The sequence below is a fragment of the Peromyscus maniculatus genome, chromosome 6 (assembly GCF_049852395.1).
Source record: "Peromyscus maniculatus bairdii isolate BWxNUB_F1_BW_parent chromosome 6, HU_Pman_BW_mat_3.1, whole genome shotgun sequence".
Lineage (NCBI taxonomy): Eukaryota > Metazoa > Chordata > Mammalia > Rodentia > Cricetidae > Peromyscus > Peromyscus maniculatus.
Window position 1 is genome coordinate 81,125,943 of NC_134857.1, and position 70,854 is coordinate 81,196,796.

The 70,854-nt window shown below is 46.3% G+C and overlaps 2 protein-coding genes and 1 long non-coding RNA gene across 6 annotated transcripts in view; 1 reads left to right on the forward strand and 2 right to left on the reverse strand.

The window, feature by feature from the left end:
• The window catches only part of LOC121830263 (uncharacterized), a 32,421-nt gene extending 23,798 nt beyond the window's left edge, over positions 1-8,623 (reverse strand). For 2 of the 3 annotated variants that reach the window (XR_013052269.1, XR_013052270.1), the window contains exons 1-4: positions 4,865-6,559; positions 3,524-4,015; positions 2,225-2,271; positions 1,670-1,759 (exon numbers count right to left, since the gene is read on the reverse strand). This is a non-coding gene — a long non-coding RNA (uncharacterized LOC121830263). Of the gene's footprint in view, positions 1-1,669; positions 1,760-2,224; positions 2,272-2,546; positions 4,016-4,864; positions 6,560-8,334 lie in introns of those variants that run through there. The other variant, XR_006073389.2, reaches the window with a different exon arrangement.
• A 442-nt stretch (positions 8,624-9,065) lies between these two features.
• On the forward strand, positions 9,066-18,272 carry Trim45 (tripartite motif containing 45). 2 transcript variants are annotated; one of them, XM_076574719.1, is made up of 7 exons: positions 9,066-9,270; positions 10,054-10,304; positions 11,924-12,657; positions 14,263-14,392; positions 14,970-15,084; positions 16,903-17,029; positions 18,000-18,272. In XM_076574719.1, the coding sequence occupies exons 1-7, from the start codon at positions 9,181-9,183 to the stop codon at positions 18,146-18,148; spliced, it is 1,596 nt and encodes a 531-aa protein (XP_076430834.1). In that variant the 5' UTR covers positions 9,066-9,180; the 3' UTR covers positions 18,149-18,272. The 2 variants fall into 2 exon arrangements, with proteins under 2 accessions (XP_076430834.1, XP_006989149.1); XM_006989087.4 differs by lacking the exon at positions 9,066-9,270 and having other exon boundaries at positions 9,372-10,304.
• A 6,532-nt stretch (positions 18,273-24,804) lies between these two features.
• Ttf2 (transcription termination factor 2) lies at positions 24,805-59,221 on the reverse strand. The gene is made up of 23 exons (XM_006989088.4): positions 59,138-59,221; positions 58,950-59,052; positions 56,781-56,867; positions 53,656-53,722; positions 51,465-52,358; positions 50,625-50,739; positions 50,182-50,364; positions 48,314-48,441; positions 47,171-47,252; positions 45,111-45,230; positions 43,214-43,364; positions 40,865-40,970; positions 38,834-39,015; positions 38,026-38,179; positions 37,679-37,770; positions 36,731-36,813; positions 36,025-36,158; positions 35,242-35,412; positions 32,576-32,634; positions 31,384-31,534; positions 30,331-30,413; positions 28,365-28,439; positions 24,805-26,153 (listed from the first exon to the last, which is right to left on the reverse strand). The coding sequence occupies exons 1-23, from the start codon at positions 59,163-59,165 to the stop codon at positions 26,009-26,011; spliced, it is 3,393 nt and encodes a 1,130-aa protein (XP_006989150.3). The 5' UTR covers positions 59,166-59,221; the 3' UTR covers positions 24,805-26,008.
• Positions 59,222-70,854: the final 11,633 nt, after the last annotated feature.

The following is a 70,854-nucleotide window of genomic DNA, read 5'->3' on the forward strand; positions in this document are numbered from 1 at the left end:
TGTGCATTTTTGCCACACCAACTCCAGTGTCGTCCGTGTGACATGAACAATTATGTCAATAATAGCGGACGGGAGATACGTGTCCCACGGGACTAAGCTCCCTGGAGGTCCCTGGCAGAGTACCCGTGTTATGTCTCGTTCTCGAAGGAGACGTGCTTCAGAGATCATGAGCTCCCTGGGCTATGGGTTCTGTATAACTGCTTTTCTGATAATGTTCTAATTAATCTATAAAACACAGCCAAAATTAATGAATGCTTAGGTTGTGAACTGTGGAGGAAAGGGGAAGCTGGACATGGACCTTATTTAGATATAGCAGAATGAACTATTCCTTAAAGACCTCAAGCCTCAAGTCGCTAGATAATAGAAAGTATAATAGTTCAGGCACTTCTAGGGAATGAACACTCACCTACTAGGAATCCCAACTAAAGTGATTTATGGCAAAAAACATTATCTCATAGGAGGCAGATAGTGGGCCCCTCTGTTGAGGAAGTTCAGCATGGAAAACTTAAGGACTACAGCAGAACCCTTTCCCCTTACAGGTGTAAAAGTACAAGTGTCCATATTCCAGCAGGTAAAAAGATTTTATATTAAGAAAAAGAGATATATAGTAAAGAACTGAAGAAAGACTTAGGGAGGATCTGCAGCATCCAAATTGGTTAAATGGGTCATGAGAACCAGAAAAGTAAAAATGAATAATAAACTAGTGAGCGGCTGAGATAAAGATGAAGGACACAGCTGCAAGAAGCCTACACAAGTCTAGGAACTGTACTAAGTTTAAAAAACACAGACTGCTCTTTGGGTCATAAAGTTCTTGTGAGTGAAGGGATATGTCTAGCGCCGATTAGTAACTGTGTGCTTGATGTTTTTTAAAGATGATGTAATTGCCAAGCTCTTGTTGTTCCCTGTATGACTTGATAGTTTTCTCTTCTGTATATAAACTACTGATTTACAGAAGTAAAATTGCAGCAGATTCAAACCACTTTTGAGTGTGTTTGTTGTCTGTCTGTCAGTCGCCGAATCCTTGCCTTCCTGACTACCCAAGCCCTGACTCTCCTACGGTCGTGGTACTCCCGGTGGGCCAGTCCGTGGCACATTTTAGCTAGGGGTGTTAAATATTGTTCGTGTATTTGCATATAACATGGGCACATGTGCGTATCTTCATTTAAAAAGTGTCTATTCATTTCCATTACTCATTCATTGATTGAGCCAATTGGTCTGTTGTCCCCTTTTTAGTTCTTTATATATTATGGCCATTACTCCCATTAGACAAATACTTGGGAAAGACTTTTATTTTATGTGCTGTCTCTTCTCTCCATTGATTGTTCTTTTGCTGTAGAGAAGCATTTTAATTTGATATATCTTTGTCAGTTCTTGCTCTTATTTCTTGAACTACTGGAAGCTATTCAGAAAGCTATTGCTTGCCTCTAGATCTGGAACAATTTCCAAAGTTTTGGGTCTTACCCTTGGTCTATTTGAGTTGATTTTTGTACAGGGTGAGAGATAAGGCTCTAGTTTGGATACCTAAACTTTATTACTAACACTTTTGCAGGAGATGGTCTTTTTTCCAGTGCATGGTTTGGTACCTTTGTCGAGAATCAGATGGCTGCAAGCGCATGGGTGTCTATCTAGGTCATATGGGTCTACAGCACTATCACGCTGCTTTTGTTACCTTGGCTGTAGCTGAGTTTGAAGTCAGGTCTTGTCGCCTCCAGCATTCATCAGGGTTGCCTTAGCTGTTTGAGATCTCTTGTGCTTCCACCTAAGTTTTAGGGTTAAATGTCCTCTTTATGTGAAGAATGTCATTGGAATTTTCAAGAGAAATGCATTGACTATATTACTTTTGGTAAGGCAGCCATTTTAACAATATTGACTCTACCAACCTATGAGCATGGGAGGTCTCTCCATTAGTCCTTGCCCATAGTGACCTGCCATCCTGGCAAGGAGCAAGCCATAAAACTAGCCAGGGCATGGGCTGGAAAGATGGCTCAGTGGCTAAGAACACTGGCTGCTCTACCAGAGGTCCTGAGTTCAATTCCTAGCACCTACATGGTGGCTCACAACCATCTATAATGAAATGAGATACCCTCCTTTGGCATAAAGTCATACATGCAGATAGAGCCCTCATACACATAAAATAAGTAAATAAATCTTAAAAAAAAAAATAACCAGGGCAAATGTATACCACACCAAAGGTCCAGTTTAAACCAGCATTTTCAAAACTAACCTTGGAAGTTAGCACATCGTTTACTAAAGTCAAGAGCTGGAGGGCTCCTGAAACGGAAAACAGTGTGTTAAATTAGAATGCAGTGTTTACTAGGAGCACAAAGCATGCCTTTGTGACCAATTCTCTAGCATAACAGCGTGAGAACCCTACAACTGCTTCTCCAATTTTAATGACAAGCATTATCACCACATGCGGCATGAAATTTGACTTCTTAATGCATTGCTTCCTTTATACTACCCATTTTAGGCAATTATATATATTTTTCATGGGAGATAAATGTATGTGTAACTACTATAATAAAAAAGCATTTACTCATGTTGTTAAAAGTAAATATATAATGTACCAGATACCTTTTAAAAACATTCATTTCCAAGAAAGGTGGACAATGAGCTCCAGTGTGTGATAAACAGATAAAGTGGATTTCAGAGAAAGACACAGACATGTGGACAATAAAGTGTACAAAGTTTAAGGATCACTTATGATTGACACTTTCTGACTAGTCGACTATAGGCTATTGGGGGCCATGGCATACACTTGTCAGTCAACAGGAGTCAGATACAAAGGATGAAGTATTATAAATAAGACAGTAGAGACTTTTTCTGTAAGCCCATGCCCTGGCTAGTTTTATGGCTTGCTCCTTGCCAGGATGGCAGGTCAATACGGGCAAGCACTAAAGGAGAGACCTCCCATGCTCATAGGTTGGCAGAGTCAATATTGTTAAAATGGCTGCCTTGCCAATAAGTACTGTGGGGCTGATGTCTTGTGTAGTTCAGTCCAACCCTCTCCTCTGTGGAGAGCTTGAAAACTGACCTCATTCTAACCATCTCATCTTCACCGGCTCAAAGTGGAACAGCGGCCCATTTATCACCAGTGTCGGAACGGGGTTATTCAAACTTGCTGTGTCTCATAATTCCATCACCTCATGTTCTGTTCCTTCCTTCACTTCTTCCCTCTTTCCTTCCTTCCTTTAATGGCCTTGAACTCCTGGTATCCCTGCCTCCACCTCCCAAGTGCTGGGACTATTGTTGAATGCCATACCTTTCTCAGCAGAGTGACTTTTTAAGTAAAAACTAAAACATCTAGAACTCGCTGTGTCCTGGAGCCTATTCAATCCCTTCCTTCTCTCAGTTAAAACATATTAAAAAATAAATAAAGAAATAAAATAAAGAACCAAGTGAGCACTATCCAAACTTATTGGAACTTTTATTTTGACAGAAGCTACTTCCACTAGATGGCATTAAAGAGTCGTATGTTAGGAATCAGGACATGGGAACTTCAGAAAGCTAAAAAATGATCTACCTGAAATTAGCAATGCATCTCCCCGATGGTTTGTCCGGATATGAGCTTCTAGATATGAACCACGAGTCTCAGCCACGTATCCACTTATTGAACACGTTGTGTTTCAGGCGCTGTAGCCGGTGTTTGAAATGCAGCAGACAGCAGGAGCCCATGTGATTCGAAGTTTGCTCAGCAGTCCAGAGGATCTGAGTTCAGTTCCCAGCTCCTACACTGGGTGGCTCACAACCACCTCTAACTCCAGCTCCAGGGGATCTGATGCCTCATGTGCACATACCCACGTACACACATCATTTTAAAATAATAAGAATAAAATCTTAAAGAAAAAAAGGCAGAGAGGCACAGTGACGGCAGAAGCAGCATCAGGTGAGTGCATAGGGAATGTGATGTAGCGGGTGGTGGAGGCGCACACCTTTAATCCCAGCAGCGAGGCAAGCGATTCCTGAGAGTTCAAGGCCAGCCTGGTCTACATACCAAGTTCCAGGCTAGCCAGGGCTAGATAGGAAAAGAAAAAGAAAGAAAATTGAGGTGCGTAGTGTTCTAGTGTGGTTTTCTGTTGCTGTGATAACACACACACACACACACACACACACACAAAACTAGGGCAGGAAGGCGTTTACTTGGCTTACATGTCCTGAATACAGTGCATCACTGAGGGAGGACAGGGCAGGAATGGGGGCAGGGGCAGAGGCAGGAGCCTCGGAAGACTGACATTACTGCTTTCTCTCCAGGCTCACATGCACACACCTTTCTTGTACCTCCCAGGACCACCTGCCCAGGGGTAGCACCACCTACAGAGGTCTGGGACCTCCCACATCAACCACTAACCAGTGCTTCACAGACTCATCTGTAGTTTTGTTTTGTTTTTCTCTTGGGGGCCCGTCACCCAGCTCCCAAATAAATACAAATGTATGAATGCCCAGCCTTAGCTTGGCTTGTTTCTAGCCAGCTTTTCTAACTTAAATGATCCTGTTTCTCTTTAACTATGTTTGGCCTCTGGGCTTTTTACCTTTCTTTATTCTATATGTCTTTCTTCCCTTCTTACTCTGTGGCTGGCCCCTGGCATCCTCCTCTCCTTCTTTTCTCACTCCTTCCTCTTCTTTAGATTTCTCCTATTTATTCTCTCTGTATGCCAGCCCTGCCTATTCTTTCTCCTGCCTAACTATTGGCGGTTCAGCTCTGTATTAGCCCAATCAGGTGTTTTAGACAGGCACAGTAACACAGCTTTACAGAGTTAAACAAATACAACATAAAAGAATGCGGCACAGCTTTGCAACAATAAACAAACATTCAACGGCATAAACGAATGTAATGCATCTTAAAATAATATTCCAGAACACTCACCTACAGACCAGTATGATGGAGGCATGTTCTCAGCCGACGTTCTCTCTTCCCAAATGTCCCAGCTTGTGTCACACTGACAAAAATCTCTCCAGCACATATGGGTAGCACACATAGAGATACACAGCAAAGACTCCATGAATGGAAGACTCCTGGAGAAGCAGATGTCTAAACAGAGGCACAGGCGAGTTGCATTAACCAGAGCAAGTAGACTGGTCCAATCGGTATAGTGCAGGGGCAGTGCAGAGCCGAAGCTGGCTGCCAAGGTAAGGTCCTTAAAGAAGAAAATCCCTCCTCTGCCCACCCACTGGCTGTCCGTGCCGCCCTAGTGCCCTGGCCTTCCGCTGTGCTTGAACACACCAGCTATGAGCCTCTCGGGAAGCAGACGCCTCCTGGTCTGATTGCTCTCCTTCCAGCCACGTGTCCACGTCACTCCTTCACCACCAAGTCTCTGAATTCAGAAGTCTCGTGGAGGGGTTAGTGGTACCAATAGCAGAACCCCCAGCCCACAGGAAACAAGTAGACTGATGCTTTTTTTTCTACACATCACCTGAAGTATCACCCCCATAACAATCAAGGGAGAAGGAGGAGGTTTGGGGAGGGAGGCAGATGAGGGCTAAGAACCCAAGTAACATTGAAGAGATGAGCAGAAGAAACTGCACCGTGGGGTAAGAGAGGATGGCCAGGGAGCAAGGGAAGGGGGGGGGGGTTTCAGACAGTTGTGTTTTAATTGACAACAAAGTCAGTTAAGTAAGAACTGAAAAGTAGCACACATTGGCATGCTGCAGGGGCCTTTTGCAAATGCCGGACTGCATGGCATTAGGGGTAAAATGAAGGAAAAGAATTCGAGGAGCGAGCAAGCGTAGACTATTTTTATGGCACTTTTCTCATGGTGGCAAGCACACAGGAGGGAAGCATTTGCTTTGGCTCAGGTTGAGATACAGTTCATCGTGGTGGGGAACCATGGCAGCCTAGTGGCTTAAAGCACTGGTAGGGATATGCGGCTGCTTGCTCACATCTGGGCAAATCAAGAAGCAGAGAGCATGGTGGAAGGAGGTTTCTATAAAACCTCAATGCGCCCCCCCCCACCACGGTGGGCCATTTCCTCCAGTGAAGATCTACCCATGAAAAGTTGCCAAACCTCCCCGAACTACACCTACCAACTAGGACTGAGTGTTCCGACACGAGCCTATGGGGGACACTTTGTCCAAGCCACTTCTCCAGACTCAGCTAGGAGGAAGAGAAAAGGGAGGAGCACAGACTGAAGGAGAAACTGAAGCGTGAGTGTGAGCCCATAGGAAGTTCCCCAGGAAGGAGGGGATGAAGGGAAGCGGATGGGGCTGGACTTTAGACTAGACGTCTCAGGAGAAATCAGGAGGTAAAAGGATAATGACTGATAGAGACAGATGTAATGGTGAAAGATAGTCCGTCAGAACCTATGTTTCCCTTTCTATGTGTTCACTCAGTAGCTGTTGGATGAATCAATCAGTGTCAATCAGACCCAACCTTCCTGATCTCCCGATAGGTCATCTTCCCTCTCCCTGGCCTTCCTGATCTCCTGATAGGTCATCTTTCCTCCCTGACTTTCTAACTTCGGTACAATCAACATGGCTTAACATGGTTTTACAACTAACCTGGAAGATCAAATGAGCTATTTTAAAAAAGGAAGTCAAGAATGATTCAGAAACTAATGTGGTGCTGGAAGTGAGAGTGATACAGTCTTGTACCATTTTAAAAACTCTATGCAGTAAGGTGTTGGCAATGGGAATGGAAAGAAACCGATGCCTGCCTGGACCTGGGACATGAGAAAGGAGGCCAAGAGGACTATAAGATTTCAGGCTGGAAGAGCGAGCTTCCCCTCAGGAGAATGAAATAGGAAGATTCAGAGCACTGAATTTAAAGACAAGAGAAGCCCAGAGACATTTAAGATGGGGCTTATGTGATGGGAGCATGTTTTGCAGTGGGGTTATAATAGACACTTATAAAAACTTGGGGGAGAGGTCAGTCAGTGCTGAAATGAAAGGTCTAGGACTCGACTCTTTCGGAGGAACTACAGATGGGAAAGATCCAGAACAAAATGGAGGAGTGGGGCTGACAAAGGGTATGGAAGCAGACCAACTACACAGCACGGCAAACGCTGAAATGATTGTGGACTGCGAGAAGTCCGCCAATATCGTCACTCAGGATCTCCATGCCAATAAATTATTGGTGGTGAGAAATACGGCGGTGAGAGCCACCAGAGTTAATTAGGCTGCGGGGAACTGGATCAAAGTAGGATTAATTTCCCCTCAGGACTCAATCACAGTCCTCAGAAGAAAAACCATGTAAAGGACTGACTGGAAAGTGTCAGCGAAATAAAGAGAGGCAGAAGAAGTTGGGATAGAAACAGCAATCAGTGTCATGAGAAAGGAAGAGATGCACAGACTTTTAAGTAAAAGTGAGGACGTTCTCCAGGTAGTTCCATTTTCTCCCTCCGTGGAAGGCAGGTAGGTGCTCCGTGTGTGAGAGATTTGGTTCGTAAGAAGCTGAGAAAGGGAAGGGTAAAGTTGACTGCAGCGGAGTCTCAGACATGGCATCCTAAGACAGTTTCTGTCCTAGATGTTCGCTCAGGCCGACTGTTAGACCTCTTCCAGGCTGCTCTTTCCTACGCTGTTAGAAGATTAAATGAGATGGTGCATATAAATTATAAAGCAGCTCTCCACGGAGACAGGTTAGAATACCCACTAAGGGGAATGTGATGCGGCATGAATAAGAGATGAAACACAGTATAGCTAAGCACCAAGGAGGGCAGAGTTCAGAGCAGGAATATACAGCAAAGCCAAGTCCAGCGGTTTGTAATTTGCTTCAGCATAGTGGAGTGAAGCCAGCGGATTCGGTCAGGGCAGTGCAGAGGACCAAAGGCTGGCAAGTCTAGGTAAGGACCACTTTCATTTCTAAGACTTTTGTAGGTATCTTACTTTGGGAAGTCACATGACTTTTATATAAACGTGGCTTTCAAGTAATCCACAGGTATTCTACTTATTATAAAGTTAGAACAGATCTGAAGACCCTCACAATAAGGACTAAACCAGACCTTTTTTTTTTTTTTTTTTTTTGGTGTGTGTGTGTGTGTGTGTGTGTGTGTTTGACTGTGTTCACACACATGTGCTAGAATCCAGAGCCTCATACATAGTAAGCAAACACTTAGCTACATCTCCAACCCAACATATTTAGAAATAGCCAGATGGTTTTTTTTTTTAATTTCATATTTCCATAGTTTGGGGCCTTTTCTACCTGGAGTCCATACTTCATAAAGCGTAGGCTCCGACTGTATGAATACAGTATGGCATCTCTAATAAAGAGGTCCCTGAAACGGCTGTCCATGGATCGAAATCAAGTAAGGAAGGTTCCAAACGAAGGAAAGCAGTGAGACAGGCAGAGGCTTAAGCTACTGAAGAATGAGAACCGTAGTAGCTAAGGAGCCATGTTGTTACCATTTTTGGAATTCAGAGATCAAGGTCTCAGACCCCACGAGTAGGAAGCAGCTTCCACATGAATGAATCTGAAATTCCTGGCCAAATTCTCCAAGGACACAAAGAAGTAAAACTGCTCAGGGTACCAGGCGGGCCCATCTTCCTAATTAGTTTTCGGGCCTACAGAGGACTCGTCCCTCACTGACATCCTCCACTGTCCCATTGTGACCAGTCAGGAGCCCCCCTTGATGGTAAAAACAGCCGCCAAACTTGCTCTGCTTGTCGTCGTCCCACACCTCCTTCCGTTACTGTAGAATTCTGGTTGAGAAGTATCTAACTCTTAGGTCACATTCCCTCCCGCCTTCCCGGAAACTCAGCTGAGCTCCAAGGGGCAGCCTTTCGAAACTTTTCGGTTAGGTTCCTGGAACGAGAGCCGGAGCTACCTTTGCCCTGGAAAATGCCAGAAGCTAGCCAGCTGCGGGGGTTCTGGTACCCGGCACGCCAGACCTGAGGGACTCCAGAACAGAAAAGATGCTCAGAAAACCGAGAAAGAGACCTGGCAAAATAACCCCTGCTTCCCGGAGGCCTCCGAAGCTAAGGGGAGGCCGCCTACAAGTTCCAGCATGCTTCGGGCTACACCTCGGCCGACTGACAGTACCACGCACCAATGGGAGGACCCTATGTGAGTTTGGGGCGGGTCCCTCCTGCGGCACTCAGCCAGGCTTTTTCAAAGGTCCTGCGGCCTCGCTGGTGGCCAGAGCTCATCTTCGTGAAATAGTGACGCCGACGACCCTACGCCGCTAAGCTCCCAGACTCCTCTTCCCTCCTTGGTCGCGGTCGTCCCGCCGCGCGAGTGGCCCGGCGAAGATGTGGAACTTGCTGGGCTTATTGGATGGCAGTGGTGTCACTCTGGAGGGCGGCGAGGCTCCGGGCGGCGAGGCCCGCCCCTCCCGCACGGTGATTGGACTCTTCGGAGCCTCCCTGGGCTGGGATTGGTGCGAGGCGGGGCGGCGGCTCTAGGGCCTTCTGGGCAGCCTAGGGAGGCGGCAGCCCCTGGCGCCGCACCCTGGGAGAGCCGGAGGGCTCACTACCTCATCGCCCGGGGAGAGGGCGCGCTTGTCGCGTGGTGGGGGTGGGACCAGTGGGGCGGGTGGGGGGTAGCCGTGAAGGACACGAAATGCAGGGGTCAGGGTGGTGGTGGCAGGACTAGCTGGGGCACTAGATCTGGAAGCTCTTGCGAGGAGGACGACTTGGGTGATAGAGGAGGGCGTGGACGTGTCTGGTATGGGATGCAGTGGAAAGGAAGGGCCCAGCCACAAATCCAGAGTAGATCTGTGGATGGTTCCTCAGAGGCACCCTCTTTCCGGTTGCCCTTTTATTTGGCAGCACGAGAGCCCTGGTGGTCTCTGTTCAAATCCTGGGAACTCTGCCTTCGGGTGAATTTAACCTGCATTGTAAGACTACGCAGGGTCTTTTTTGATACTGGGTACAGACGTGGGGAAGATGTCAGAAAACAGGAAGCTGTTTCTGGGTTTCGTGCACAAACTCCCCGATGCGAGCGCATCTGGGAACTCAGGCAAGACTCACTGCCCTTCCTGTCTAGGGCTTTTCAAAGCCCCCAGGCTCTTGCCTTGCTTGCACACGGTGTGCACGACGTGTCTGGAAAAGCTGGAGCCGTTCTCAGTAGTGGACATCCGTGGGGGTGACTCAGACACAAGCTCTGAGGGGTCCATATTCCAGGAACCCAAGTCACGCAGCTTGCAGCCCCAGATTGGCATCCTCTGTCCGGTATGTGATGCTCAGGTGGACCTGCCCTTGGGTGGAGTGAAGGCCTTAACGATAGACCACCTGGCCATGAATGATGTGATGCTGGAGAGTCTGCGTGGGGAAGGTCAGGGCCTGGTGTGTGACCTGTGCAGCGACAGAGAAGTAGAGAAGAGGTGTCAGACCTGCAAAGCCAATCTCTGCCACTTCTGCTGCCAGGCTCATAGGTAAAGAGGGAATACCCCACCTGTTGTGGCTTAAGAGTGAGGTGCAAAGATATGAAGACACGGGTCGGGGATTTAGCTCAGTGGTAGAGCGTTTGCCTAGCAAGTGCAAGGCCCTGGGTTTGGTCCTCAGCTCTGGGGGGGGGGGGGGGGGGAACGACACAAATCCCTTGCTGAGCAGGTCGGAAGGAAGGCTTTCTCAGACACACCAAACGGCAAAGAACAACATGCCATGCAATCACAACCTCTGGAATGGAAGTTAATGCAGCCAGCCTGATACCTCTAGTAATAAAAGCATCACAGGTTTCGGTTTACAGAGCACGTCGGTGTTCCTTCCATCGCCAATCGCTATTGAATATGCACCAGGTGCTGGAGAGACCAGGTTACTGCGCTATTAGCATAGCCCCTGCCCTTGATCTCATCTGATCATTGTAACTTCTACAGAAAGATGAGTGCTTATCTCACCCCTGTTTATTGAAATGGAAACTCAGCAATGTTTTGTGATTTGCTAAGTTCCCGTAGCTGGTAAGCGTGTAACTGAGCCGAGTCCTCTCTTCAGACCTGCCCCTTCTGTGCTCTTTTTACTAAATGCGTGCCACCTTCTCGGCATGGGTATCGATTGGCTATGCCGTACCTCATACCTCTGTACCTGGAGAGCAGGCTGGTAGGTTCTAACTGGGTTATTTTGTCTTTTTATCACACTCAATGAAGTTTGTTATCATTTAGTCTTTGTCCCCTTTTCTCCTCCGTCCCACTCTAGTGCATCAGAATAGAAAATGAAACACCAAAACTAAGCAAGGTTTTCAGATTAACCTAGAGCAGTTTTGTTTTCTGGCCTTACCAGCAGCACAGTTGTCTTTGCTCCCTATTTTTAACCTGTGTGGTCACCCCTCTGACTGTCGTGTTGCCAGCTCAACAGCTGACCCATTTCCTCCGCAGCCACACTTGGACCAGAATAGGCATATACACTTCAGGCTGGTGGGACTGTTACCAGGGAACGCTCCAGGCAGTCACTGCATTTTCCTAGGGATTTCCCTGAGTCCCCCAGGAGGCTATAGAAAGGAGGAATTCAAGAGAGCTTTGATTTTAGTGCCCATTGATTTCACTTTCTACTAATGCTCACGCCTCTTGAGGGAAATGCTGGCCTGCCAGTGTACATGATGTAGGCGCTGGCCAAAGGAATTGCTTTACTAAAATGTTACTTCAACGTGAGACAAGAGATCGTGAGAGCCAGCCAGCTGCTTTCGTTGCTTCATAGATCCATCGGGCATGGTTGTATCGCTTGGTACTCGTCTTCCACCATGCACTTGGAAGTGGGCTGTGACCCTTGTTTAAAGTTACCCAATTATCTCTTGAGCGAGAGTTTCTCAGAACGTAGTCTCAGCGTTGCACCTTTTGAAGATGTAGTCCAAGCCAACTCCAAGTATATATGTATTGTGTTCTAAACAACAACGCTCAGATAGGCCTGGGTCTCACTGTGTGGAAAAACCATCAAGCCAGAGGATTCTGTAGTCTGATATTAGAAGTTCTGAGGGGTGTGACTCAAATCCATTGAACTCCGAAAACCTCTTCACCAAACTGTCTCCCTCTAAGTTATCCCCCCACTTCCTGCTTCTTTCCAGGCGGCAGAAGAAGACGATGTATCATACCATGGTGGACCTGAAGGACCTGAAAGGCTACAGTCGGGTTGGAAAGCCCATCCTGTGTCCTGCTCACCCCGCGGAGGAGCTGAGGCTGTTCTGTGAACTGTGTGACCGGCCCGTGTGTCGGGACTGTGTGGTTGGGGAGCACCGAGAGCACCCCTACGACTTCACCAGCAACGTCATCCACAAGCATGGAGACTCCGTGCGGGAGCTCCTCAGAGGCACCCAGCCCCATGTGGAGGCCCTGGAGGAGGCCCTGGCTCAGATCAAAAGTGTGAACAGTGGCCTCCAGGAGCGCGTGGAGGCAGTGGCGGCTGATGTCCGAACATTCTCTGAGGGCTACATCAAAGCGATCGAGGAACATCGGGACAAGCTGCTGAAGCAGCTGGATGACATCCGGGTCCAGAAGGAAAACTCTTTGCAACTGCAGAAGGCACAGCTGGAACAGCTGCTGGCGGATATGCGGACTGGAGTGGAGTTCACCGAGCACCTGCTGACCAGCGGCTCAGACTTGGAAATCCTCATCACCAAGGGAGTAGTGGTCGAGCGGCTCAGGAAGCTGAACAAAGTTGAATACAGCGCCCGCCTGGGAGTGAATGATAAGATCAGCTTCTGTCCTCAGGAGAAGGCAGGCCAGTGCCGAGGCTACGAAGTGTACGGGGCCATTAACACCAAAGAAGTTGATCCATCTAAATGTGTCCTCCAGGGAGAAGGTAGGGACGCATTTCCCACTGGCACTCAGAGGACAGGGCACGGGGATATGATATGTAGAAGTCTGTGAACTGTGTGGCTTCTTGTCTAGGGGTGGAGCTCAATCTGCAGAGTGCTTGCCTAGCTTGCACAAAGCCTGGGTTTGATTGCCAGCACCACGCACAACTGAGCCTGACTACACATGCCTATAATCCCAGCACTCGGCAGGTGGAGGCAGGGGGGTCAGAAGTTTGAGGACTGCTTTGGATGCATGGCAAGTTTGAGGCCTTCCTGGGCTGTAGGAGACCATGTGTCAAAAGGAATAAAGCCGTGAGGCTTGTTCAGCTAGGAGTACTCCACGTCTGACCCCCGACCAAGGGGAGAAGCGTCCTGATTTGAAAGGCAGCGACGCCTTGCCTTGCTCTTTCTTCTCGCTCGGTCTGGGCAGGCCACAGTTGATACTGGGGTGATGCTTGAGCCCGTTCCATTTCAGAAAAGCAGAAGCTCCCCAGAACCTTAAGGGCCATGCTTTGGGGTGACAGAGCCTGGCCACACCCACAGGAGATAACAGCACTGACTAGAACAAGGCACAATCTGCCTGTGCAGAGATATGCATGGCAGCTCCTGGTGCTTGGGCGCTATGTTGAGGGCTACAGAACAAGGAAGACAGAATCACAGCTTCCTTTCTTCCTTACCGTTTTGGGTCACACAAACTTCGTATCGTTGGTATTTCAAAAGATTTGGTAGATTGAGGTCTTTTGTTTGTTTGTTTGAGACAGGGTCTCACTGGATAGCTCTGACTGACCTGGAACTATGTGGAACAGGCTGGTCTCAAACTCACAGAAATCGACCTGCCTCTGAGTGCTGGATTTAAAGGGGTGCATCACCAGGCCCAGCTAGAAATGGTTTCTTTATACCAGTGTTCTGTTCCTAAGGGAAGCATGTTATTTAGACATATTTCACAGATCAATCCTGATGGGAAATTTGTATTCAAGAGTTGCCTTCACTTTGGCACAGAATTTCTAACTCTGGAGGTCACAGATCACTCTGAGAGTGATCTTTCCCGGAAGTACCCATGAAGTAGGACATACAATCTCAGGAGTTTCCTAGACCCTCCACAGGTCTCTCGGCAATGCTTGGCAACTCACCACCCAGGGCTGAGAACCCCGGTTTCCTCTGCATGCTGGCCTCCAGGCTGCAGCCCGTGGGTAGTCCCCCAGCACCTTGGCAATGGCTTCTGAGTTGCAGGCGCTCTTATAACAGGGACACAGCACCCTGGACTGCAGTGTCCTCTTCCTGTTCTAGGAGGATCCGGGGCTTGCAGAAGGTGGTTTTGAGGATATCCGTCTACAGGTCCGAAGGCTTTCTTTGGACACCTAGATTAATCCTAAATATTTGCAGAGTTTCCTTACAGCTGAAATTAAGAGGCAGAATCCCACGTGACCCAAATCAGCTGCTGCTGAACCACTTACCCAGGTCTCCGGGATGGGTACCCGAGCAGTATGGCCTAGAAGGCGAGAGGGAACAGGGTGGTTCAAATAACTAGGAAGCACAAGCTTCGTTTGGTCTGACTGGGGGCCATGGCGTCTCTGTTTGCCTGTGGGGTGAGCCCTGTTTGTCTTTTGCAGATCTCCACAGGGCTCGAGAGAAACAGACAGCCTCTTTCACCCTGCTTTGTAAGGATGCCGCGGGAGAGAGCATGGGCAGGGGAGGAGACAACGTCCAGGTCGCCGTTGTCCCCAAAGATAAGAAAGACAGGTGTGTGTTAAATGTATCATGTGCAGTAGGCAGTGAGGGGAAAACCAGGGCCTTCGAGTTACTGGCGATATAACTGGACTCCTTCATCGTATGGGTCCATAATGCCATGAGAAAATGATTCCACACAATTAATGGAATGTGTCCCCTGAGTAGATTTTATGGCTCAGCTTTAGTTTTCTCTCTCTACAGAGTCTCTGCTGCCCCCAGATTGTCCTCATTTCAAACTTTGGAATGGGCAGACTTTTTTTTTTTTTTTAATGTGTAACAGAATTGCACCCTTTCTTAAACCTAGTCTCTTTTCCTATTAAATTGCTTCAGGATTGTTTATATTTTTCCCTCTGCAACTGGCCTAAGGAGAAGGGGCCACAGGGCAGGGAGTCCCAACAGAGACCTGCATAAAAGAGCACAGGAACGTTCTCCTGGTTCTCAGGATGCTGGACTAAAGTAGAGCTGATGCCATCTACCTTCAGTTTGAGGGATATTTCTAGTTCCTATTAAACATAACTCAGGCCGCAGACGGGGGCAGCTGGAGCAGGCCTGTGAGAGCGAACGGCCTTCTGACCTCCCTCTCATTCAGCCCCGTCAGAACGGTGGTCAAGGACAACAAAGACGGATCATACCATGTTTCCTACACCCCCAAGGAGCCCGGAGTCTACACTGTGTGGGTCTGCATCCGGGAGCAGCACGTGCAGGTGAGGAAGGCCCTGTGCTTGCTCTCAGCTCAGCTCTCTCAGGGTCAGCTGCTTAAGGGAGGGAGTAACTGTCCTTTGCTCTTCCTGGTGGACACAGCCCAGATTCTGCGACTCTCGGTCACGGTCCTGACCCTGTTGCCTCTCTCCCCGACTGGCAGCTACACTGCCTTTTATTCCTCTCCTGGCTAGTTTGTTGGGATTCTTAATCCAGGGAAGATGTCTTGACCACGGGGGAGTCCCTTAGCAGAGAAGTGCACACAGTTTTCAACCTTTCCACACCATGAGTGGGCCGCAGTCGGCAGAGTTACGGCTCTTCCTGCTGTCGGTATTTATCTGGCTAACCATCAGTGCATACATATGTGTATCTGTACCATGGTTCCAATCCCGATAAGTAAGTATAACACTTCTTGGTTTAGGAAGTTCTAAAGTCTCTGCTGACATTGGAGTAGTCATTCCCTCAGGCAGAAGGCAATGTTGATGGCCATAAGCACCATCGTGGTCATATTAATCATGTGGCCTGTGCACTAGGAAGACTCATTCAGTGCCATTACTGATCTCTTCACAGTATGTCAGGAATGGTTGGATGTTTCCATTTTCTTCAAAGCCTACACAGACAGACCAGTCTTGACCCAATAGCCAGTAGCTCTGTAACCAAAATTGGAATTTGACCCTCTTACTTTAACTTCAGGTTGTTTTGTTTCATTTTCTTGTTGTGTGAGATACGGGACAGAGTGTTGTTATCATCTGTAAGCTGGCCTACAAGTCACTATGTAGCCAGGCTGGCCTTGAACTCTTGATCCTCTTGCCCTGACCTCCTTAGTACAGGAATTACAGGATGTGCCAGTCATATTCGCTGCCAGGTTCTTTTTAAGAAAAATCATGTTTTCCAGCTTTCCATTACTGTGACAAAATACCAGAGCTATAAACTTAAAGAAAGAAAGGTTGATTTTGGCTCATAATTTTAGAGGTTCAGTCTCTGGATCTTCCCTTCAAAAGAGGGAGACTTTAACATTGGGAAGTCTGGGGTACCAGGTTCCACTTTGTCCTTATCTGATGTGGCTCTTACCTGGGGACAGGAAAATACAATACTTAATAAACATTTGTGTTAAACCCAGGAGAAAGTAAAATTCAAGTTATCCTTGAGGAAAAAGTGGATAGAGTGACTACCTTGAGACTCATTAGCCACACATATGGAACTTTTCTCACTCCCATGTATCTTTGGTCACCACTAAGAGGATGAGCAGATTTGTGGTGTCCAGGGTCAGAGGTGGGAGGAAAGGTGCTAGCTCTGTGAGAAGACACGTGACCGAGTAGCTGCACGTGTCCTAGCTTGTGGTGCGGCAGCCCAGTCACTTCCCACGACATGCCTCAAGAACTGACATAGAGACTCCTAAAGACTGCGGTCAGTCACACCAAAGCCGAGTCGAGATGACTGTGTGCAGTGGCTTACACTCCCACTTCATTCAAGGGTGGAGGGAGGCCGCGTCCATAAAGGGCGTGAGCCAAACCCGAGCTAATTCAGACGTCACTGAAAATGAAGCTGATCCTGTGGAACTGTCTTCAGTGCCCAGAGGCTTGGGTTTCTCCCAACAGTCAGTGCCCTGGCGAATGCGGTGACCCTGGTGCATGGCAGAAGGGCAACATGCATCCGAGTCCGGTTTCACTGCGCTTCCATTTGCCCCATCCAGCCGAGAAGTCCCTAGCCAGAGATATTTCTGCCCCGCGTCCTTGTCCCTCTTGTGACTTAGCGCCTGCTTATCACGCACTGATGCTCAGCACACCCTGTTGATACCTCTGCTCTTGGCCCGAACCCTTCAGGGCTCACCGTTCACTGTGACCGTGAGGAGAAAGCATCGCCCACATCCAGGTGTGTTTCACTGCTGTACCTTCTGCTCCAGCGGAGGCCAGAAAACTGCCCGCTGTGCCTGTGGAGGCACCATGCCAGGTAAGGACGGTCAGGGTCCTCAAGCCTGCTAGTCCATGCAGCAGCAAGGGTCCTTCCTTCCTCTGCCTCCCAGCTACTAGGTCAGGGTGTGTGGACTGAGGCTGTACTTCTAGAATCCTAGCCTCATGTTTAGAGGCAGGACAAGGAGCTTACACAGTAAGCTTGAATTGAAAGGACAGGCTTCAAGGTTCTGAGTTCTTTCTTGATACAGTTCACTGGTTCACTGGCCTCATGCTTCTCTGTGGAATTCTCAAATTCAGTCTGCACCCATTTTAGCGGTCTCAGCACTGTGAAATGCAGACCCACCCAAAATCATGAAGGAATCTCAAATGGGCAGACCAGGGGAGTGGATGATTGAGCAATGTCTGACTCTCTGGGAAGGCAGGATCTCCAGGCAAGAGATCCCAGTGTTTTTTTTTTTAAGTTATTCTATCTTGGAGCTCGGGGAGATGCAATCATGTGGGTGCTGGCTACTCTTCCAGAAGACCCAAGTTCAATTCCTGTACCCACATGGGGGTTCACAACTGTTTATTACCCCAATTCAAGGAATTTGGTATCTTCTTCTGGCCTCTGGGTACCAGGCACACACGTGGTACACAGACATTCGTGCAGGCAAAACACTCGTGTACATAATGGGCTTCCGTACCCTCCTGTGCAACCAGCCCGGGGATCTTTCTCCTTTTCCACTGATCTGCCCTCCTTTTTCATGTCACTCATCACATGTAGGTAAGATCCAAATCAGTTCCTTTAAGTTCAAATGCAAACTAGATCACCTTCAGGTTGCAGGTGGGACAGTCTTGAGAGCCTGGCCTGGCCATGACTGTCTCGGTAGTTCTGGTTACCGGGAGTGAAACAGGTAGTTCCTTCGGAGAAAGTTTCACTGCTCAAGTCTGAATGTTCCAGGTTGAATTTGTGTAGCAAAGGCTGGGCTCTCCTTTCAATTGTCCCCTCCCCCCCTTTGTATATGCAGGTGGGTACCTTGGCTGTGGCCATGGACACAAAGGACACCCAGGTCGTCCGCACTGGTCCTGCTGTGGGAAGTTTATTGAGAAGTCTGAGTGCACGTACACCGGTGGGCAGAGCGCACCAAGGAGTCTTCTTAGGACCGTGGCCCTCTGATGGCTTCCTGGGTACAAGTTCAGCCAGGTAAACCTGAAGCCGGCATGACCTAAGGTGTGCAGAGGACCCGAGAGCTTTAGTTCCAAAGAGACTGACAGAATTAAAGACAAAGTGCTTTCTCTAACATCAGAGTTCAAGTGCTCTTTTGTGTGTGTGAGCTGCTCGCCTATACCATGGCTGCTGAGTGTGGGCCACCACTGCACCACTCAAGGCAGGCTGACGAGCTCTCCACAGGAGGTTCTTTTCTGTTCCATACAGGCGTCAAGGTGTCTATGCCGGGGAACATTATGGCACAGGGAAGATGTTACCTCCTTTCTGTTGTTTTACAGCCTCTTCAGTTTATCCCTGAGCTGAAATTTAAGTGCTTCTCAGAGAATGAGACCCCTTTGTCTCATTCACATTTTGTTAGTATACTTGCAGTAGTTTTTCCAGTGCATGGTTTATGACAGTTCTAAAGGGATTTTGTTGTTGAGCTGAGAGCCTGGGTGATGAGTCATCTGTAGGGCACACAAGTAGACAGCTAATAAGGAGGAATGGGGTGGAAAGATCTCCCCCATCTGTTGCAGTTCTTACACCGGATGGATGACGGAGAGGCCTCCATCCTCCCAGCTCTGACTTAGAAGAGGCTTTCCGATGTGTCTCTATACCCGGAGATAGCGGAGAACACTGACTGCAGGCACCTCCTAGGGGCTACAGGATTCTGGGAAGAGTTGGCACTGCCTCTGCCAGCCTGCCAAGACCTTCCCCAGACACACTCCGTGTGTTCTGGGATCCTTGGTTTCTTATACAGCAGTAAACTCAGCATATATTAAATAGTTACTGAAACTTACATTATACGATTTCTTAGGAAGTGGTGACTCATCGCAGTGGTGACCTGGGTAAAGCAAAGGAAGCGACACAGTTGACAGCTGTCAGGTCGCCACAGAATACCTTTCCTTCTTGGAGTTGCTACATTGTAGCTATAAACAAAAGATACTAAGTTTCTTCCTTTTCTGGAAACACTCCCCTTTAGCCCCTTTCTGGAAGCAAAATCTCATGTTCCAGAAGACCGGGCTGCCCATCACCCCTCAGGTTGTCTGTTGATTGTTCTTTACTCTTTATGTCTCTGGGCCCAGTCAGGTGTCCCGAGCTTATTACCATTGCTGCTTTGAGATCCCTGGGTCTCAGCCAGCAGTGGTGTTGCCCCACGCCTACCTCCCCGAGGAATGTCGGCAGAATCTTGGGGATACAGGGCCTAGTAGCATCTAGTGGGGTTACAGGCCAGACTGTTCACAGAGCTTAGGACAGCTTCCGCAGCAAACGGGACAGGTTATGCCTCCCTGAAGTGTCATCTTCGGGTTTGGTGAGGCATCCATCGCTCCTGCATGCTGCTCCACTGTTCCTTCCCAGTCTCCTCTGCTCACCCTTGCGTTTTCCTGTTCCCCGGACACCCAGGAGAGCCGAAGAGCAGTCCTTCCACCTCTTCCTGTTCCCAAGGTCTCATTCTGTCACTTAAACACCATTTGTACAGTGACTCCCACGTCCCCTCCAGGTCCACTCTCTAGGTAATTGTGTCCAATGGCTTACATCCCATCTTCCCTGCGTGTACCTCAAATTTAAATGACTGCCAGTGTCCAGTTCTCACTTCCTCCTGCCTGCCATCACCAACTGCTTCCCCTGTGGTCCTCTCTTGCACATGAGAAGCACAGCTCTGTCCTTAGGTGGGGGAGTCTTGGAAACACGCTGTGTGTCACACACCATCTCCCAACCACAGGGAACTCCCATCAGCCTTACCTTTACTCATCCGACTACCGCTCGCTGCGTCTACTGCTGCTGTCCTGGTCTGAGATGCCAAGACTTCCCACCTCCAAGTTTTGTCATTGTCTTCTCACCGGCCTGCTTCTGCCTTTCCCCCTCCACTATAGCCCCCAGGAGAGAGCGAGCCTCTCAAAATGTCACATCATTCTGTTCAGTACCCTCCCACCTTACTCAGAACAAGTCAGCATACATGCTTCACATTACCATGTATGACCAGCACGGTCTGATCCATGTACTCTTCCTAACCTGCTGTCCTGTCCAGCCATGGTGGCCCTGCCAGTTCCTCAGTCAACAGTCTTGTCTTGTCGCCTTTATAGTCACTGGCCTTCTGTCTGTCATGCCCTTTCTCAGAGATGATTCATGATTCACTCTGGTATCTTCAAGTTTCTGCTCCAGTGTCAACTACCACCATACTAGTGAGCCCCCTAACTACCCTGTATAAGACAGCAGTATCCTACCCTGGAGAAGGCATCGCCCTGCATGGCTTCATCATCATCTGCCATATATAATAGCTTTTATCTGCTGGAGACTTCGAGTTCCCCGAGGGCCGGGACTTGACATTAGTAACTCTGTTATCCCCGTGCAGGGCAGATTTTGGCTTACATTGGAAACAACAGTATGCTGAATGAATAAAAATCAAGATCTGTGGAATTTTCCACTTGGCTCTACTTAGTATGTTTTCATGACTTCACCAAACACCACTTGGGAAAATGTCTTAACCTTCTATCAAACTTGTTGGATAAGTTATGTGCACCCAAGGGACCAGCCCTGAATCTTCCAATTACCTCAGACATCTCGGGAGTCTTCTGCCCTCAAATCTCTGGAATTACATCATCTTTCCCAGGTGCCTGTGAGTCAGTGCAGCAGGTAGCACCAAAGCTCACAAGTCTCCCTTGGAGAGGCTACAACTGGACAACCTTCTGCAGGTGAAGCTGTATTAAATGTTCTGTGAGGCAGCTAGGGCCTGGCTTACCCAGGTCTTTAAGCAGTATTTCTTGTAACAATGTTAAAAATATCAGAAGCCTCCAGGGGTGACTCTTCCTTGGCTTGTACAATAACAGGGTCTTAGCTCAATGTACTCCAACTGCTCTGGCAGCTGAGCTGACAGATCCATGGGAAGTCAGAGCAGCCTGAAAAACCCCAAACTCCAGGGCAAGGAAAACGGAATTGGAGGCTCTAGGGACTGTCACAGGACACAATGTGTTTCAGAACTTGAGCAATGCACACTGAAACATCCAGATGCAGCTCTATGATGTAAGTGATGTGGCTGGTGTTACAGTCCAGTAAAACACCGTCCTCTGGGATATTGTAACAGGGTAAACATTTTGGCTGTCTTGGAAAATAAACATCCATATACCTGCTAGCCTGCCCATCCTCTAGCATCCCTGCAATCATTGTTCAACATTACTCCAGAGGATGTGCACCCGTGTCAGGGATGGCCGGATGAAGAGAATGCCAATTAGGAGCAGAACAGAGGAAGAGGCGTCCCACTGTGTCAGCTCCTACATATTGAGAAGGCATTCCTTCATCACTTCCTCAAAGCTCTCACGGGTCAGTTTCTGAGATGATCAGCTACGGGGTCCTCTACTACAGCTCTTAATGCTCATCTCCCTGCTGGATGCTAAGAAGGGGAGCTTATGCTTGGCTTTGCTTCACCTTACAAATGGAGTACTCAGCAGAGCCTTGCACAAGTAGGTGGTTGGTATATATTTCAATTAGTGAATAAGTAATTGAGCAACAGAAATATTCCCCATCTGTCTTAGTTAGGGTTTCTATTGCTACAAAGAGACACCATGACCACAGCAGCTCTTATAAAGAAAACGTTTAATTGGGGTAGTTTGCTCAGGTTCGGAGGTTCCGTCCAGAATCATCATGGTGGGACATGGTGGCGTGCAGGCAGATGTGGTGCTAGAGAGGCAGCTCAGAGCCCTATATCTTGCAAGCAACAGAAAGTGATCTCCAAGTTACACTGAGCGAAGCTTAAGCCAAGGAGACTTCAAAGCCTGCCCCCACAATGACACACTTCCTTCAACAGGGCCACCTCTCCCAACAGTGCCACTCACAATGAGCCTATGGGAGCCAATTACGTTTGAACTACCACAGCATCCTTTCTTCCTTACACATCTCCACCTATACTCAGATTTAGCTGTGGAACCCAGGCAGAGGACTCAAGACAGTAAGCACATCCCATGGCTGTTCCCTGCTCCCTCCTTAGGCAGGTTTCTGCATTTCCTTTCCATCCCTCGAGCTGTGGACTCCATGTGTACCTGGTTCCTAATTAGCCCTAACTTCCTTCTTCCTGATGAAACACTTTAACATGGATGATATGTCTAAAAACTCAGATTGTCTATTATCTCTCTGCTTGCAGATATGTTTTCTTCGTCTCCTGTAGTTTTCTAGGACTTGGAGCTGTGTGCTGCTTAGTTTGCTAACCTGGTAGAAACAGGGGGCATCTGGGAAAACGCTTCCATCAGACTGGCCTGTGGGGCGTTTCCTTGACTAATAATAGATGCAGGTGGTGCCATCTGAGTTGGTGGTCCTGGGTTCTATAAGAAAGCAGGCTCAGCAAGCCATGGAGAGCAAGCCAGGAAGCAGCATCCCTCCATGGCCTCTGTCCTGCCCTTCCTCAGAGACAGTGACCTGGGAGTTGTAAACTGAAATAAACCCCTGCCCCCAGCTTGGTTTGGGCCATGTTTTACCAAAGAATAGAAACCTCACTAAGACAAGCTGTGTAACAGTATTATAGCATCCCATTCCATAAACTCAGCTCTCCAGAAAGTAAACATCAAGAACCCAGAGACTAGGAGGCCATACAGCACTGGTGGTCCCATGATTTTCCTCCTGGTGTAGGAGACTCTGGCTTCACCTGGAGTCCGGCAAGGAGCCATCTCACTGAGCATGCGACACCCACACGGAAATAACACTGTGCCGAGGGGCCACAAGAAAGCATTAGAGGAGGACAAGGTGGTACATGTCTGTACTCCTAGCACGTGGCCAACTCAGATGAAGTGGGCAGGCCAACGGGAAAAGAAACCTGGCAGTGGAGGCCCCTGCACAGGCTTGGTGACATTGGCAGTCACTACACTGTGATGTGCTGCCCACTGACTGGGTGCAACTCAATCTTACCAAGGCCACTCACAGCATTAATGAGGATTTAAGAACACATATGGAGAACTCCATCCTACCAGATAGTTCTACAATTTCTACACCCACAGACATGACTAGCATCTCATTTTGGTAGGAACACTTACCTACCTCAGACACAATTAGGAAGCTTTGCTGGCTTGCCATCAGAACAGGAAAAATGAAGGGGAGTCTTTAAGATACTAGAAGTCTACCTTAGAGGCATTTGTCAATGGGCCTTGAATATAGCTTAGATTCCCTGTAGTCTCCAAATAAAGACTTTAATTTGAAGGTTAGGACTCTTTCTCAACAGTGCTCGGAGTGGACATTCAGTGTTCACCTCACAGATGGACATCCCTGATCTGTCCGGCAAAAGGAGTTAACTATGTGTTCGCAGGGCAGTGTGTGATGTATGCTAATTCACACAGCACACAGACGAAAGGCTGCGATGCCCAGCGACCTGGAACGATGGCCAACAGTCAGCTCATGGCTGTCAGACTTGGACAGGCTTGCTCAGGTGTCTCTATCGTTACTTTGATCATGTAATTTCAAAAGCTAATGTTACTGCCTTCGTTTTATCAGGAATCTTATTGTAGCCGTTAAGTTCTGAAACCAAGGTCCACCTTACAAATGAGGAGACCAAAACATAGGTTTTTAAAAACTCCTATTAACTAGCTATGCCTCCAGCTAAGGTGAGACCAGAATTAGAACTCAGTGGAAGTTCCAGAGTTGATTTCTTCCCACCAGCACACATTATCTTTACTTGCTTTTACAAGGAGTCTTTCCTGAAACAGATCACAGCGTCTCCTGCCATACTGACTGGTGAATATTGGGTCTGTGCCTTTACCCAACTCAGAGGAAACAGTTCTTTCTAGGAAAGTGTTTTGGAAACTACTGTAACTAATTTCCTGACAAGTAAGTCTCACATTGTATACCACTGAGCACACTGACAACCCCGAATCTCAGCGACTTAAAGGATTTCTCGATCATGACACAGTCCAGTGGAGACACAGTCCAATGTAGGCGAGGTGGGTGAAGGAGACACACCTGAGGAAGACCTGGTCCCCAGTCACTCCAAGACCAAGTCTGACAAATGATCTATGGCCCAAATTAAGTTCAGAGCCCCTGCTCTTTCTAACTCTTCCTTGACAATTCTTCTACAAATAGGGACCTCTGAAACAAGGTTTTCTGTACATGACAGGCTGCCACACACAGGAACTCACAGTAGCTGTGACTTATGCATAAGATCAAGCCAGACAAATCCCAGCATGATTCCCAACCCATAGCTTAGGAGCTATGGGCAACTGATGGCTGTTGGCAGGGACAGTGTCAGCGTGCTCTGTTGACTGACAATGCTCCAGTGCATGGCCCTGTGTGCATCCTGTCAGCATTGAGTAGACTCAGTGGGTTTAAAAAGAGTACGTGGTATTGGGAGGGAAAAGTAGGAGTGGAGGATACAGTATGAAATTCTCAAACAGTGTTTTTTTAAAGGAAAAAGGAGAGCCCTCGATCTAGTGGTATTTACCTTTCTACACCCACAACATCTTCCCTTCAGTTCCTATTTCCAGCAAGAAGAAACATTTGGAAAGTTGCACAGGATAGCCCATTTCCTTACAACACTTCTCTCCATGCTCCCCCAGCTACAACTCAGTAATGTGGACCTTACCTGCAGCAGGTAGTCTCTAGATGCTCCGAGGGAAGAAGATGGGGTTTGGAGACATAGCATTACCTCTGTGACACTTTCGAACACATTTACTAGATTATATCAATGATATGACAATGTGGTGCAATGGTATAAACTAAATGACAGCACAGTATTAAATGCTACCAGTAACTAAAATCGACATCAACATTAAATAATACAAATACTGCATGATAGAAATACTGATAGCAAATGGTACAAATACTAAATGATACAGTGATGAAACTGAGTGACAGTCACACTCATGTTGATAAACTCCTAAATGAAACAATGACGCACAGGCTAAGTGACAGAGGCTAGATGATACCACGATCAACACTCAGCATGGGTCCATATGCAAAGCATCTTGACCCCAAGCCTGAGACACTGCCGACTCATCCAGCCACACAGGGATGGCTGCTTGCAGATCTTCCCTCTTCTCGGCTCACAAGAGGCTTCCAAGGAGCAGCCTGCCAGCAAGGAGACAGGACAGAGCCTACACAGGGAAGGTCAGTCAGACCTTCTCCCATCAGCCAAGGCGGCAACACAGGGCTCTGTGGCTGTTTGACAGACAGGCTCTTACCATGTAGTTATTAAGGTTGCCAAAGAACTCGTTATGTTACCCAGGCTAACCTCAGACTCAAGATCCTCATGCCTTCACCCCTAAAGTGCTGGGATTATAGGCACTTGTCACCATGCCTGTAATGACTTGTTAGGCTTTACCAAAGCATTTGTACAATTCTTCAAGACTTATCTTCTCAGACCACCTAACACCAAAGATTTAATTGGTTTGGTTTGGGTTTTCTAAGACTTGGTCTTACTCTGTAGCCCAGGCTGGCCTAGAATTTACCCTGTAGCATAAACTGGCCTCTAACTCGCAATCCTGCCTCGGCCTCTCTATTGCTGGGATTATAGTCATGGACTATGACTGGCTTCCAGAGCACTTCTGTGCTGTTTTGAGAATCTCTTACTCAGGCCGGCCTGGAACTCTCCACCCTCCTGCTTCCTTCACAAGGGCTGGGATTATAGGTGTGCACCAGCACACCAGACTCCGATCCGCAGTCACCAGCTGGTTTCTATGGTGCTTGTTAAACAAGTGGACTGATAAACAAGATGGACTAGCCAGTCTGTTAACATGGTGACCCACTCTCAATTCCTGGCATAGGACTTTGTTTCCGTGAGTAAGATGAAGTCGAAAGCTCTAGGATCACGGAACACACCACTCCAGACTGTAGTACACACCAACACGGCACAGGAAGCTAGATGCCAAAGAGGACCTTGAGGTCAGCCAGTGTGAGCTTGGTGACAGATCCTCCGGATCCAGAAAGGACCTGTTTGGCCAAATCTTTCTTTTTTTCTTGGAGCTGTAAGATCTTCTCTTCCACTGTCCCCTCACAGACGAACCTAAGGGCAAATGACAGCAAACGTCAGAGCCCAAGCGCCTTACCGAAGCACGCGTTCAAACTTCTCTCCACCTCAGTTTTGAAGGAGATGTTTCCCTGGTATTAGATGAGAGCAGAGAATCCACAACTTCCACTACACATGTCTGTTTAAAGTGATGCGCTGCAGACTAACTTGCTTCCTGACGTGAGGGAAACTGCAGATGATATTTCTATCTAGAACAAATGTAGAGGCCCAGCTTTTACTCAAACTCAATTTTGACAAGGTCAGAAGGGCCTCAAAGGTCAAGTGTCTGTGTGTTTAGGTGCAGAATGTCTAATTTCTTAGCTAATCCATACCATAACCAGGCTTTTCAAATGAAGTCACCACTCACTCAAGTACCCACTAAGTATGTATGTATGTATTTATATATACATATACCATGTCCTATGGGAGCTGACAAAGAGTATAGTTTCTTCTCTGTAGGAGAAAACCAAGATACGAACATCCAATAATGATAATAATAATAATAACAATAAGACAGTGGGAGTGTGTCCAGGGTACAAAAGGCAATCTGTGTAAGGCAGTCAAAGAAGGCTCCATTAGAGTCAACTCTTACTGTGTGGTGTGCGGGATGACCAGGCGTTTGCTAGATGAGATGGTGGAACAGGCACAGCATCCAGGGGATTAGAACATGTGTAAACTGTGGCTGAGCTCTAGACCCTGGCTGAATTAAAGATCATGCTGTCTAGTCAAGTCCACTGGTAGCAAAAGTTCAGGAGCTGTGGGCCAGGTCCTCAGTGGTGATCCCCACCACACCAAGACCCTGACAGTAAATCTACAGGAAGTGAGCCCTTGAAGGCGTGCCCTGTCCCAGCAGACCGTCAGTTAGAAGGAGCCCTCTGCTGGCAATGCGGAGCACAGGAATCAGCAGAGCTGCCTGCGTAGGGAGCTGGCAGTGGGCATGGAAGGCAAGGGTGGTTAACAGTTTAGAAAATACAACTGAAGGCCTGGGCATGGGACCTGGGAGAGGAAGGAGGCTCGTTTCTGGCTGTACGGCTAGAGAAACGGGCACTATCCACACAGATAACGCACATGGATGTGCTCAGGCAGCAGGAAGCAAACATTTCAGATGGACATGTTTATCCCGGAGGCTGTAGTCACACTCGGCACATTCGGGTGCTCGGCAGCATTCAGTTGGTACCCAAATGCACACGCAGATGAATGAGACGAGCGGGCACTTGCATGCTTAGGTTACATGTTTAGCAGGGGTCTGGATACCCGGGTTGGAAGTGTAGGAGACAGTGGACCTAAAAATACAGATTTTGTACTCACTGGAGTGATATAATTAAAGAAGGAAAATATGGAATGAGCAGAGAAGAGAGCTAAAGTCAGGAAAACTAATTATCACTGCATGTGGCAAATTTTGGAGCTCACCGGTGGCCCTCTACAAGAACAGCTTATATGGAATGGGGGAAGGCACTTTGCGAGACTGAGGAAGAAACGGAGGTAAGCAGTACTGACTGTGTCTTCTCAATTCTTCACTAGACCCTGTCAGCAAAGGGAGCAAAAACAGGGCCACAGGAAGAGTGGACTGAGGCAGCAAGGCACGTTCTGGTGGTGCCAAAGCCATGCAGGCCCCAAAGGAGCATTCTGCAAAGTAACAACAGACTGTGCTCTTCAAAGGCAATGTCAAAATCAGAGGAGGAAGCACTGTGCCAGATTAGAGGATCCAAAGTCAGGACAACCAAATGCCACTCGGATGTGGGATCTCCTGCTGCTGTGAAGGACAGCATCGGGAGAGATGAACCCGAGAGTGGGTTGAGCAGGCTATATTATACTGATGTTAACATTATAATGCTGATCCCTACACACACACACACACACACACACACACACACACACACACACACACACACACACACGAACTTTCTGGTAATTCCTTTGCAACTTTTCTGTGACTGAGACTATGCCATACTAATAGTTAAAAAAGACATGGGCAGGGAGCAAGCCTTCACAGCTGCCTCCTTGATGAGCTGAGGCTTATCACCATACATGCTTGCGTTTTAACCATGACCAACGAGATTACCTCAGATTGTTTCTTCCCTTCCTGAGGTATGCCTGCAGAACATCATTAGCGAAGTAGTCACCAAATACTTCCTATTCTATAAAAATCTTCCCGAAGATAGTTTTCACAAAGGAAGATGCTGAGAAGGGCCTGGTGCCTCTGCTTACCTGTGTACGACGACATCCTTCTCCTGTCCTACTCTGTAGATGCGATCACAAGCTTGGTCTTCAAGTGAGGGATTCCTGTTAGAGAAGTGTAACTCAGAAACACCATCATCCTACACAGGACTGACAAACCACTGCCTACAGCCAAGTCCAGACCACAGTATGCTTCTTTGACTAAAAATAGTCATTACATTTTCAAAGGGGGTTAAGGAAACAACATAAAACGAAGAATATGCAACAGAGCTGGGCAGTGGTGGTGCATACCTTTAATCCCAGCACTCAGGAGGCAGAGGCAGTTGAATCTCTGTGAGTTCGAGGCCAGCCTGGTCTACAGAGTGAGTTCCAGGACAGGCAAGGCTACAAAGAGAAACCCTATCTTGAAAAACAAAACAACAACAAAAAGAATATGCAACAGAAATCTACGTGCCCTGCAAAGCCTAAAATGCTTATAGAAGTCTGTCAAGCCCGTTCTAGAAGGAACTGACCTAAAAGACCAGCTATCTTTCTACTTTCTATTGAGAGACTGGGAACAGGCTCCTAATAGCTATTAGCACCATCATCAGTCAGTCCCTGTAAGAAACGGAAGTGAAACCAGGATTCCTAGCCAGTCTTTACTAGCTGATGACCACAGACAGATCTAATGATACCCTCCAGGCCCAGAACCTACTTGGAAACAAGAGCTGGTTAATATTCTCAAATATTTCTTTCAACTTCAGTGTTCAGTGAAGTTAACTAAAGAGGTATAATTTGTTCCCTTCCTTATAGAGTCTCATTATCAACTGTAAATGAATCTCATCTTTCCTCTTCAGAATCTGGGTAATATTTCTCCATCTCAAAACTGGTGTAATTCCTAGTATGTTTGTTTTACTTCTGTGTATATGAAAATCCTAAGTACACCTACACTCGTTCTCCACAAATATGGCAAGTTGGCCTCTTTGCAGCAGTTGAGGCTGTATGGAGAATTAGACACATCCTCCTAGAAACAGTGCCTGGAAAAAGTATGATGGTACAAACCTGAAATTCCAGGTACTTACGCACTGAGGCAGGAAGATCACAAACACCAGGCCTGCCTGGACTACAGACCAAGTTCAAGGCCAGCTTGCACAACTAGTGAAACCCTATCTCAATGTAAAAAGTAAGCTGGGGTAAGTATGTGCAAGGCCCAGGCTCAGTCCCTATCACTACAAAACAAACAAGACAAAGCCTGCAGCAGCAATGCTGGTTTGCATAAGTAGGAAATCAGAAACTGGCACTGTGGGAGTCCACCTAGTAACACGTGACCTCCTTTGCCTTGTCCCGGGAAGGGCATGCACCAAGGCACCGGCAGCACACAGTGAAGCCGGTGGCTGCATCTAACAAGCATTTCCATAACAGTTAGAAAAGCCCTCTTTTTCCTTCTGGAGTAACCAAGGTTGAGACTGCCTTGGCTCCTTCTCAACAACTCTGTTTGGAAAATAGTATTCTAGAGACATCAAACTGAGCACTGTAGCTCTTAATAATGAGAAAAGCCTGTGCTCCTCTTTTTTGTTGTTTTGTTTTTCAGGACAGGGTTTCTCTGTGTAGCCCTGGCTGTCCTGAACTGGAACTTGCTCCGTAGCCCAGGCTGGCCTCAAATTCACAGAGATCCACCTGTCTCTGCCTCCCGAGTGCTGGGACTAAAGGCGTGCACCACCACCCAGCTGCTTCTTCTTCTTTTTTTTTTTTCCTGTGCTCCTCATTTGTGTGAGGGAAAAAGATGTTAGATTTTTTAAGAGGTTAGTGAACAATAAATTCATGAACTACTTGACATAGTCATGAAATGTTCAATCAGCAGTGCTAGAATGTCACCCAGCCTTACAGTCCACTTAGACAGCTGTACAGACTGTCTCCACGACTCCCTAAAAGACACGACCTAAGAGGTGAGACCCGCTGCCCTCTGCCACTGCTCTTCCCTGCCAAGCTGAAACAACTCAAGGAAAAGCCTGGTTACCAGTGCATGTCCAAAAGGAAGAGGTGGTTCCCTCCAGTCAGATTGAGTCCAACACCGCCAGCCAAGAGGGAGATCAGCATAACCTGCAGAAGGAAACATTCTGTTAACTTCCGTACAGCTGCTGCTCTTAGAATCATCTGCCGTAGGCTGGGTCTTCAGTGCCCCAAAGGCCAGGTGGCAAAGGCTTGGTCCCTAACATGGTTCTAGATCAGAGACAGTGGAACTCTGTGGGGTCGGTTCTATTGATCTTAAAGTCATCAGGCCCTTCCTTTGACGGTCTAATGAGACCTTGGCCCTTGACTCTTCCTGTCTTCTGTACTTCCTAGCCATGAGATGTGTGGTTGTTTCCTTTCACACACTCCTGCCATGATATGTTCCCTTATCAGAAGCCCAAAAGCATCAGGGCTCACTGACCATGAGCTACTGAAACCTCCAAAAACGTAAGCCAAAAGCAGCCCCTTCTCTTTACACCAGGTATTTGAAGGGACAGAAAGAGCTAACCAGAATCTTTTCATCTCTAGTTCAGGAAGGTCAAAACACAAGAAACACATTCCTTTCAAATTCCCCCAGTGCAATGTTTTGAAACATTAAGATGCCATTTCTTATACCTCATCTTTGAAAAATTTCTCACATCCCACAGAGGGCCAACCAAAACACACAGACACTGTAATTCAGATCCTCGGAGTCAACTTTGCATTAGCCAAATTATGACTAGTCTTAAGACCATGTCCCTCCAGTTAAATCATCCTTCTTTCCATTCAACTAGTGCTTCCTGAATCCTCACCTATTCCATGACCCTGTTCTCCTGCATCTCATGTCAAAAACCCACATATCTTCAAGGCTTCCTCCTCTACAGAGATTTCTCTGATCCCAACCAGCTCTGCTGACTGTTCTTTTTAGAGTACTTGTGTACCTGGGTAAGGACCCCCAATAAATTATAAACATCTGGAAGGATCAAAACACTATTTTTAAGTGGATGTGCTACATTATGTTGCTTTACAACTAAGAATAATTTGCTCCTCAGTTACACAGGCCTGCTGTGCTAGTTCGTACCTGAGGCCCCCGGGAGTGGTTAAATGCCTCCACCAGGTCCATTCTCTGTTTGGGGTTGACAGAGCCGTCGATGGTGGCATAAGTCAGTCCATGCTTCCTGAGGTGCAGGGCTACCACTTGCAGCATGCTGGTCCACTGAGAGACAATGACACTAGAGAGGAGAAGACAAAAACCAGAAGCCATCAAAGGACTATGCAGTCTCCTCTGTGGCTGTAATGCCACTAGTCTCAAGATTATTTATAAAATGCGCACAAGGAAAATCCCTGTTACCTAAAGGGCAAGTGTCTCCCAAAGACTTGTGTGTGAAGGCTTGGACCCCGGGTGGCAGTGCTGGGGTGCTATGAGTGGTTATGAGGCAGAGCCTAGGGGAGGCAGTCCTCTAGGCAGACTGCAGAACTCACCTCTTCCTCCCTGCTTCCCAGCTTGACATGTGACTGCTTGTTCTGACACGTACCCTGCTAATGCCATTTGCTCCCTCACCAACAGCTAAGCCAATATGAGCTACACAAAATCTGTCTGCTGTCTAAGTGCTCCTGTGAGACCTTTCATGGTAGTGGCATGAAGCTAACTTGGGCACACATTAAGGTCACACTGTAAGTCTATAGTTCTCCCACCTATTCCTAAGCTCCACTCTGACTTGGTGTTAGAGTCAGAAGAAAGGACTGCCTAGGCTAAAGTAATGACTCCAGCTGTCTTTTGTTTAGGGTCCTAGTGTTCATGTTATCCTGTGGCCAGTAAAATAGCTGATAGGTTGCTCGCCCCAAGCATATCTTAACCAGAGCTTTAAATTTTTAAAAGAAACTATTCCATATATATGCAATACAGTTATGTAATACAGGTGTGTGTGTGTGTGTGTGTGTGTGTGTGTGTGTGTATTATACTATACACGTGAAGGCACAGCAAACAACCAACCCACTGGACTGTGAACCCCAGCTTAAGCAGCTCAGTAGCTGCCCACTAGGCTCCCTGCTCCCTCCCATGTTCTTTTACTGTTTCCGACGCCTACCTTACCCAGATCCTCAGGGGGGTGGTAAGCCAGGGACCCCTTCAATGCACACCACAATATTTCTATTAGAAATCTCAGAATTTATACCATACTACTCAATGCATTCTGTAGGGCATGACTTAAGCTAAGACTTGAGAGCATCACAAACATCAACTTTCCTTGCACAAGTACTGAAATGATGCTCACCTCTTTTGGGACCCTGAGGCTTTTCGGATTGCCTCCAGTTCTGCCAGCAGAGAAGACACCTGGGAAAGGTCACACAACATTGCAGTCAGGCCATTCACTTTTCTCTCCTCTCCTGAATTACAGAAGCAATTTACCAGACAGCTTCTATGTTTCTGGCCTGGCTGTTGACTCACTCTCCTGCAGCCAGAGGCTATTCTTGAATGTGGGCAGACTGCCTCCTCCTCTCTATGACTTCCCACTGAGGATAAAGCCCAAGCCCCTTCTGACCTGCTGGGTCCATGCTGCTCTGACCTCTGTTCATTCCTCACTAAGCCCTCCTCAAAGGACACATCATACTGAAATTTTTTATCCAACAGGCCATATATACCTGGTCTCTCTATTTTAGAATATCATTTTCCATGTCAGCTTAATGTCATTTTTCTTTGCTTTAAAGATTTCTTTTTTCTGATTTTTAATGAAAATATAATTACATCACTTTCCTTTTGCCTTTCTTCCCTTTAACCTCTCCCACGCACCCCCAACTTCCTCTCAAAATGACGGCCTCTTTTATTTATTGTTACACACACACACACACACACACACAAAAATATACAAATATAACCTACTTGGTCCATTTAGTACAGCTTGTGTATATATGATTTGAGGGCTGACCACTTCAACCTGGATAACCATTTAGGGGTCTCACCCCTTGGAGAGACTGCTCTATCTCTCAGCAGCAGTCTTTAGCTGCCTCTAGTTCTTTGTTATGGGTAGGACCCTGTGAGATCTCCCTCTCCCACATGAGTATGTCTGTTTGGTACTGTCATTGTTCAGGTCTTGTTTGGCCACATTGTTGGGGTATCATGGGTGTCACTTTGGGAACGCCTCCCCCGCTTAAGTGTGGGTTAGGTGCTACTGAATAGGTTCCACTCTTTGTTTCTACTACCATGGTTCTGATCATACTTCACAATCACTGCTTAGTAATCATCCTTTGCTCTCAGGACCTCAGTTGCTCCAAGGAGCTGAATGCTATGTGTCTGGCTCACTCCTGCACTCCTGGCCTCTAGAATTTTGCTGGAAGAGGGAAGGCTCTAGCCTAAAATTCACAGAAGAAAGCAAAAGGGCTCTGCCAGCTTTAAGCCGCTTCCTGCTTACATGAAACCTAACATGATTTGAATCTACTAATGGACTCATGGTAAGAAGCTGAGTACTAGGCAAGGACATGGCAGCTAACTAATGATGCTAGAGTATACAGTCTGGTCACATACAGGCCCTGCTCTTATTATCTTTCAGTTATTTTATGGTAAAGCTTATGTTATAGAATATTATTTTAAGGTGTGTTACTTTTGTTTATGTTGCATTTGTTTAACTCTGTGAAGCTGTGTTACTGTGCCTGTCTAACACACCTCATGGTCTAATAAAGAACTGAATGGCCAATAGCAAGGCAGGAGAAAGGATAGGCGGGGCTGGCAGGCAGAGAGGAAAAATAGAAGAAGAAATCTGGGAGGAGGACATCAGGGGCCAGCCACCCAGCTACACAGCAAGCCGTAGAGTATGAGTAGGATTTATATTAGTAAGAGAACGGGAAAAGCCCAGAGGCAAAAGACAGGATAATTTTAAGTTAAGAAAAGCTGGCTAGAAACAAATCAAGCTAAGGCCGGGCATTCATAATGAAGAATAAGCCTCAGTGTGTGATTTATTTGGGAGCTAGGTGCCCCCCCCCAAAAGAGAAAAGAGTAAAAAACCCCAACAACAACACACCTAGCTTCATGTTCTAGAACTTTAACTACGGGACAGCAAGATGCCTCAGCAGGTAGGGTGCTTCCTGCCATGCCTGACAACTGGTTCAATTCCTGGACCTCATCTGGTGAGAAAAGAGAACTAGCTCCCACAGGTTATCCTGAGTTCCACAACTAAGGAAGGTACACAAAATAAAACACGCAAACCAACCAACCAACCAAACCTTTTAGATGGTAGTTAGGAGGAAGCAGAATGTTCCTCTGGTAGTGACTTTCTTTCTAGTTCACATCTTTACAAAAGCTTTGGTAAGAATGGCTGAGGCTAGGAAAGGCAGTTTAGGGTTCAAACAGAGAGAAAAGCCAGCCCTCCTTTGATGGCATATGGGCTAATAAAGCACATCCTAAGCCAACAGAGAGGCAGGACTCTAGTTACAGCATGGCCTTGTCCTCCTGGAATAAAGTCCTCTAGCCTTCACATTCTTTTATGAGCTAGAGTTGCCTGAATGACTGATGGAGACAGAGCTCTGGAGAAAACAAGGCTCACCGATGGAAGCCTTCCAACAAGTCGAAGTAATTGTCACTGGCACACCACACAGTCTCCAGGGTCATGTCTCTAGGTTTCCTTCCAAGCTTTCCCTAAACAAACTCCTCACTTGCTCAGTCCCCACTCCTAGCATAAAACTGGCAGCCCTTCCCCAGTAATCTGTGACTGACAGAGAACCTTCCTTGATGACAGAGCTGTCCCAAATAATTTTCTGAAAGCCCATAATGAATGAAGGCTTTAGAGTTTTTTAACCAAGTGAGGCTTTAAGATTAGCAGGGGACTCTAGAATCTGGCAGTTCTAACTCTGCTCTCACACGGCTCTTTCCATGTGTACAAGCGAGGTACTCCAACATGGAAAAAAGGTCATTCCATGTCTCCATACAGCACAGAGGTGACAAAGGTACCTTGGTGCTCCTTCGTGTGTTGTCAAAAAGCTCCACCTTGAAGCAGGTGCCGTTGAGACAAACAGTGGGTGACGGCTCTGAGACCTCGAGTTTGGACAAGGTCAGAGCGCTGAGCTGCTCTTCCAGGGACAGGACAAGGCCTTCGCTCTCCAGTTCTGTTGGGTCCAGGGCCTTGGAAGGACAGAGAGGGATGGGAACAGGGGACAGCAAAGTGGCACACTTCCTTTCCAGCTGATTTCCAAAACTCCAGAGTAAAGTATCTTTTACCTCAAGTACTATGGAAAAGGCCCTGTCTAAAGCATGGGCCTTCAAGTTTTTTTTACCAGATAAACTACATGATGCAAGTTAAAAACTTGCCAGACAGATTACATAATCGTTCTATTTTCATATCCATTCAGCCGACAGTCAGACAACAACACTAAGCTTCTGAGATGAGACTCTAGACAGGTCTAGAGTAGAGCTCCTTTCCAGTTTGTACTTGAGTTTCCATGAGTCTCAGGACCGAACAACAGTAACTACATAAGCTGTATGACATTCTGAGATATTCACAAATGGATTCCTTAACACAACGTCACTTCCTGGTCTAAAATAGTGTGTATCTAAAACAAAACAAATGATCGATCGATCAATCAATCAATCGATCGATCTGCTGCCGTGAGAACGAACAGACATCAACAGAATGTGTCAGAAGCCAGTCTCTCCCCACCCGCTCTTGCCCTGCAGACCACTTTCCCTTCTCTGGGCCCCCTCGGTCTGGAAAGCGCTGGGCTGGTGTGCTCTCACCGACTTGAGCAGGGAGAGGTGGCAGCAGCACTGGCGGAGCCGCAGCAGCTGGGACAGGACGTGTACGGTGCTGGGTCTCTGCGGGCCTGCTGCAGCAGAGCACTGGGGCACGCTGGACCCAAACTCCTGCGCCACTTCCGAGAGAGAGTACAGGATTTAAACAGGGAAATGGGGGGGGGGGGCAGGGCCTGGGACTGGACTGGGACTGTGAACTGAGGGCGGCTAGTTAAGCTTGTTTGATCTCAGATTCAATAATTTAGCTGTATGTAGCATACTTTAAAAAAAAAAAAAAGGATTTTGGGTGCTATGTGTGCCAAGGTTTGCATGTGGGCGTTAGAAGGGAACCCGCAGAGGCCAGTTCCACCCTCCATCCACTATAGGGGTCCCAGGGATTGAACTTGGCATCAGGCTTGGTGCCAAGCACCCTCACCAGCTGAGCCTTCTTAACATCCCATAACATAAACATACAGCATACATGTTTATGAAGTCAGAGGAAGTACTAGGTTTTTCTGCTGGCCTGCCTTGCCTAGTTTAAATAATGCAGACTTAGAAAACAGAAAGAAGTCCTTGTGTTTCAAGATGAGTGTATTTTCCTCTGGCTTAACAAGCTTTTAGTTTCTGGCACCTGGGGCCCATAAGCTGGTTCTGCTATTTCAACAGCTAGAGTCCCACTTTTGGTGGCTACGTCAGAGTGTCCCTGGCTTACCTCTACTGAACGGATTATCAGGGCTTCTTCCGGGCTGGCTGCCTCTACCTTCGTGTCTCTTTAGATAGGACTGGAGAGCTGACCTGTCTCAGATCAAGAAAGGAAATCACATATGACGGCCGCCAAGGCCAGACTGCTTATGGTGGTTGCTGCTTAACTTGGAATGGGGCCTGGGCAGGTTAGACAATGCACTGGCTAGATGATGCCCAGCTCACAGCAAACATGAGCCACAGACAAAGTAATAATCAATTATTATTATTATTATTTACAAAACAAAACCTTTTGAATATTGGTAGGAAGACAAAAAACACATTCTTCTCGGAAACAGAAAATGCCATACAGAAGGGAGCAAATGGAGAATTCCAAGAACAACAAGAATTGAGAGACAGTGCAAAGAAAACAACAGGAAAGATTACAAAGCTGTTTTTTATCTAAGCTCCAGTGAGATGCTGGGCGGTAGGTTAAAGGTCAAAGAGTCATTATCCATACAGCCCCCAAAAGAGCAGCTAGATCACACACCCTCTGATTTCTATGTAAACAAGCCAGTTAAAAGTGGAGACAAAATTCTGCCTTCCAGGCTGGAGAGATGGCTCAGCAGTTAAGAGCACTGGCTCTTCCAGAGGACCTGGGTTCAATTCCCAGCACCCACATGGCACCTCACAACTGTCTGTAACTCCTCCTCAGGAGATCCAACACCCTCATACAGACATACATGCAAGCAAAACACCAATGCACATAAAGTAAGAATCAATAAATTATTAAAAGAAAATTCTGCCTTCAATGTGTATGAGAGACAGACAATCCAGGGAGGGAGGGAGGGGCTCTCCGGACTATAAAGATGTAACATGTTAGAATCATACATGACACTGAAGGACACCCGAGTCCAGACTCTTCCCCAAGCCAAGACAGGAAAAACTAAAGCAGAAGGTGCTTCTTCTCGGCACACACCTCGACCTTGCCAGGAAGACGTCGTAAACAGCCTGCTCGTCTTCAGCCAGCTTCAGGCGGTGCAGCTGAAGCCTGCGCTGGGGCAGTGGCACCTGGGATGAGGGAGGGTGGAGGGTGAAGCTCTGGGAACCAGCCCAACCCGCAGAGCAAACCCTGGCACACTGGCTCGGCCCCGTCTCCGCAGCCGCTCCTCCTTCCCGGGAGGACTGTGCCAACCCCGCACCGGGCACGCTCTGAGCAGAGTCTCCTCAGAGGGAACAGAGGCTCCTGACGCGGGGCTGGTCTACCTGAGGTCCTGGTCACCCTCCTTCCCTGGCTGTGCCGGGCATAGGCAGAAATCTGGTTACCAAAGGTTTACCAGTGGAATCCAGTTGGTCTTTTGTTCTCCTCAGCAAAAGGCTCCTGGTTAAAATGCTCAAGCGTTCTCCCCCTTTCAATGAACCGTTGTCCACCTGACTCTTCCAAAGACTGAAGTCATCAAACGGGGAACAGCGGAGAAACCTTTTTAGGGCCAGGAAGGGCACAGAGCAGGGAGAGGATGGAATTAGTGTTCAAAGACACAACGAGAACAGACCAGAACTGTACCTCTGTGACCCCATGCCATCCAAAAATGAATTCCATACACTGTCTGCTAGACAGGCCCAAAAGACCCAAGCCAATCAGGAACTCCACATTGTAAAGATGTGCATTTGACATGAACAATATAAACAGTCAAACACGACATATACAGCTACAATTTATTATGGAAGCATCAATGCTAGCAAAGAAATGCCAAAGCCTTTTGTGGGTATATTTGAAAAGAAAAAAATTTGAAGTCAGCATTCTTTTCTGTTTGCCTCAAATAAATTGCAATCCTGTTTAGGCCTGGTATTTTAAAGCAAAGTAGCCTAAAACAGCTACGGGACTGAAGAATGGTAACCCTAGCTTCCTTTAATTCAAGCTGCTCTAGATTTTTCCATGAATACAGAATACTGTTCAGCCTGTGAATTGATAATACTTTCGCATGAATATCCATCCTTTGCCTTTAAAGCTTGCCACCTGCTACACAAGATAATCTGGACACACCAGAGCTTCATCACTACACATGAAATAATGATGAAGGGTTACAGGCTAGGGACAGGGATTCACATTAACGACCCCAAAGCGGCCACTCACTTCATTAGTGAGTACATATCCAATAGGTTGTTCTGAATGGGGGTCCCGGTGACAGCCCACCGGGCCCGAGCCTGCAGCTTACACACAGCAATGGATGTCTGGATTTGAGGATTCTTCACATTGTGAGCTTCATCCAGTATGATTCGAGCCCAGACTACCTGAAGCAAAGGTGCTGAGACGCCCTGGAAGAAACAAAGTGATAGCCAACACCAGTATGGGACCATGCCTGTTCCTCCAGAGATGAGGGGACATGACCATAGTGCTGAGGACGCACTCTGACTCTCTAGTTTGTTTACACCCTTCCACTGAACTAAGTTCAGAAACCAAGGGCAGAACTTCTCAAAAAGTTCAAGCACATGGTTACTTAAGAGTCTGTCCCCGAACTTAAAATCCTAAGGGTAAAATGCTTTGTAATTTGAATTTTCATTTATTCTTTCAGTCTACATTCAGCAGCAGCATTAACAATGTTTGGCCAGGAATACACCAGGTCTAAGGCTGAAAATTCACTCACTCATTAAAATATTTACTAAATTTACAAGTCTATTTTTAGTTGTAAGATGTTAAGTCAAAAACATAAAGGCCAGCTCACACCCTCAAGGAGCTCAAACTCTAGCAACGGAGACAAATGTAAGCAGAGCATGAAGTCTGTGCAGAAGTCACTCGGTACAGGACATAGAAAGTCTGCTAAAGCATGACTTCTTCCATTTCCACGCCAGCTGAACAGCCACAACCAAGTGAGCACCCAACACCAGGGAGACACTCATCCAAACGCTGACAGGGAGCAGTACAGAAAGGCTTTCTGAAACTGCAGAGGACAAATGCACCCGAGAAAGAGCGGCAGCTAAGCACGGCATCCAGAGATAACCAGAGGGTGGCGGGTATGACGGTGTGCAGTGTGCAGTGCCACAGGGAGGGGGCAGATGAGGAGAGATGGAGGATCGAGAGGGCAAGATTATAAGGCACCAGAGGCATTATGTAATGGAATTTGGGTTTTATCTCAAGAGCCATGGAAAAGCATTGAGGTTGGTCATGAGCTAGGGACATACTCTATGCATTGCCCCAAATACAGAAATCCTCATAAAATTATACAATAAAGCCTGTACATCAGCCAAGCGTCCCTCAATCTGCCTAGGAACAAAGAACTTTTCAAGGTTATCGTTTGATCTCTGACCCATCTATAGCGCTATTATTTGCAAGGCCCTTTCTGGGAGGCAGAGGAAAGGCAGGCAATCACAGGTTAACGCACACTAAACATAGAAAATACATGAGAGTATACCCCACATAGATGCAAGCACTAAGTAAGACTCTTCTGCATGGCAGGAGACATCTAGATCATGAATGGAAGACGTGCAGAGATGACCAGCCACACTAGAGGAAGCCCATGAACTGTGGACTAGTGACTGTGGAGCCCCCATGGGACTGGACTCAGCCCTTGGATATGGAAGACAGTTGTTTGGCTCAAACTGTTTGGGGCGCACCCAGGCAGGGGGATCGGGATCTGTCCCTGGTGCATGGGTAGGCTTTTGGGAGCCTGGTGACTGTGGTGTGACACCTTGCGCAGCCTTGGTGCAGTGGGGAGAGGCTTGGACCTGCCTAGGCTCAGTATGCCGGGCTCTGCTGACTCCCCATGGGAGACCTTCATTTGGGGGATGTGGAGATGCGGGGTGGCTAGGGAGGGAGGACTGGAGGATGGGAGGAGGGGGGATCTATGGGCAGTATGTAGAGTGAGTATAAAATTTCTTAATAAAGAAAAATGGAAAAAAAAAGATTCTTTTCTGCATTCATGTGTAATTATTACTACCACAACTACAGTATATGGTTTCTTTATTTCTAAAAACAGCCAAACTCTGTGCCAAGTACTAATTTATCACTGGAGTGCTTGTCCAGGATAAGAAAGAGCAGTGGGAAGGACTCATATCCACAGGTGGAGGCGTATCTGGAACATTCTTCTTGCAGGAAAATACCTTAGCAATCTCTCCCGTTAGGCTCTGTGTGCCTCTACCTCTACCCTCTGGCATCCCTGAGCCTCACCTCCATACTGAGGTTTGCGCCTGGAACCTCTCCCTCTTGCTTTGTTGTGGGAATCTCCTTGGCCAGAAGGCTATAGGTAGTAATCACGACGTCATATGTAGAGAGTCTGCATGGATACAAAACAAAGCAAAGAGTAAACAGTTCCTCCTGGAGCCTGACAGAGGCAGAGTTGACTTCTTTATGAAAAGGCCTAGCGGAGAAATAATAGCTCAGTGTTAGGGTGCTTGCCTAGTATGTTCAAGGCTCTGGGTTCAACTCCCAAAACTAAAACGTGGGGCGGGAAGAACAATAGCAGAATGACACCGAGTAATTATGTCCTTGGTACACACATGCACTGTCTGTCTCTGTCGTGGTGTGTGTGTGTGTGTGTGTGTGTGTGTGTGTGTGTGTGTGTGTGTGTGTGTATGAACTATGAGAGGCAGGTTTCTCTACCGGACTTCTCTACCTCTTACCAATGTGATCATTTCTACTACAGTGCTCACTGTAGCCAGAACAGCCTCTCTTCCCATCCAGTGAGTCAGAAAGGAAAATCTCTAGCTGAAGTCAGATTAAGTTTGCAATAACCTGGTCAGAAAAGAAAGTAGGACAGGCCGGGCAGTGGTGGCGCACGCCTTTAATCCCAGCACTCGGGAGGCAGAGCCAGGCGGATCTCTGTGAGTTCAAGGCCAGCCTGGGCTACCAAGTGAGCTCCAGGAAAGGTGCAAAGCTACACAGAGAAACCTTGTCTCGAAAAAACAAAACAAAAAAAAAACAAAAAAAAAAAAAAGAAAGTAGGACAGGGTTGGAAAATAATATTTAGTGATCTGAGGTGGGTGATGCTGACATCTCTAAGGAAAAAGAAACCTTCAAAGCACTGCCGACCCCATGCCAATGTTACCTTCTCACTACCACTTTACAACAGATTTGTGAAAACCCATTAACTTAGCTTTAGATTTTAAAGCTTCACTTAGTAAGCTTTCAGCTCACCTTTCCTACATTATTTACACACAAAGGTTCTTATTAAAGGCATAAATCTTACTCGAACAGATTTAATATCATATACCTGAGAGACAGCAATAAATTCTTTTGGTAAAATGATACACCTAATTCCAAATGGCAGTTCCAGCTCTGAATCCTCAGCACCAAATATAAGTGACTGTGAGCTCCAATTGTCTCTGAGGTCCAGAGCCAAAGTGGGCAGCAGTGAAGACCACAGTCCTGCCTGTGGTCCTGACTACGAGAACAGGTGTGCTGGCAGACTCAGGTCAGCCTCTAAAGGGCTCAGAGGTTAAGAGTTAAGAGCTGCTATCCAGCACATCGTGGGGCTCACAACTACCAGTAACTCCAGCTCCAGGGACTCTGATGCCCTCTTCTGGCCTCTACAGGTACCTACATGCATGTGATACACATACATAACACATTAAACAAATAAATCTTTAAAAATTAAAAAATAAACCTTTAAAATTAAAAAAATACATATATAAAAATAAATGTCACCAATCTGGTAACAGAGCTCCAGAAGACACCTGCACTGTTCTGTGGAACACAAAATATCCAGTAGCAAGGGTTGGAGAGAGCTTACTTGGGAGGAGGAACAAATGGTCTTGTCCTTGGTTAGGCTGCAAATTGCCTCAGTCTCCCATCCCAGTTAGAAACAGAAAACAGTTCCTTTAAGTTAACGCAGGTCTAGCTGTAGCTCAGTGGTAGGTGTTTACCCAGAATGTTCAAAGTATTCAATCCCTAGCACTGGAAAGAAAACCCCAAAACAACTACCTCCAGAAACCAAAAACTAAAGATTACCATCCGAGGTGATCTTTTCTCCCTCCAAAGCATCCCCTTTCAGGAACTTTTAGTTAAGTCTAACAATTCTGCGTCTAAAGCTCTTAAGTCTAAACTTTTTGAATAGGTTATGAATGAAAATACAGCTTTAAACACTCAAACATTCACACAGTCTACAGCATTAAATGACAGATGCTAGCTACCAAGAGAGCGTGTAAGACTAGGTGCTTTCTTTCTCGCTCAGAGAAATGGAAGATGAGTTCCAGACTAAGACCTCAGTGCCCAAGAGACCGTGACATTTCCTCATTCCCCAGCGTTTACCAGGGAATGTGGCTGCCACCTGGCAAGCAGCTCAGGCACTGCAGGCCCCTCACACTGCAGCTTTGGCTAGGGAGAGTGACCAGCAGGCCGAAAAGTAACACCACTGAACAGTAGACGTAGCTGAGTGCAGGCTGTCTGACAATGAGACTGAGAATTGGCCTCAGTCTCCACACATATGATCAGCCCTGACGAAGAGAAGAAACAGACAAGCAGAAAGGCAAAGGAGCTCCTTAGATGGGTTGCGGACACATCCAAGCACTTCCAACTTACACTCTTGCATGCCGACTCCTGTTTGGCCCGTGGTAGAGATAGATTCTGAGTTTGTTGCTGTTCACTCGTTTCTCTACCTCGTTCTTCCAGTGATGGATCAGGGAAGCGGGGCAGACAATTAGTGTTCCATTGGAAGTCAAAACAGAGGAGTCTTGAGGGGGAAAAGCAATACCTAGTTATATTCATTGAACAGCCTTGTGCATTTACTTTTCCTGACTGACTTTACTCCTTTAATCGATATTTTTAACTACTGTTTTATTTCTACACAAAGCAAACAGAATAGGAAATGGAAGGGATTTTTAAACCAAAACACTTATTTATTTTCTCCTATAAAAGTGTAGATTCTGAGTGTAAAGATGGGGAGGAAAGTGGGCAGTGTGTGACCATCTTAAAAGCCATGATCTTTCACAGTGGCCAGAAGTGGAAGCAGGCCCTTTCCTAAGGCCTCCTGAGATGATTCACAACAGGGAATTATTGTTTTGGTTTTTTTTTCCGGGAAAATTGTAACTTAATGTAATTCCACATTAAAATATAAATACAACTACTCAGCAGAGAAAAACAATGAAAGCATGAAATTTGCAGGCAAATGGATGGAACTAGAAAAAATCATCCTGAGTGAAGTAACCCAAACCCAGAAAGACAGTCATGGTATGTACTCACTCATAAGTGGATTCTAGATATAAAATAAAGAACAATCAGACGACAGCCCATAAAACCATAGAGGCTATATATATAGTATGGAGGCCCCTAGGACGACTGTGGCTTATAATAAATTTCGGTTCTACTCAATTATTGAAAAAAAAATAGCCAAATGAATGGAAACACATGAACTATGAACCAAAGGCTGAGGGGCCCCCAGCTGGATCAGGCCCTCTGAATAGGTGAGACAGTTGATTGGCTTGATCAGTTTGGGAGGCAACTAGGCAGTGGGACCAAGTCCTCTGCTCATTGCATGAGTTAGCTGTTTGAAAACTGGGGCTTATGCAGGGACACTTGGCTCAGTCTGGGAGGAAGGGACTGGACCTGCCTGGACTGAGTCTACCAGGTTGATTGCAGTCCTCGGGGGAGGATTTGCCCTGGAGGAGGTGGGAATAGGGGGTATGCTGGGGATAAGGGGAGGGGTGGGAGGGGGGAGAATAGGGGAACCCATGGATGATATGTAGAACTGAATGGTATGGTAAAATAAAATTAAATTAAATTAAAAATATATATATATATATACAAGGAAAAAAAATATAAATACAAATTACTATGTGTTAAATAGAGTCTATATGTATAAGTAGAAAAAGCCTCTTCTAAGACAAGCTAATGTCGTTTGGAACCATCTAGTGACACAGTATCATCATTCATGTGTCCACACCACGTGTGTTGTGTGCTGCTCAGCACAGGGCAAGTACCCAGCTGCAACAGTGCTTACCATGGGCCCTGAGAGCCGGGCCACATGCTTCTACCCACATAGCAAAGCAGAACTTGTGCTCACAGTCACAGCAATTTACACAGTAGTTACAGATAATATAGAGCATCTTAAAACATGTATGAAGTTATATTTTTAAAATAGAAAACAAATCAAATATGCACCTTTTAAAAAGTACATTAATTTGGATCTACCTGGGAGTTTATTCCCAATATTAACAGAAAACAGCAATTACTGTGTTTGAACTAACTCTTCTAGAGCCTTACCTACTTCCAGGGAACTTTTTCTAATCCCTGATCAACTAGGTTTAAATAAAAGGGGGAAGAACTCGTTTATAACTGGTATATTCTGCATTAGAATAACACAGGGAAGTAGCCAATGCTGGTTTTCTAACAGATTAATGAGATGTGACCTTTCGTAGCCTGAAACCTCCCTCTACTGGCTCGAATAAGGTTGGAAATGGCAGAAGGTGCTGATATCTACCGTCCTTGGAAAGCCACGTCACAGGCATGCTTCTGTCCTTGTCCTTGCTTTTCTCCTGGTTCTTCTTGGTTAGGATGAGTGCGATCATTGTCAGGGTTTTTCCTAAGCCCATATCATCCGCTGGAAAACAATGCGCAGAGTCAACACGACTTGAGAAGGAGACTCCTCCTGTAGAAACTGACCCACTCCCTAGCCTAGTGGGGTCTGTGTTTCTGCAAAGATGATGCACTATTTGTATGGAGAGCTCAGTATACGAGAGTTAGATCTCATTCGTACCCCCAGTTCTCTGTTACAGTGGCTTATTCTAAGAGTGGATCAATTGGCTTTTTCAGTTTCATGATGCTGCTCAGTCCTCCTGCTATTTCCAAAGGGAAAATGTCTAGCTAACACAGCCTATCACCTACTCTACTGACGCTGCCACGGTTCCAACAGTCCTTCATTCACTTCCTTTATCCATCAGAGGCTATAACTCAACACTTCATTATATATGTATTTGTGTGTGTGTGCATGCACCTATGCACGGACACTCAAGCACCATATACCAAGACACGTGTGGTGTCTGTTCTCTCCTTCCACTTTTACGTGAATTCCAAAGATCAAACTCAGGTCACCAGGCTTTTACAAGTGTTTGTTTGCTGAGCCAACTCACTAGGCCTGCACTGCATTGGACGCTGTCCCCGCACCAGCCACCGAGTTTACCTAACTTCTCTGCACACCACATGCAACACTCGGGCTCACTCGTCATGTTGCTATATTCATTCAAAGTAATCACTGTGAGCAAGCAGAAGTAACATGTGAGCACATGGGCTATGATTCGAATTCTGCTTCTGCCACAGTCCAGGAGTCAATATGCGCAGCTCGTCTGTTCAGATGGAACCTCCCGCTCCTGCATGATTCGGAAAGCCCCATTCCCCTCTCCAGACCCCACCCTCTCAGAGAATCTCCAACAAAGAAAAGGCGCCAAAAAGCCCAGTTTGCATTCTTAGCAGCTCCTCCCCGAAGCTGCCAGGCGCCAAGACCGGACCAAAGCAGTCAGGTTTTGACCATACTTGGGCACAAACCCAGCTTGTGGAGGACACATCATCACCCCTTCCCTCTACAGGGTGTATGAGGTCCCTGCTTTGGTTTGGGCATATGACTTCTGCGGCCCCGATCTCTGGGGCTGGAGGGCTCACCCAGGAGTTGCTTTGCTCAAATAAACCTGCTCTTTTTTACCTCCTTTGCTTTTTTAATTCAGCTTGATCTGGCTTTCTGCATTGGGGGAAAAACCCATTATTTTGTTACAGAAAACCTATTACTGTCGACCAACCTCTGAGAGCCCTACTCCCAACATTAGGCCTTGGCTACCCTCTGTAAGTAACATGTAAGGACAGCTCTCACATTTCAGAACTGACAGGATCGACTCACTCTGCCCACACCATTTGTACACAATGTGATTTTGTGCCAAACACTGCCTATGTGATGCGCTCCTAGAAAACTTCCTGGGCACTGAGGTTCCAAAATGCTTCTCCAGTTGGAAACATCCTCCAACCTACTGCTAGGATGTAAGTGTGAGCCATGTGGTCCACTGAGAGAAGACTCCAGAAGACTACTCCCAGAATTTTGTCCTGTGAGCCTTCTGCTGATTCTGATCTGTGTAAGTTATAGTTGTGGGATGGACTAGATGTTGTGGGTTCTACTACCAATCTCTGAACCCAGGGCAGATGAAGCCGACACTGGGTGGCCTTAGCTTCCTTGAACACTCAGAGCAAAGTCATAGCAAAGTCTGTAATTGTGGCTATGGCCTGTGTTCCTGGAATACTGGCCCCTAGTCTCATGTTCCACAGCTTCTAGAGACCGTGGAGCCAGCAGAAAACAAACCCTCTGCTTGGTCAGAGTTGGCTGCCAACACTTCCTTTGGTAGGCCATGTATTTTTAACCAACTCCTTACCATTTCTACACTTTAAGTTTCCCATCTGAAAAAAATGCATGTGACAACATCAAATGAAACAATACAGCAAGGTTAACATGGTGCCTAAGAATCCCGTAACTTTTGGCTCTTATCACAGTGCTAAACTTACCCAGAATCCCTCCTTGTGGCTTCTGACTTTCCCGCCATAGTAACCAGGCTAATGCCTGCTTCTGGTGGAGTAACAAAGGGACCTGACAAAAATAAGACAAATGTCAGAATGAACCCCTCATGAGGCTAAGGGGGACCTTGGCTTCACTCTACTCCTCCTCTGTACAGGTGAGCCCTCTAGTCTAGCTGTTGTCATAGCTACTGGTTTCTCCTGTGTGCTACGCTGAAGCCTTCACCATGGCTAGTGGTCATCATCTCTATTAGGATGCTCCTGTCCATGCCTCCACATCCACTAAAAGCCCATGGTTGTCTGCTCAATTGGAAGTCAGGTTTACTGCTTGCATCCAAACCCCTGATGTCACTTGTCTTTTTCATGATCCTTATAATTGACTCTCCTCTCTGCCCAACAGCCCAGTATGGACGGTTAGTCACAAGCTGTGGTAGCCCTTGAACTAGTGACTTCCTCCCAGTCTTGTGTCCCAGTTTCCCTTGTACTCTGGGAGAACAAGCCTTCACAAAGCATTCATTGTCCTTCACAAAGTGACCACAACTGCAGCGTGCATCTTGAACCATTCAACCCCAAGTTCATTTGCCAATGCCAGGCTCCACTGCAAGGAACTCTCCCTACTCAGCAGCGTGACCTGCCCCTCCCAGCTCAGGGAGGACGACAGCCATCCAACACTCATAAACACCAACCTCTATGTCTCCTCCCTCAACACCATTATCCTCTTTGCTCTCTAAATACCTGCAATTTTTTAAGGTATAAAAGTAATTATTGACCCAGATGATGTTTTCCTTATTCTGAGTTCCCTTTGTACTTTACATATATGGCCTAAGACACACTGCAAGGTGCTCTTTATCTTTGTTTTATGGTCACATTTGTTTCATACATCTCCATCCCCAGTAGATCATTACAAATAACAATTGGTTTATATCCTGTAGCATCTACGGACAACACATGGATCCAATGCTGCTATAGAAATGTATAATCTTACAACTTAAAAAAAAGGGTTTGCTACTATTTTCACTGTTCAACAAAAAAGAAACTACTGCAGGAGAAGCCACTAGGCATTTATCTGCAGGTTTCACAGTGCTCTCTCTGCAGGGTGATGGACACTCTCCACTGCTAGTCTTCCTAGTTCACCTTCAAGCCAGCTGGGTCTTCTGCCACTGCTGTTTGACCAGGACAAGACTCCAGTGACCGATGCAGCTCATCAATGGCTTCACTCGTGATTTTCCATACACTATGAAGGCGATGTTGGTTCATATGACCTGTGAACAGACAAGTGTTACCCAAAGATGTCACAAGTGCCATGTCCTCAGGGCTGGGGATGCAGTGCGGTTCGTATAGTGCCTGCCTTGCATACGTGGATTTGACCCCCAGCACCATACAAATCAGGATACATGAGACCCTGTCTCTCCAACAAAAAAACAGCAAGACAAGTACTATATTCTGGCTAGAGCCTCAAAATATAATTATTTGCCAAACGATAGATCTGTATTGAGTAAAAAGTCCTACCTCAGCGCTCTCCTGACCTCCCAGCTTCTCTACTCCCATTCTGTTGGCTTAACCACACGGACTATAATTTAGAACAAAACAATCTATAATTCTTTTCTAGAGTTGAAGATCAAACTTGAGGCCTTGATCACAACAGGCAAGCACTACCATTGAGTTACATCTCCAGCTAGGCCCTTGGGAGTTTTGATCTTTTATTTTTCACTTATGAAAAGCAGTGGACAAAAAGGTCAAAGGTCATGCTGTGCAGTAATTCTGGAAGCAAAGGTCTCTGGATTCAAAGAAGAAAGGCCAGTGAGAGTAAAAGCCATGCATGAAGTCTTCTGTGCAGATAGAAAGTTGACCCCTGAGGTGCAGGTCATCAGCTAACTATGTATCATACTATGCTGTTTGCCTTCTCATCCCACAAGGACAAGTTACACAACCTGTTTGCAGTTCTAGGGGAAAAGCATTCTGGGTACAAGGTTTCTAGACAATGGGAAACTTTGTTTTAATATGCTTTAAAACTGTCTTACTAGAATTCTTTCCAAATCTTATCACATGCTCTTTTACCTCAATAGCCACTATAATTTAATGTTTCTCTAGGTGACTTCGTCACTGTTATGTAATGGAATAACGAGCAGCCAAGACTGCTATGCTATGTGACCAGGTGTTTTCTCAGTGCCCTTTTAGAGTGGCCTAAGTTCAAATATCACTCCCGAACTATGCTGCCCTTCCATTCTTTTTCATACCTTTGGTAGTTCTCACTGGGAGAGAACTGCCTTTGTTTTCCTCATTTTTGCCAGCCCACTGTAACTCAAGCTCCCGACTGGTAAATCAAGTCAGATAGCACAGTGAAGACTGTCTGGGAGCTGGGTGTGGAGGCGCACACCTTTAGTTCTAGCACTCAGGAGGCAGAGGCAGGTGGATCTCTGTGAACTCGAGGTCAACCTGGTCTACATAGCAAGTTCCAGGCAAGACAGGGATACACAGTGAGACCTTGTTTCAAAAAATAAAAATAAAATAGTAAAAAAAAAAAAAAAAAAAAAAAAAAAAACCAACAAGACTACCTGGGACCTGCAAAGTTGCCTGGAAAGTTAGCAGTGGGAACTTAGCTAACCAGGGAATTACTGTTTTCTATGTCTCCGTAAATCACTGATCACCACTCATCATTCTTCTGCTCTGCCTCAGTGCAACTCACCTCTCATACGGGAAAAATAAACACATTAGCGCCTGGTCCACTTGCCTCATAATAAGCAAGCTCTCACACACAACACTACATCCTCTGCACCGCCCGCCCTCTGAGTCGGTGGATGGACACTCAGTGTAAGGTAATAACCGGTCCCTAGCCTCAGAGTCCTACAACAACTGTTCCGAGCTCTACAGAGAATCAAGGTCTCTAACACACGTGCAACTTTCAGTTCAAAAATGGCTTCTGGTGGGCAAAGACACCTGCGAGGTAACACGTAACTCACAGCATCAACTTGTCACAGCAGGGCTGAATTCTTGAGTCTTACCTCCCGAGCACTGACTGGGTCCTTCAGGAGTTCCCTGGCGACCTGCCTTTAGTCCTAGAGAGCTTACAAGCTGGACCTCATGACTGGGAAGGGGCTGGGGAGGCACGAGGTGTGGAGGGTCTGTAGCGGTTTTGGCGAAGCCACTCTGCTGGGGTTCCTGAGAGCTACAGTTCTCCTTAGCTCCTGCTCGACACATAAGGGAAGATGGGTTAGGTGGGAGGAACTAGTAAAGGCAGTGCAAATGCAGTCAGCAGGCTGCAGGCTCCCATTCAACCGTGCCCAGACCACAGGAAGCAGGAATGTTGCTTTTATAAACAACAACAGATATTATCAGAAGAAAGAGCAGAAGCCAACAAGAAAATGGAAAAAAATGAACACAATTTTTATCAAAATGTCTCTGTCAAGTTCACAAACACAGAGTGCTGGGGCAAATCCCATCTTACCTTGCTCTGGGGAGAGAGCCAGAGCACTGAGTGCGTCCTCCAATGCCTGGATTTGCTTAAGCAACTTCTCACCCTTGTCAGGGAGAGCCTGGATGTTCACTGCAGCCAGGGTGCCCTAAAAACAGATCCTATTCAAACGGGACTGGCCTCTCAAGTTATTAAAGGACAACCTCCGATTAACATGGCTTAGCATGCTGAAATTCTGAAACGATCTTTTAATTATGAATGTAAAATCCAGGATTAAAAAGCAAAACAAAACCAACTAGCTTACGAAGCCTAAGCATAAACATAGGAAAGGCAGGTATTAAATAGCCACCTACAAAGCCCTCTCAGGAATCTACTCAATTCTGTGAGGGTCTCCCAGCTGCCCCCAGAACACCCTGATCTTAGAGCAGTGGTTCTCAACCTTTCTAACCTTTAATACAGTTCCTCATGTTGTGGTGACCCCCATCATAAAATTATTTTCATTGCTACTTCAGAACTGTGATTTGGTAGTTATGAATCGTATGTAAGTATCTGTTTCCGAGGTATTAGGCGACCACTGTGAAAGGGTCCTTCATGGCCCACAGGTTAAGAACAACCACTTTAGAGACAAAGCTCAAGTCAAGACTGGCCTGCCCCCTCCTCCTGCCCCTTTTTAATTTTTTTGGCTTTAATTATGTGTATTTGTATGTGTCTGTGTGTAAGTACGTAAACATAAGTAGTTTACCAAGGAGGCAAGAAGAGGGCATCAGATGCCCTGGAGCTGAGGGTAGGCAGTTTGAGCCACCTGACGTGGGTGCTGGGAACCAAACCGGGGTCTTCTGCAAAGGCAGTCTACTCTGCAGAGCCAAGACTCACCTTCTTTTGTCTCAGCTGTGCCGTAAGGTTTGCACGCTGGGCTGCTGGGTCACACGACTCTCCCTTCTTGGAGACACCCACAACAGCAGGCGGCTGTCTTTGCACACGCTGATCGCAAGGTTGGAGGCTCCCCTTCTTCTGGGAGTCCACAGGGGAGTCAAAGAGAAGTGGGGAGCCTGGCCTACTGGATACACCCTCATCGTCCTCGCTGTCATCGCTGTCCTCGCTGCTGGAGGCAGCATGGCGGGCCTCTCGAAAGCAGAGCCCAGGCGCTCCCTCCTGAGAAGCCTGGGCACTGGGGGCACCTGTGCCTGTTCTGCCTTGGGCCTCCCCACTCCCGACCTGCTCCCTGCTGAGGTGGCCCTCTTTCTGGGCTTTGCTTTCTGGGTTCTGACCAGGGACATTCTGAGGCAAACGCTGGGTTTCCTTTTCCCTCGGAGGTTCTGGCTTGTTTGGGACATCTCGACTCTCACTCTCTGACGTCTGAGGAACCACAGACGTTCCTCGGAGCGCATCTCCAGGGCCTTGTCTGGAAGCCAGTCCTTCCGTCTTCTTAGTATGGGGCTGAAACTTCATTTTCGCCCCTTGTTCTTTCCCGTCACCTCTAGACTGTGTTTCTGTCACCAGGTCAGGGGAGGGGTCTTTCTCCATCCTACAGTCAGACTTGGACTTCTGGTCTTTCTTTTGATCCAAGAGCTGGTCTTTGTTCTCTCTCAGCTTCTTATCAGCTGTCTTTCCCTCGCCATCTCCTTCGACTAACTGTTTCTGGGAAGCTGCTTTCTGATTAGTGTTAAGCACCTTGAATGGGTTTCTTGGCTGGCTGGGAGGATGAGGAAGTAACTCAGATGCCTGCGGAGGCTTGCTGGTTACAGGATAGTCTTTAGGATTAGGATCCTGTGACAATGAAAACAGTATATGATAAGGTAAAATAAGGCCACCCTTGTATCCAAAACGCCTTTTTTTGGAGGAAATGGAAACAGCAAACGTGGTCCATGCCTAACTTCTGCATATACAAAGAAAGACGCCAATTCACAATGACTGTTTCCTTCAGTGCCTGTTCCTCCTCTGTACCGGATCACTCCTTCCCAGGGCTCAAGGGAGGCGAAGTCTGACCCAGAGCATTTCTCTATTCTTTACGAGTACTGCACAGGAGTAGGGCCTCCTCCTCTCCCATACTGAGAATGTTTAGTTTTTTAATCTTTCTTTATTGTGAAGACACCTTTTTTGACTTCCCCCTCCCTTTCTCTATTGGGAAGATTTTTTTTTTCCATCTTTTGTTTTAGGAGCCATTGTATTAGCTGTTGTTTTTGAGATGGAGAATTTAAATTCTCCATGTTTGTATTTGTACCCCATCCTGGAGCCTCACCTATTATTATGGGCATTATCTCCAGTCTTGGGGTATCTGGAGCCCTCTTTCCTCAAGCCCTGCATTAGGCACCAAATGTTGGGGTGTATTTTGTAGCACAGGTCAGTTGAAGATAGAAGGCATTCCAAGATGAAATTTTAAGGCCTATGTGGCAGCAGGAAGGTCCAGCCTCTCTAATGGACTGAACCCCGAACAGCCATACAAAGGCGTATTTATTGAAAGTTACATAAAGTATTTTTTCATACCAAGGTCCCTAATCTAATTTACATGTTTTATTGAAGGAGAGCATCATATGTTCTGACTCTAGTCCTTTATTATGTACTGTTTGTAATACACAATAATATAAGAGCCTCAGATGTGCCTGAGGTGTCTTATAACCAAAGTCATGGAATGGCTATAAAACCCCTTTAGGAAAACAATCATTGTTTCCCACAAGGATTCTTCAAGGTCAAAGTACTTTAAAGAAAAGGTTGTTCAATCTAATATCTATCCCAGATAGTAACTCTGCTAAATCCCTACAACGCTCATATGCTAGGAACCTTAGTTACATTTAGCTTATGTCAAAATCAGGTAAGTACTGATCTATAAAAAGATGGGAAAGTTAGCCTCTTTCTCCTAAGCAGGAGGACACTGACTACTTTTAGTTTAATTTACTGGAAATTATCTGTGTGAAACAGGAGGTAAATGGTGAGGCTTTGACCATTGCATTGGCTCTTTGAGCAGTCACACAGCCCTTCGGAGCTCTCGGAGCCTGTGTGACGGACACTAGCAGTTCATAAGGACTTGGGGTGCCCTCAGTACGGAAAACAGAAGGGTAATTCCTACCTGCCACGGAACACTCCCACACCAGTGCTTCCCCTCTGCCTTACTTCGAGCGCATCGGAAGAACAACCTAATGGAGTACAAAATACAAATAATTAAGGCTACAGAAAGTCTTTAAGAGTTTATTTTTTAATTTTTAAAGAGGGTTTTCGTTTATTTTTCTCGTGTATGAGTATTTTGCCTACATGTGTAGACGTGTACCGCACTCATGCAGTGCCTGTAGAGGCCAGAAGATGGCACCGAATTCCCTGGACCAGTTACAAGGCTGCAATTGTGAGCTGCCTGATAGGGAACTGGGAACAGAATCCATGTCTTCTAAAGAGCAGCATGTGCTCTTAACCACTGGGCATCTCTCCAACCCCATAATTAGACAGAGAGAGAAAGAGAGAGAGAGAGGTCTCACCACAGCCCAGGGTGAGCACACCTAGAGATCTGAATTCAGGCCTTCATGCTTGCACAGCCAGCGGTTTACCTATGGAGCCATCCCCCTGGCCCTTGCAGAAGACATTTTTAAGGGCTGGAAAGTCAAGAACAAAATTGATACAGTAACCAGAGAGTCTGCACGGGTTTATTCTTTTTATTCTGTATGAAGACCAAATGAAATGGAGAAAGCGATCAGCAATGGCTGCTTAAAAAAAAAAAAAAAAAAAAAAAAAAAAAAAAAAAACCAAACAAACAGATACTGTGCGTGCCAGAAGGGAGGCCACAAAACAGTCTAAAAAAGGAAGATGGTAAACAAAGAAGATACTAGCAAACTACACACTGTATCATGCAGCTGATTCTTCACAACCCAGGGCCTTTCAAGGCCATCAGCATCACTCTTCTAGGTGAGCAAGTGGAGAGAGATGCACACTGAGATGCACTACCAGGGAATGTCTTGCCATTCCAGTTCTCCTCAAGCCGTTTTTCTCAGCGGAACTGCACTCAGCTTCACCATCTCAATTCATCGTGGGAACTCAGATTCCCTTCTTAACCTCTCTAAAGTACTCTTACATCTACCTGTAAAACAGAGCTACTGTAAAGACAAGGGGTAACACTCTAGCTATTATCTCAGCTGCCCTTCTCCTCCACTGTGTTCATTTCTGAATCTCCGTGGTTCTTTCAATGCCAATTAGAAGTCCGTTGGTTGCCTTCTACCACATAGAGGTAGGCGTTTCTGGATCAAAGGGTAAGTGATCTAAGTGTCAAGACAACAAGACTGCACCTAATAAGACTTGCCAGCCCCACTCTACTAAAGGAAAACAATGTAAAAATAACTTTAAAAAAATTCCATTTACAGGCTAAGGAGACAACTCAATAAAGTGATTCCTTGCAAGTATGAAAACTGAAGTTCTGACACCCAGAACCCACATAAAACCCAGGTGGGTAAGGCAGACTTAACTGTGGTCCCAGCATTCAGGAGGCAGAGACAGAGGGTCCCCCAAAACAAACTTTCTAGCTAGGCTTGCAGAACTGGTGAGCTCCAGGGTCAGTGAAGACCCTGCCTCAATATAGTAAAGTACAGTGTGACCAAGAGTCACTCAACATCAACCTCTGGCCTCTACATATCCACACACATGCACACACACATACCCACATACATACATATACACATACCCCCTCACATACACATAGAACAGCAACAAACACTCCATTTACAACAGAATTAAAAACAACCAGAGGAACACAGTCAGTAAAATGAGTATGAGAACTTTATAATGGAAATTATTTAAAAACAGAGAGAACAATTTAAAGTCATACTACACCATGCTCACAGACTGGAAAAGTCAATATTGATGTCTGCTCTCTCAAAACTGATCTGTGTAAATTATGCAACCTCAATAGGGTTTTCTGTAGAAATTTAAGAAGTTGAATCTATATTTGATATGCAAATACAAAGATCCCACAAATGCCAGCACAATCTTGAAGAAGTTGGAAGACATACTATTTTACATAATTAGCCATGCAAGAATATGTAAATGATCCAATGATCAAATGGACAAAAATTAACCACCTCAGACACTGACCCAAACTTAGGGTCAATTGATTTTTTTAAACAAGGATGGCAAGCATTTCAATGTACTTGAGTTGGGGACAGAGACTCAGAACATACAAATTCTAAATCACACAGACTATTACACAAAAACTATCATCTATGATCCCTTCCTTCTCAACTAACCTTACGTCCTGAAGTCTCCACTTTAGTGAGGGCCAGGGATATAGCGCAGTGGTGGAGTATGCCCTGGGTTTGATCTCAACCAGCTAAATAAATAACCACCAAACCAACCTTTTGCAATTCTCTGAAGTGGTCATGGTACTTCATGCCTTGGTACCCAATGCAATGTATTTATTTAAAAGAATATCAAGTGTCTGCTAAGTTTCTACTCACCTTTTGATACTCATTACAAATAACATCTCCCATCTATACGGAGTTCCCTGCCCTTAAGGGAAGCCGTACTTTATTGAGTACTTAGCATGTCAGACCTTTGCCCTCTTTCTATTAGCAGAATTGAAAGTCAACAAATTAGTGAGTTGATATTATTAGCAATGGGAACAGTTAGAGAAGAATACCACAGAGCTGGTAATCCAGAAATTAACCACCGACTTCTCTAGATAACTAGTTGCTCAGCATTTAGCACAGTGACCCTTTAACACAGTTCCTCATGTTGTGGTGACCTCCAACCATAAAATTACTTTCATTGCGACTTCATAAGTTTGCTACAGTTATGACTCCTAATGTAAATATCTGATACATGACCCCGTGAGAGGGTCACTGACACCCCCAGGGCGTTGGGTGGGGAGCCGCTGACTTAGGGAGTGATAAGGTAGACAGTGTCCAATGTGTGCACAGTGTGTTCCTCAGTAATGACTTTTAAAGAACAGCTGGGCGGCGGTGGAGCACGCCTTTAATCCCAGCACTCGGGAGGCAGAGGCAGGCGGATCTCTGAGTTCGAGGCCAGCCTGGTCTACAGAGTGAGTTCCAGGACAGCCAGAGCTACACAGAGAAACCTTGTCTCAAAAAAAATCAAAAATGAATAAAAATTTAAAAAGAACAATAAAAAGCGTATCTAGCTGCAACTCTTTCAGGATTGAAAAAAAAGAGAGAGAGAGAAAAGGAAATTCTTCTAGATGCTCCTATAGACACTCACCTCCATTCTTTCTTGCCCTGTGGTAGAAACAAGCCCTGAAGCTCTACCACAAAGTCCTCATGCAATAAGCAGCAAGAAACAGGAATACTAGAAGGAGAAAAGAAAATATTTTTAGGAGACAAGGAATAGAAGCCAACAGTCTGAAGTCAAATCCAAGCTTGAATTCTTATTTTTATTTATTTATTTATTTGGAGACAAGGTCCCACTGTGTAGCCCTGGCTGGCCTGGAACTCGCTACTAAGACCAGTCTGGCCGCAAACTTACAGCAATCCATCCTTGGCCTCTTGAGTCCTAGGATCACAAGCGTGTGTCAGCAGACCCACCCTAACTACAGATTTTTACACTAAGGATTTACGTGTGGCTCGAAAATCCCATACATCATTATCCGTGTGGCTTGCAAAGGAAAAGAGCCAGAGTTTCTCTCTTCCTACTTCCTAAAACAAAACATGACAATAGTTAGGAGTTCAAAATGGCCTGTTATAGGACATCTACTCTGCAATACTCCCAGGGATGACCTGTAGTTTAAGGCCTGGCTACAAGGCAGGCTCACTGTGACTTCTCCTCAGGCTCTCCCATCACTCTTTATCCATTAACACCCTATTAGCTGTCATTTACTGCTACTCACTCACCTACCTCTAACAAAAATTTACTATTTGCTTCTTTGCTTGGCATAATTTTTTAATGTCCCTCCTAGCTTACAGAAGGAAAATATGTACGGCGCTGAGAGTGAGCAGGTCTTAGTGAAGGTCTAAAGCATTCTCCGGTGACTCCCTGTTTTCGGCCTTCAGTCTGCTGTCAGACACACTTCAAGCCTCAAGTGAAAGTACTGTACTAGTTTGTACTGTAGGGCACCCATGTAAGCGGCACTCCATTTACGGAATGCTATCACCAGCGGCAGGGGCACACACCTTTGATCCCAGCACTTGGAGGCCAAGGCAGGAGGATCTCTGTGAGTTCAAGGCCAGTCTGGGTTATAAAGTGAGTTCCAGGACAGCCAAGGCTACACAGAGAAATCCTGTCTCAAAAAAACAAAATAAAAAAATATTAACTCTCTTTTTAGAGGGCTTTTTTTTTTTTAATTTTGTTTAGGGGTATTTTGTCTGCATGTATGTCTGTACACCATGTACATGCTGTGCCTGCAGAGGCCAGAAGAGGGCGTTAGATTCCCCCAGAACTGGAGTTACGAACATTCACTAGCCCCTATGGGGTGCTGGAAATGGAACCTAGCGCCTCTGGAAGAGCAGCCAGTGCTCTTAAATGCTAACCCATCTCTCCAATCCCCAAGAATATTTCTCTTAATCTTGAACCAAACCTGATAGTAGCATTGATGTTTAATTCCTATTAAACATGGGCAGGCTTCTGTCTCAAAACATTTGAGCGGAGTACCAAATCTCAATATATTTAGAAACTGGAAATAAATAGTAAACCCTGATGCAACAGAAACATAAACCATAAACTCATTCTAGCACTAAAGAACTAATATCCATTATAAAGTTATGATGCTGAAAAAAAAAAAAAACTTTGCTCTACAAAGTTCAACAGACGAGAGAGCAGGAAGAAATGTTAAATGATGACGTAGTTTAATTCCGTTTAATTCCACTTAGAGAATGCAGACACCTGGTATGTAAGATTGTCACAGGAGGGCAGTATTAACTTTCCTCACTTTGGAGAAGCGTGACATTTCCAGGTCTCAGCCTTAGCATCCATAGCACCTGAGCAGCGCATCGATCTCTGGGGTCTGACGTTTCTTTCAGTTTCTAAAGAAACTAAATCTCGCTGGAGAACTAACTACTCCCTAAAGAAACTGGATCTCGCTGGAGAACTGCTCCCTCAAGAAAATGGATTAACCTCACACCTCTTAGATGCAGGGGAAAAAGCAGGTATCTAACTCCTAATGCTTTTAACCTCAAACATTAAAATAAAAAGGGCGACCTAAAGTTGGTGCGAAACTAGCTAAGTAATCCCCACGTCCACTGTTTGTCTACACTTTCTAGGGGGAGCGCAAAGGATGCTGGGACAGAGGGGACCGGCTCAGTAAGGCCAGACAAGTGACTAGAGACTTGAACCCGAGTCTGGAAGGATCTGAACATGGGAGGAATCCGCGGCCCGGGGACGTAAAGCGACCAGGCTGGCTCACTCCGCGGAATCGGCGCCGCGCTCGAGACTTACTCGGTGGACTGCACGAAGCCGCAAGTGTTCGACCGGCACACGTAGAAGCTCTTCCCCTTATTCGGGCCATCGCGGAGGCCGGTCTTTAAGAAGCAGACGGTCCCTGAGGAGAAAAGAAGGTCATCAGCGGCCACTCCAGGCCAGTCCCACAGGCCCCGTGAAGGAAATCCCGGGACTCGGAGCCTTACCGTGCTGCGGACACTTGACCACTTCCATGACGCTAACTGGAAGCCCGGCGCGCCGGGTTTCCGCCCTTGACCCCGCCCCCACGACGCTCCGCCTAGCGTCCGAGCCCCTGGATCCGGAGGACCAATCAGACGGGAGATCCGCTTACCCCCAACCAATGACAGCCGCCCTCAGGCTTGGCGCGCGCCGAAATCAAACTTGGGAGCCAGGGGGCGTGGCCGAGGCCCCGGGAGGACGCCTGAAGGTTCCCGGGCCCGAGAGGGAGCAAGACCCGCAGAGGTTGAGCCTGGCTGACACCCGAGTAACCGCGAGCCCTTGAGGCAGCCTGAGGGAGCCTGGGCCGCCCGGTTACTCGGGAAGCAGCCGCTGTGGGCGGAGAGAGTTAAGTTTGAGGAGGCCGAGCCTTTATAACTGCGGGAATAAATTGTATTGTCTGTCAACAGAGCAGGCACAAAGACTTCCTTACCGCCCCCGACAACCTTTGAGTGTAGTGTCCCCGGCCCCCCAAGGTCACCCGAGGTCGAAGAGGCTTGAGTGAACCTCAGAACAGTTGCAGGGGGGTCTCAGAACAGCTGCAAGGATTTCAGTTCCAGGCTCTGCGCCCTTTGAACCTCACAGCTGCCTCCGTGTTGGTGAGGTTCTGAGATGTGCCAGCCCAGAGTCCGAGAGAAGACCCGGAGGACAAACGGACCTCGCGAGCAGGCTCATTTTACTTGGTGTATTTTGCATTGTCAAGCCTTTTGAACTTATTTTGCATTTGTAAAATCGAGAGTGACGTTAAAAGAGTATTGCTTTTGAAATTGTAATCAAGGGGCTAGAGACAGGGCTCAGAAGTTAAGAGTGCTTGCTGGTTGATCTTGCAGGGTTTGGTTCCTAGCACTCACTTCTGGCCTCTCACAACCACCTGTTTTGGACCCCCACACTTGTGCACACTCAGAACCACATGCACAGAATTAAAAATAAAGTAAATCTTTAGAAGTTGTAATCAACTCCATTAGTGAACAGAAGGGGTGGAATGACTGTCGGAGCCTTCTTGCAATAGAGATGGCTTCATATTTACGTCGCAGCCTACAGAGTGGCACACACAGTTGCTATGAGGCCAGAAAAGCTGCAGTGTCTAAGAAGTCTGGGCTACACGGGGAATGTAAAATTTTAGGAGTCCAGAGGAGGGGAGACAGACTCGAGATATTATTTATGAATTAAGCAGTTCTTACTAGATAGCTTTTTTGGTGTCCCAAGAGGAGTAGGTATTTGAGAAATACAAAGTTCATTTAATGCACTTATTTAAAAACAGCTGTTCTAACCACACGGGGTTTACTGAATAGAGAAGACTGAACAAGCCTATACCTAGTGCTTAAATAAATATAAACCTAGTGCTTAAATAAATATAAAATAGTATTTAAATGTCAGGATGAATGGAGTAAGCAGTAAACTCTGAAGAGCTAGAGGAAGACTTGAATTTCCAAGTGTATTCAGTATACCCACAGTTTGCCAATGTAATTTTATAGATGAATAGTTGAAGTATTTTCTTTATTCCCAGATTACAATTCAAAGATGTGTATGTGCATGTGAAATAGATACTGTGTGAGGAGATGGAGACCAGAAATGCTGGGTCTGCAGGAAGAGGACCATGGCGAGTCTTTCTTGCATAATATGATTTTGAAACAAGACAAGTCCAGGTCTCAGGTGTGGCATTCTAGAGGAATCTTTTCCTCTGCAGCTGCCCATCCACAAAGGTCCAACTCAGCAAAAATGGACACAGAAAACTTACAGAAGGGGAAACCGTGTCTTCAGTAAATTTAGGATCTGCTAAATGAAAATGTTTGGATTCCAGGCCATATTAACAAGAGTGGGGGTGGGGCAGTGAGACAGCCAAACTTATACAGGTTTTGTGTATATAAAACCTAAAAACCTCTGGAGAGACCTCAGAGAAAGGGCTTTATAAATCTCTACTTTGAGTTGAGAGTGTAAGTTTTGGTTTTCCTAATAGTGTGACGTACTCAGAATGAATGCTTCGAGTAGATCCTACATCTAGGTGTTTTAAATGCACAGGTTAACAATCTGATAAATGATTTAAGTGTGGGCCTGACTCAGCCACAGAAGTTTATGTGGGAATTATTCTGTAGCTGGATTGTGACATTGATTGCACTAAAAAAGCTATTTGTTTACTTATTTATTTATTTATTTCGAGATAAGAGTCTTAGGATTAGCTGAACCTGGTCTAGAACTGCCTCAGCCTCCTGAGTGATGAGTTTATAGGCATGTATCCCCAGGCTTAGAATTGTACCCTGTAAATAAGTGAATCCTATGAGATCTAAATTAGGCCTCAAGAAAGCTGTTTTTAAGGATGTGTAAGTGGTAAGTAAATGGCAGACACGTTAACATCCTCGGGGAAATAGCCTAGGGGTTGAAGAACTGGGGAGTAGAAACCCTTTCAGTTCAGATGGTGTTGATCCATTTCTCTAACCTGTGAAGTAAAACCCAGGATGATCCATGCATTTTAATTCCTGAGGAAATGAAAACAAATCTGCCTAGCGCTCTGTTGGCGGGCATATGCTAAACGTGTTGGGCATTTGTTAGATTCTGAAGGTGAGAGGAACAGCCAAAACAGTAACCCCCTTGACATCCCTGTCAGCATCATTTAAAAGTAGTCAGCAATTTAAATTTTCAAGTCACTTGTCAGACTCTATGGTTCTGCAAGTCTTGTATATTATATACGTGCTCAAATGTGGTTTTCCAGCCAGCTGCCAGTTCTAAGTTCCCTATTTAGTGGGGTAGGGGTGAGGAAGCAGTTCTGGGGGGCCTAGGGCATGCTAAGGACTGAAACACTGAATCACTAGTACCACCCTGCCCGACACCTGACTTGCTGAACCTCTGAGGCATTTGGATTGTTGTAGGCTGAGTGCCTCATTCTACCTGGTAGGGAACAGATCTTTGCTGTACAGCACATTCTGGGAAGCTCTGGGAAGCTCTCAAATCTCAGCTTTCTCTGAGGTACATTCTAAGATGAGGGCTTTCGCCGAATAACTGTGTTTAGTGCTCCCTGCTACCCAAGCAACACATATTCTTTACTCCAAGTTTTAAAGACTTGGGACAGCCAGGTCTGGTGGCTCACCCCTGTAATCCCAGCATAAAGAAGGAGAGTTGTCCGGAGTTCAAGGCAAGCCTGGGCTACTCAGAGAGTACCAGAATAGCCTGAATTATACAGCAAGACGGCTCAAAATGAATGATTAGGGTCTTGTCTCTCACACACAAAATGATTAGGGTGCTAAACTAAAATTTTTCAATTTCCAAAAGCATTCAGTGACTCAGATATTTCACCTGCATTTCATCAAACATTTGGGTGTTTGCTGTGGCTTAACAAATCGAAGACCAAAACAAAGGTCCTGCCATTTTATAAATAATCACTAGGTGGCAGCATATTAACGTGAAAGCCACACAGAAAGCCCGCCCCGCCTGTTTCATTCTTTTTGCTTAAAAATATGTACTGCTCCTTCGATTTCGTTCTGTTTGGTGCCTTCCCAACATATGAGAGTTTTAAACTTGTCCTTTGTCAAAGGCACAATCAAGATGTTACAGTGGGCAAAAATCTTTATAATCTAAACTGTCAATCAGTTTGACAAATGCTTTTGTTGGGCCAAAATTTTGCAGTATTAGATTCCCAATTTCACTGTTCTTAAAATATGATGCCAAGAGTTGTTCAAAGCAATTTCCTCTCCTTGTATACAATTCCTTGTAGTGGTTTTTTTATGTATAGAGTTGCATGTTTGAGAACATTTTTTGTGTATAGTATAATGTGTATGTGCGTGCGTGCGTGCGTGCGTGTAGAGGCCAGAGATTGACATCAGCTATCTTCTAGTTGTTCTCCACCTTGTTTTTTGAGGTAGAGTCTCACTGAACCTGAGTCTTATTGGGTGACCAACAAGCTCCAGGGATCCCCGTCTCCAGGCGCAACTTGGCTTCTAAGAGTGCTGGGGATCCAGACTCAGGTCCTCATGCCTTCAGGACAGGAATTTCACTAGCTGTGCCTGCCCCATAGCCTCTCCCCACAGTTTCAGACCATTTTTAATCATCCTGAAGATTCCTTCAATCCTGTGGTCTCTGTCTTTTCTTTTTTTTTTTTTTTTTTTCCGCCTTCTGAACATCATATATAAGTGTCTTTAAAACTGGGAGTAAAGAATATGTGTTGCTAGGGTAGGAGGGAGCACTGAATGTGGTCACTGGAGTCACGGAGCCTGTCGATTGCTCCCGTCTTCTCACAGGGTGCCTTTGAGGTTCATCCCTGCTGTCTGGTGTTTCAGCGTCCCACTCCTGTTTACTGGTAAATAACACTCTGCTGTGGGATGGTCTGTATGTCAAATTGCTCTGATTGGTCAATAAATAGAACACTGATTGACCAGTGGCCAGGCAGGAAGTATAGGCGGGACTAACAGAGAGGAGAAAAGAAAGAACAGGAAGACAGAGGGAGTCACTGCCAGCCGCCACTATGACAAGCAGCATGTGAAGATGCCGGTAAGCCACAAGCCACGTGGCAAGGTATAGATTTATAAAAATGGATTAATTTAAGCTATAAGAACAGTTAGCAAGAAGCCTGTCACGGCCATACAGTTTGTAAATAATATAAGCGTCTGTGTGTTTATTTTATAAGTGGGCTGTCAGACTGCCGGGGCTTGGTGGGACCTAGAGAAAAACTCTCCAGCAACAGCACTCCTTCATATTCATTTGCCGGTGGACAGATATGTAGGTGCTTGTCCCTTTGGGGTCACTGGGAATACTGTTGCTATGAATGTTGGTTGACATACACATCTCCAGATGGGCTTTGTTCTCATTCCTCTTGGGTAGATAATTGTGAGTGAAGCTTGGTCAAATGGTGGATTAACTTCCTAACAAATCTCCAAAGCACTTCCCAAGCTGCACCGTGTTATTTTCCTACCAGCAGTACATGAGGTTCCCCTGCTCACCACATCCTCGCCGGCACTTGGTATTATCTGTCCTTTTTAATCATTGTCATCCTAACAGGCATAAAATGGTATCTCACTTTTCTTTTAATTTCTATTTCCCTGGTGACTATTGATGTTAAATTCTTTTTCATGTGCTTTTGGGGCCACATTTTCTCCCTGTTTAAATGGTCTTGAAAAGGCTTTTTCCATTAAAGGTTTATATGAGAGTTAAACCAAAACCAAAGTAAGAGTGGCATTAATCCAAGGACATCAGAGAAACAATAATGGTTTATATAACGTTACACATCAAAATTGTTTGTGTACTCTGACTATAATCATGCCAATATTTGGAGACATCAAACTATAAACTTTTAAAGCTCTGTATTACATGGCTCTGTTTCTGTCCCCTGGGAAGTTGGGTTGGCAGATCTGTGCTGTTTTACTCTCTATAACTAGCATGCATTGCTCTTATGACTTAAAAAATCCAATAATGCCATTAAAAGCAAGTTCACAGGGAAATATGACAAAGAGAATGTACAGGAAAAATAATAATCGTGATTATGGAAGATGGCAGGAGTTGAGATGCCCTCCCCCATTTTTCATTCCCATGTGATGTCATTACACTACCATGGAGTGGCCTTGGGATACGGTCTCTGTGCCTCCCTCATAACCTTTATGCGTGCTGACTTCTCAGCCTGGCTGTTGAACCCTGTCCTGTAGTTAACCCCGTCTTTTTGATTCCCTTATTTCCCCCACCCTCTTTTTGATATCATTTCATCCTTTGAACCAAGTCCTTTCTCCTTTTTACTTGTCTCCAGGCTAGTCATTTTGCTTAATTCTAACTATATTCTCAGTCCTAATTTTTAACGTAACTAAGAAGCAGGAACACTCCTCACTGTTTCTCTAAGGCCCTAACTGTGCTACACACAAAGATGACCAGGACAAGAAGACCGCTGTGGCTGTGTACAAGTTGCCCCGAGTTGCCCTTCCTCTGGGTGGTGACACATGGCACTTGGACCCAGGCTAAGTTCTCCTGTTGAGCAGGAACATGCTACCCCATGTTCTAAAGATTCACCACCTCTGTGCCTCCCCGGAAGCTGGGATCTCAGTGGCCAAGAAAACCTGCACAGATTTGATGATGGTTTCCCACAGCTCCTTCACGGGTGCTTGTAGGAGCTGGAATAGAGCAATCTCTGCACTGCACTGCTATATTTCAGAGCAGAATGCTCTGAAATGGTCCACCCACCGCTGAGCACTTAGCCTTATTTATACTCAGCACTTTGACCACTTGTGAGTCTCTGCATTAACCGCTACCCACTGCAAAAGGAAGCTGCTCAGACCAAAGTTGAGGCAGCACAAATCCATGGGGATAAACAAGTATTTACAGTGCACTTGACAACAGGACCATTCAGCCACGCAACAGCAGTAGCTTCTCCTCTAGGACATATGATTGCCCCCAGCCATGGACTTTTGACCAGGTTTACAGTACCAGATATGAAGTCTTCCCTGTGGATCAGGCCTCATAGCCAATCAGAAAGCACTTGGCTATTCCCCAGAGAGTCATGCTATGCTAGTTCACCAGTGGGCACATTTTTCCAGGCAGGTTGGTATTGTAGCATGCAGGGTCCAGTGCTGGGCAAGACCATTGATGTTTCTCTCCCCCAGCAGCCTACATAGCACCTTCGGGCACTGTTGTAAGCTAGTCGGCAGGGAAAACCTTTCCTGGTTAGTTGAGATTGATTTCTCTGGGTCCTGTATTCAAAGTGAATATTATCTTCAGCAATAGGGTCTTACCACGTAGGTATGATGAGCAACCTAGAGCAATGCTATTTTTTTTTCTTTCAGTTGGAAGAGCATAGGTTTCCACATAGCTTTCCATACATTGTTCGTGTTGGTTAACCCTTCTGCCAACGCCTTGTTTCCCCACCCCCACCCGCCTCCATGCTGAACCATTCCAACCCCCCCCTCTACTTTCATTTTACCTGTCCCTCCTCCCTTACTTACTGTCCCTCCTCCTGAAGATATCCACCCTCCAGTGGCCTGGTTCTAGTTTCCTGGCTTCCACATGTACCCCAAGTTAAAAATACAAAAGATTTGCAGCTAGAATCCACACAGGAGAGAAAACATGCCACGTTTGTCTTTCTGTGCCTGGGTAGCCTCAAAATCTTTCCAGCTCCATACATTTACCTGCAAATACCATGATTTCATTTTTCTTTACAACTGAATAATACTCCGTTGTGTATATGTACCACATTTTTTCTTACGCATTTGTCAATTGATGCCATCTTGATTGATTCAATTACCTAGCTACTGTGACTATAAGGAACTAGATATAAGGAGCATGAGTATGTAGTTATCTCTATAGTAGGATAGAAGTCCTTTGGGTATATCCCCAGGTTCAGAAAATGTCAAGGAAGAGGCAAGAAATAGAGAGGAGAACCATGAAATGCAGACTATTGGGCATGATATGACTGTTATTAATTCATAGCAGCCGTGGTTACCTATACAAGATTGAGCCAGTCAAAAGTCTAACATAGATTGGAGGAGGAGGCTGAGGCCCCACTGCCATCAGATGGGCTGTTGGCAGTTGATAGCTACTGTGGGAGAGAAAGTCACCGTCCTTTGAGGAGCTGGCCACTGGTAGGTTGCTCATGTACCCAGTGGAGGATCCCATACCTGCATACCCATACCTGGGCAGCACTAGTTGCCCTTGGGGCGGGGGGAGATATAAATCTTCTCCTGGGTTCAGAGGACCTGGCCCAGCCCATGCTTCCTTCCTACCTACTGCAATCCTGCCCCTTGCTTGCCACATGCCTGTCCCACCTGCCTTCAATTCTTCTAATGCCAAACCTCTTCTGCTCTTAGGCCTCTGTTCATTCATTACCTGTAGCGGGAGAGTTTCTCTCTAGCTCCCACCAAGGCCCAGCAGTCCCACAGCCCACTTATAAAATAAACACACAGACTCTTATATTAAACTGTTTGGCCTAATGGCTCAGGCTTCTAGCTATCTAGTTCTTACATCTTAAATTAGCCCATTTCTATGAATCTATACCTTTCCACATGGCTCGTGGCTTACCAGTATCTTACATGTTGGTACTCATGGCTGTGGCTGGCAGCGTCTCCTGACTCAGCCTTCCTGTTCCCAGAAATCTCTTCTCTGCTTGTCCCGTCTATACTTCATGCCTGGCTACTGGCCAATCAGCATTTTATTTATACAGAGCTATATCCACAATAATTACCATCAGCCCCCACTGCTTTTTCCATTTCTTTAAAGGCCCAGCCTCTCACCCGGGGAGGCCTCAGCCTAAGCAATGCCTCCACCACGTTTGCCCTGTGTACATCTCCACAGAGCCCCTTCCCGTTGTTCTCTCTGGAGAGTCCCATTCGTTTCCACACAGCACTATGCACATAGTTGTCTGCTTGTCTGTTCATTGTCCATCTCATCCATCAACTAACTCAAGTGCCAAGGTCAGAGACTCATTATGCTCAACACGTTTTCTAAATGCAGGTCATAGAAATTTAGTATAGACCTGTTACATGGGTCAATGAAACCAGAGTGGAAGGATCCTTAACATCACTTAATGTGTCCTCTGGTCCCTTCCACAGCATCCCTAATGGATGTGGCACAGAAACTCCTGGTCACAACCAGTTCTCTATTATTATTATTGTCACGTGTCAGTGACCTCTAATGACTGCTGAGAAGGAATCATTCTGCCTGCAATGTCCACCTTCTTTTCATTTGAACTTATACAGGGTACATCAAGTCTTGTCTTGTATCACTTTAAAACACTCTAATGTGGCCATTTCATCCTCTTCACATATCTCATGCATTTTTTTCTCCCCAGAGAAATCGCTCCAACTCCACAATTCTCTCTCTTGTGAGCCCCCACAGTAATGTTTTTCAAGGGCTATTTGCTCCATTTATTTCAGGCATCTCAAATGAGAATACTGTGGGGTGGTTATCTCCTTTATTTTGGCTCTGACCAGTTTATTATGTGGCTCCTCCTCTCCCATCTCTTTATAGCAAATATGTCATGCTAGTAATTTATATTGAATATGCAATCAACCCAGACCACAGCTTTCATTTTTCACACATGGACTCCAGATACCCAGTGCATCTAATTTGCTCGAACTTCACCATGGATTCTGAATTTCATCTTGTTAGTTTGATCTGTCCTTCCAGCTTGTCCATACCTCTTTGGATCGTATTTCTCGAGGCTGACTTATTAGTGCTACCTCCTGACAGAGCACTCGGCAAGCCTACCATCTTTGCCTACAGCCACACTGTCTATAAGAATGCCCAGCCAGGCAGAGCATTCCTCCAGGTAAACCTGACACCGTAGTCATTCAGTCAAAAGTGGAGTTACACAGCGTTCACTCTATTACTGTTCATGGGTGCTGCCTTATTGTTGTCCCCTGATTGGTCAGAATTATAACAGAAAAGAAAAGGAGCCTAATCTGGCCTGGCTTTTATTTTATTTTATTTTTATTATTTATTTATTTTTGGTGAGTGGCACAGGACAGGCCCAGAGACATATGGCTCTTGGGGACAAAGCTCTTGCCTATACTAGGCTGGTAATTCATTCAGCCACCTCACCTCCTGTCTCGTTGATTTGCCTCACATCTATCACGTCTTACCTCTCTCTCCCCTTTGGTCTTCTCTCAAGGTTTGCGTGCATTTATGAAGGCTAGGAAGAGTCTGATTAAGGGATTTGCTGTATGAGCTCCCAGTGAGAAGAGTCGATCTGAGGCCACCTCCTTAGGGACCACAGAGCAGAAGTCCCGCGGAACCACACAGTCCAGCTTCCCTCCTCAGTTCCTCTTCAACACTTCCTCACCCTGTTTCCCGGGCTGACCTTAGGTCTTTCTAACCAGAAACCAACAGTTTTGTGTCCCTCCACAACAGACACTGTCTGCTACTCCAGCGAGGCAGGAAGGCCACCTCAGCTCCGTGAACACTTGCTGCCTCTTCCTCTCAGGCTATCTGAAGGACTTCTTCCTAAAAGCTTGTGGTGCACTTCTCACCACAAGGCCTGTCCAGAGCCACCCATGCACCTGGGTGGGAATCAGAGAGCCTGAGAGGGGACGGGGAAGAGTGTTTCTTCCCTCTGTGGGCTGTGGGCTGTGACTTCCGCTTTCTCGCCCTTCTGGACTAGCTGTCCTTGTTTCTTCTCTTCCATTCCGTCCACTCCTGCTTGTTTGTCTACCCCGCTCCCTCACCCACGACACTTCTCCTTCAGCGCAGAGCAGATGAAGGCAGCGTTGCTGAATGGCTGCGGTGGGAGCCGTCGCATCCTGGCTCTCTGTGTCTCCCCCCAGAGCTTTGCATGCCTCCTTAAGCAATCCCTCTGCATCCTTAAACTTTTTCATGATGACACCATCCCTGCCACTTCAGTAATTGCTTATTTCTCATGGAAGAGCTGGAGCATGGCTAAGTGGCAGGTGGGGAAATTTTGCTCACTTCATTTGACTGATTTTGCTTTTAGGTTGTACACGATGTGTGTGTGTGTGTGTGTGTGTGTGTGTGTGTGTGTGTGTGTGTGTGTGTGTACTCAGACAATAAAACACACCAAGCCTATAGCACTTAAATAGCTTACTTCTGCTGAAATCTGCTATCAGACTTGAAGAACATTCACCTAGGGTAAATACAAGACAAACAGCTCATTGATTATCCTGACAATTCTGCTATCACATTATGTTCCCCACAGTTCACACGCCAAAGCCGATATATTGGTATTTAGAGCCGGGGCTTTAGGGAAGTAGTTAGATTTAGATGCGTTTCTGAAGGTGAGACTCTGTGGCGATTATTGATGCGCTCCCCCTGGAGACACAATAGGGCTGGGGAGAATGCGCAGTGGGTAAAGTAGTTCCCATGCAAGGGTGACGACCCGCGTTTGGATCCCGGAACCTAGGGAAAAGCTAGAGGCAGTAGCATACGGTAATACTGCATCTGTAACACCAGTACTGCTCCAGTGAGATGGGAGACTGAGGTGGGCGACTCCCGGGAAGCTTGTGGACCAGCTGGTCTGGCATATGGGACTGCAAACAAGACACCCTCCTCAGACATGACGGGAGGCAGAATTCAACACCCCAGGGCTATCCTCTGACATCCACAAGTGTGCCGTGGCATACCCGTGCCTGCATGAGAGAGACAGAGACAGAGAGAACAGAAAGATTGTTCTTTGGCCAGAGAGCACCCTGAGGAGGAAGGAAGCTCATCTACAGGCCGGGAAGAGGCCTCAGCTGACAGTGGATCAGCACTGATCTAGGATTCAGGCTTGAGAACTGTGAGAAAATAAATTTCTGTTATGTCAGTCAAAATGCCTCTGGGGTTTTGCTCTGGGCCCAAGCACACCAATACAAATTCCCAGTCTAACTGTTCACTACCTACCCCAGCATATGCGTCTACATACAGTGTTTTCCAAATGTGCCATTTGCACTCAAATCTACATGTAAATTGAATTAGCTAATTAATACAGGTATCAAGTATCCCAGGATAGGAGTCTCCAGTGACTCCATTTCTCATTATTTTCCAGGTATTTATATCTTGGTTTTGAACTCCTGAACTAAAGCACACTGGCTTGCCGTTTAACTGAAAAGTGCCCAGACCACATTATCTCAATTCCTCCATTCCCCTTGCCCTGGCAGCCAGATTCTTTCCTGAACCCTTCCCTCCATTCGCCTCCATGGCTGAGAACGGACAGCAATCCTGTTTTGTGACCGCGTCTACGCTTGTGTTCAGATCCCACATCTTGCTCTCTCCAGTAGTATTCTAAGAA

Coding starts and splice junctions, on each gene's coding strand:
- Trim45 (XM_006989087.4), top strand. CDS start 9,817: ATGTCAGAAAACAGGAAGCTGTTTCTGGGTTTCGTGCACAAACTCCCC. Junction 10,305..11,923: donor TTCTGCTGCCAGGCTCATAG/GTAAAGAGGGAA, acceptor GCTTCTTTCCAG/GCGGCAGAAGAAGACGATGT. Junction 15,085..16,902: donor TCCGGGAGCAGCACGTGCAG/GTGAGGAAGGCC, acceptor CGAACCCTTCAG/GGCTCACCGTTCACTGTGAC.
- Ttf2 (XM_006989088.4), bottom strand. CDS start 59,165: ATGGAAGTGGTCAAGTGTCCGCAGCACG. Junction 40,971..43,213: donor AGGAGTCGGCATGCAAGAGT/GTAAGTTGGAAG, acceptor GTATCCATGCAG/ACTCTCTACATATGACGTCG. Junction 36,814..37,678: donor GTCTTCCTGGCAAGGTCGAG/GTGTGTGCCGAG, acceptor GATCTGAGACAG/GTCAGCTCTCCAGTCCTATC.